Below are 70,698 nucleotides of genomic sequence, written 5' to 3' on the forward strand. Positions count from 1 at the left end.
TAGGAAATTCACTGACAAAAACCGTCGTGAACACAGAGTAAAGGTTGCCCGGGGGTAGCTTGTGCCCTTCTGGAACGTCGAGCTCAGCAACACTCGAGCTTTGGAACCTCAGGGAATACGGTGTTATGGTAAATGCCCAACACAACCTTAACTCTGCCCTCTTTGAGCGATGCCCCAATATGCCCCAAATGCCCACACTCACACCCTGCCTTTGACCTGTACGGAGCAGGAGCTCCCTACGGCCGCCCTACACTCAGACACGGAGCCTTTCCGCAGAAAGGACACCGCAGCTGCTCATTGTACAAAATCCCTTTTATAGCCCCTTCCCCTGTATGCACGACGATGCTTTCACTCCCCCTTCATTAAACCCACAGACCTCGCTCATCACTCACCTCGCTGCTGACAGTCCCCATGGCAAGACACCCCCTGTGCCCTGCTAGTGCCCCAGCCTGCACAACGCCGCTCTGAAACGAGGGGTACCGGATCTCCCAAGGTCTGCATGCACCTCTTTCTTTTGATCGCATGGGGGGGGCTCAGATCTCCTCAGAGAGGCAGGGCCCCCAAGGTCTCATATCCCAATCACAGCTCTGCCAAGCAGCTCCATCTGCTCCCTCCCCCATTCAGTACAGCGCCACCTATAGCAGTGAACACAACTGTGGGGCATGTGGATAACTCCCAGTGGCTATTGCAAGCTCCGGGGGGTGGGCGGGGCAGAGTTAAGGTTGCGCTGGGCATTTACCTGAACTCCATATTTTCTGGCTTGCACAAGTTTGAGTTTTGATGAACTCAGTTCTGGAAGGGCATGAGCTATCCCTGGACAATCTTAACAAAGGTGTTTGTCAGTGAATCTATATATGTCCAATTCCTGGTTCTACCTTTCGGCCTCAAGGAGGTGCCAGTCACCTACCAGCGCCAGGTGGATCAGTTACTGAATGGGATGGAGAACTTTACCGTAGCATACATTGATGATATTTGGTTTGTTAGCCAGAACTGGGAGGACCACGTGTCCCAGGAAAGAGGGGGCCGGGTCACCTCCAGGATGCAGGGCCGACTGTAAAAGCTGTCAAGTGCCAGGTGGGGATGGCCGAGGTGTCATACCTGGGCCACAAGGTGGGGAGTGGCTGTCTAAAGCCAGAGCCAGCCAAGGTAGGGACGATCAGAGTCTGGCCTGCTCCCCTAAGACTAAGAAACAGGTCCAGGCCTTTATCAGGATGGCAAGGCACTGCCAGAGGTTTGTGCCCCACTTTAACTTCATGTCAGCTCCCATCACGGAGCTATGTAAGAAGGGTGAGCCAGACAAGCTGGTCTGGACTGGGCAGTGCCAGAGGGGTCTCTGCACGCTGAAGGAGGCTCTGGTCAAGGGCCCGGTGCTGGGAAACCCAAACTTTGACAAGCCCTCGATGGTGTTCATTGACGCGCCAGACACAGGGCTGGGTGCGGTGTCAACGTACACTAATGGAAAGGAGGAGAAACACTCCATCCTGTACCTGAGCAGGAAGCTGCTGCCCCAGGCTATGCCTGGGCTGGGCTCTTAGGAGGCCATACCCAGATCTATTCTGGAGGCACTTCACTGTGTACACTGACCACTTGCCCTGCCGTGGCTGCACCAGCTGAAAAGGGCCAATACCAAGCCCCTGAGGTGGAGTCTGTCCCTCCAGTAGCATGAGATGGAGGTGGCCCATGTTAAGGGGAGTGCCAATGTTATAGCTGATGCTTTGTCCCGGAGAGGGGGTCCCGAACCTCCCCAGGTCACTGGCTAAAGTGACCCCACTCAGTTCGGTCTCGAAGGGGGGAGATGTGATGAAGTGGGGTTTTATTCACCTTGTTATGTTGTATGTGAGCCTATGTGAGTCTTACTGTTTTGCATGAATACTGTGTGTGCCTCAGTTTCCCTCGGTATTACACCAATGTCTAGAGTGTGGTAATAAGGGAGTGTGACTTTTGCGGCGGCTGTTCCCGCTGGCTGCACCTATGCTATGGCTGTCCCCTTCCTAACTGGAGCCTAGGAGGGGGATGTGACCAGGTGAAAACCTTTTGCCCAGGAAGCAGACAAAGACAGGAGGAGGAGCAATGGGCAGAGGCAGGGGTCAGGCAGCTGAAAGTAGGTCAGTCTCGACTAGCTTGGAGCGCAGGGGAGGGCCAGAGCCCTGGCTCTGGGCTCCCCTCCTCCCAAGATGGATTAGGCTGAAAGTCACTGATTTCTGTGCTAACCGTGTCCTGTTCTACTCTATGTTCCTCTCGTCTAATACACTTTCCGTTTTACAATGCTGGTTCAGTCACGTCTGACTGCGGAGTTGGGGTGCAGGGCCCCCTGGCTTCCCCAGGAGTCCCACCTGGGCAGACTGGCTGTGGGAAGCACACGGTGTGGACGGGGATGCTGGATGCTCCAAGGTCAAACTCAGGATGGACGAAGCTGTGTAAGCTCCTTACCCTGGTGACAGTGCGCTCACCGAAAGTAGGCACGTTGCCCCAGGACCCTGAGTGGCTTCATGTGGGGCAATTCCAGAGCATCGCCTCCACGACTTCATGATACTCTCCCATGGGGGGCGCTGTGGGGAGGGGATGGGGCGTTGGCTGTGGGGGGGAACTCCCAGCTACACCAGCCCTGAGTGGGCTCTGTAGGTGGCACAGATGATCATGGCTGGTGCGTGTCAATCTCAAGAGCCAGAATCCCACAGCCCAGTAACTTTTTAATTACTGAATATTAGTCCATGTCACATCCATTATGCCCTGAATATTTTGCCCAGCTTCACCCAGACAGACCCATGATAAGAATGGGAGAAATTTTAAAGTGAGGGCAGTGGGAGAGGGGCTATATATTTGAGGGAAAAACCATGAAATTTTCAGCACTAACTCCAACCCTGGCCCCCATGGAGCTCAGCAATTTTCAAGTCAAACTGGTGATGCATGAGTATTTTACAGCTACTCAGATGACACGTTTCTCATTCTTAGCTATGGCTGTGGCTGCTTCCCGGCACAATCCTATAGCTGGGATCTGCTCCGCTGTTAAATCCTTCAGGGCTCAACCTGTTCCCTCCCTTGAACTGGCTAGGCCGTTACATTCTTGTTACCCGGCTCTTCCTCTTCCCACTCATACAGCTGTTTCTCCTCCAACTCCTTCAGCTTCTTCAGGTGGCTCGAATTAAATCCCTGGAGAGATGTCTCTGCTCTGCTGAAGGCCCCAGGACTCTCAGAATGCTTCTTGGGGACTCTCAGGGATATATAGTCTGCTGGATTCACCTCCAACAGCTCCCCCTCCTTGTTGAGGATCTGCAAGGCCAGGCACTCATAGAACCCGTTACCTTCCCTGTAGCGCTTGTTGAAGAGGTTAAAGTCACGCAGGAAATAGTGGGGGAGCTTTCTCTTGTTCACGCAGTGACGTAGGAGGCTCAGGAGGGTCTTCAGGGACGACTCCAGGGTCTCCCATTTCTCCGTCTCCGGGTGAATATCTTGGGCCCACAGAAGAACGGTCTGCACAGAGAGAGAGGAAACTTACATAGCCAAGACGAAGGAAATCTGTGTAACTCCTCGAGTTCTTCACACCAGCTTGGATTCTGACCCCACTGACCCCAATGGAGTGATAGCCTATTGAACCCAGCTGGGATCTGACCCCATTGACCCCAGTTGTGCAACAGCCAAGTGACTACAGCTGGGGGTCTGGCCCCATTGACCCCAATGGAGCTACAGCCCGCTGACCCCATCTGGGATCTGGCACCATTGACTCCAATGGAGCTAAGGCCGAGTGACACCAGCTGGGGGTCTGGCCCAGTCTTTTTGGTAGTTTCTGTTAAAGATTTTTGTTGGGTTCACACTCCCCTCCTCCCATCAGCAGTTCAGATTTTGTCTCTCCTGAATATTTTTATGGGTGACCAAGTTAGAGTTGGGGGATTGAGCAGTTCTTGAACTCAGACACTTGAGCGACACTGCAGAGAAAAAATGTCTGAGCTAAAGGTCTTCCAGGTTGACCTGAAGAAATACCTGCGCAGCCCCAAATCTGGCAACCTTGAGCATGTGAGTCAGACCCATCAGCCAGGCACCTAAAAGAGGAGTCTCTGGACCAGCTCAGAGCACCAGCCCACCCCGTCTGGCTTCCCATCTCCAGCTGTAGCAGGTCCCCAGTGCTTCAGGGGAAGTTGAAAGAAACCCAGAATGCGCCTGGCCAGTTGGGCACTGGGAGAATCTCTATGAGAAAATCCCCTTCCTGATCTCCGCAGATGATTAGCCTAAGCCCTGAAGCATGAGATTGGATCAGAGTGAAAATAGATTAGAATTATACAGTATCGCCAGGTCTCTGTGAGTCCTCCAGCAAAAGCAGAGAAGACACCCACACTCAACACGGATTGCACTGCCTGGGATCTGACACAACTCACAACATCTCAGACCAGAGCCTGAGTCCAGACAGACAGCTATCTATGCTTGAATTATTCCCCCCCCACCCCCAAGCATCCCCTTACAGCAGATGATCCCGCCCAGGCATGCTCGGAGAGTACCTTCAGGTGGTAAGACGTCAATATCTTGCCATATTCTGGGACCCAGCTCTCCTTGTTTATGAACTTCAGGAGTCTCAGAGCTTTCCGTCGCTGCCCCCCATCACTGTCGATGTCCCGGAGAAAAGCTGTCTCGGCATTAGCAAAAGAGAACCTGGAACCGAGGGAAAGAGCAACCTCATTGAATTTCAGTGAGCGAGGGATCTCGGCATAAACAGCCCCCACACCCCTAACCCTATCCCAGAGGCAGCCGCATTTCAGTGCCAGGTGCAGACTGCCAGTTCCCACTCACCAAAACCAAACCAAGGCACTCCTGAACGGGAATGAGTGTCCACACCGGGGCTATCCCAGTATAACTAGACTGGTTTAAATTCAAGCCGTGGCTTAAACCAAAGAAGGTTTCCCATGTAGACAAGGCCCAAGTTTCATTTTTTCCCTTTGCCACTAACTTTTCCAGAGTTCAAGAGTGGAAAAAGAAGGAAAAGGAATAGATGGGGAGGAAACCAGCCTGGAACCCATCCCTCTATTGGATTCACTGGCCAAAAAAGGGGACAGAGGATGAAAAAAAAAAAAAAACAAATTCAACGTTTCAGAAATTCAGAAATTTTTTTTAAGTTTTCAAAAGCTGAACATTTCAGTTCGAGTCAAAATGAAAATCTCTCTCTGGGAAATAAAAATGTTGATTCAGGACCAAGGGAACATTTCAGTTCCTTTCAGCGGTGGATCTTTTTTACCTCCAGAAACCATCTTTGGCCACTATGTCAGCACCGACTCTCCCAACTTCCTCTCCCTTCTGGCGGAATCTTTCCTGGCTGTTGCCTGGCTCCTTGTCCCACCAGTCGGACAGCCTGGCCAGGTCGTTTGTCTGCCAGTCTTCAGACAACACCACCTTATCCTGGACAGCAGGGACCAGATCCACAGAGACTAGCTCCTCCTCGCCCAGCCGGAAAATCAGCTGCACAGCCGGGCATTTGGGGTCCCAAGGCTGCAGTGTGATTCTCTCTATGAGATGGGGAGAAAAGAGAAGATCCAGTGATGCATACAGACACATAGGGTTGGGCGGGTTCTCAGATCTACCAGTTACAGATGTGGTTAAAGCTGCTGGCCCTGCTAACAGATGCTGGGGGAAGAGGGAGGGCTCTGTGTGCCCCCCATTTCCCCCCCTTATCACCAAAATCCATACGATTCCATTTGTTGATGGCTAGAAATTTCCCTGAAAGTTCGGCACAGATCGGATGTGGCATTTGCACAGCCAGTGAGTGTAAACCCTAGTGTAGACACTCCACAGATGCTGGTCCCTGGTCATGATTCACCCTAGGCCGGGCCCTAGGCTACAATACAACTTGCAAACACGTGCTAAACTATAACCTGTCCTGCCTGGTAGAGCAAACAAGCGTCTGGTGTATTAAGAGTCTAGGAATTTAGAGATGTGCCCTGGAAGTTGGGGTGGAGAACACAGGTTAGCCGCGTACAGCAGTTCACCACACATGGTCTCCAGTTGGTTTTATTAAAAGTTTTATTCCTTTCTCATTCACTGGATGGTTGTTTCATGCAGTGGCTCTCAGCCTTTCCACACTGCTGTACCCCTCGGCAGCTGAGTTGTCTTGCCTACCCCCAAGTTTCACCTCTGAAAAATGACTTACAAAATCAGACACAAAAATACAGAAGTGTCGCAGCCACACTGTTACTGACAAATTGCTGACTAATTTCTCATTTTTACCACAGAATTTTAAACTAAATCAATTGGAATATAAATATTGTCCTGACGTTTCAGTGTATGGTTTATAGAGCAGTACAAACAAGTCATTGTCTGTAGGAAATTTTAGTTTGGACTGACTTTGCTAGTGCATTTTATGTAGCCTGTTGTAAAACTAGGCAAATATCTAGATGAACTGAGGTACCCCCGGGAGACCTCTGTGTATCCCCAGGAGTATGTGTAGCCCGGGTTGAGAACCACTGGTTTAAATGACCCCCCAGATCAGTACATGTGAAGCAGCAAACAGAGAAGAACAAAGGCTTGTGTTTGTATTTTATGAAGCTAGTAGTAGTTTGACTACTTTATGAAGGGGAAAAAAAAAGCTAAAAATGGATGTGTTGCAACTTCCATCCAGTCTGCCATTGTCAGGGAATGTTGCAGAGAACTGGGGGGAAAAAAATCAAGCAGAGATCTGAATTGTATTCAGCAACCAGAGGGGCGGAGGAGAAAAGTGATCCTGTGAAATCATCTATCTTTTTGCATGTTGTTGGGGAGAAAGCATTGGATAGTTATAATGACTTTAAGTTTGAAGAAGGTGAAAGCAAGAAATTAAGTCCAATACTGACTACATTTGAGGAACATTGCATGCCGAAAGTAGTGAGACCTTAGAGAGAGAATTTTTTTTACACGCGCGCAGAAAACTGGTGACGCCACAGAGGAATATGTCAAAGAATTAAGGAAACTCAGTAACACCTATGACTTTGGTGAGCTGGCAGATTCTCTGGTCAGAGATAGAATCATTTGGGGCATTAAAGACAACGTGTTAAGAAAGGGACTGCTCCATAATGGAGACTAACTTTAGAAAAAGCTCCCCAGATATTCAGGACAACAGAAACTGTGAAAGCACAAGCCAAAGAGCTGAATCCACAAGAAGGGGTTACCCAAGTACTGTGAAAGAATATAGACAGACTAGGTCAAATCAAATTGTGGAACCACTCGCTATGAAGACCACTGCTAGGAGGAAGACTGGGTACAGGCGGTGACGTGGAAGGTGTGGATCACAGCGTGGCCCCAAACAGTGCGTTGCCTTTTGGAAACTCCGTCGTAAACGTGGGGAAAATAATCCTTTTGCAAAATGCTGCAGATCCCAAATGCAGAACAGTCAAGTGCATTCAGTTCAAGACAGTCTGGGTTGAGGAGTTTTTCACAGACGTTCTGGGATCTAGCAAGCCCGATGAGAGGGACTGGATACGACAGCCTGTGACAGCGAATGGAGCAATTATCCCACTGAAAGTGGGCACAGGCACTCAGGTTAATATGCTGTCTGAACAAGATTATGAGAAACTGAAAATAAGACCAAAACTGGGACCAACCAAAATCAAAGTACCTGGTTATTCTGGAACAAATATACCAGTGAAGGGCGGGGAGGGTGTGTGTGCCTTGCTAGCATCAACCTAAAAACATCATGTACAGGCTCCCATTCATTGCAGTGCCAAAAGGGGGTGACACCAATCTTAGGCCTGGCTGCATGTGAGAAACTCAGTCTGGTAAAATCGGTGCTCTCACTGCAAGATCATACTGAACCTGGCTAGGAGCCTCTTTCGGGAATATCATGACCTGTTTCCAGGGTTGGGTTGCTCACAGGGTGAACAGACAATCCAGATAAACAAGCAGGTCCTTCCAGTTACCCAGTCATGTAGAAAGGTGCCATTTGCACTCTGCGATCAACTCAAGGCTGAGCTCACAAGGATGGAAGCAATGCAAGTAACACAAAAAATTGAGGAGCCAACAAAATGGGTCAGCTCCCTAGTCATTGTGGAGAAAAGTAACATCCAGCTACACATGTGCTTAGATCCCAGAGACCTCACTAAGGCTCTAGGGAGAGACCATTTCAAACTACCAGCCAGAGAAGAGATTATGGCTCAATTTGCAAATGCTTAATATTTCAGTAATTGGATGCATCCTCGGGTTTTTGGCAGCTAAAATTAACTGAAGAAAGCTCAAAACTATGCCCATGTAATTCCCTGCTTGTTGGGAAGATACAGATTCTTGCACTTTACCCTTCAGCAGAGCTTCACCACCAGACGTGTGCCACAAAACCATGCATATGGTCTATGAACATACTAACGGTGACCTCAGTGGAGGACATAATCATCTGGGGCCCAAAGGAAAAGGAGCATGATCGTAGACTTCGGGAAGTCCTGGATGCAACTAGAACTGCAAACTTCAAACTCGATAGGGAGAAAGGTGTTTTCGGGGTTACAGAACAGACTTTTGTTGGAGACATTATTTCCAACAAAGGTGTAAAACCAGCGAAGAGGAAGAAATGATACCCCAGCTGCAGTCAAAGGAAGATTTCCAACAGTTCCTGGGAATGGTTCATTAGCTCTGCGAAAGCTCCCAGAGAATACAAATGAATGGTCCTGGGGCGTAGAACAGAAGGAATCATGGGAAAGTTTAAAACAGCAACGGATCCAAGAGCCAGTGTTGAAGTTCTGTGCCGACTGAATAGGAAGGCCGTCTGAAATCTCCGCAGATGCTTCACAGTCTGGGTTAGGAGCAGTGATTTTACAGCAGAATGAGGATTGTTGGCAGCCAGTGGCATATGCATCCAAATCCCTGACTGAGGCAGAAACCAGATACACAGAGATTGAGAGGAGCTTTTAGGAATATTGTTTGCCTGTGAGAGATTCAGTCAGTATATTTGTGGTTGGACAGTGAAAGTTGAAACAGATCACAAGCCCCTGGTAGCGTTATTTAGCAAACTGCTAAACGCCTGAACCTTAAGGATTCAGAGGATGAGGATAAAGCCGCAAACGGAGGATTTGGTTGTGACCTACACACCCGGGAAATTCCTCTTCGCGGCAGATGCACTTTTCAGAGCAGTGGCTCCCACGAACCCAGAGCAGACTTTAGAGACAGGGACGTAGGCCTATGTAGGTCTGCTTGTAAAGGCAATTCCAGTAGCTAACAGGAAACTGCAGCAAATGAGAGAGGAAATGCGGTAAGACGAATCGTCGGGGACCCTTAAAGAAGTGACCATTAAAGCGTGGCCAGAAGAAATAAGCAGTTGCTGTCCCGGCATAAGACACTATTGGAACAGCCGACATGAACTTACGGTGATGGGGGTGATTTTCCAGGGCAGTAAGGTTGTAATTCCAACGAGCTGCCGAAAAGTAATGCTAGGGACGATCCCGGAGGGACATGTAGCAATTGAAAAGCGCAAACAACGAGCATGAGAGGTGTGGTGTAGGCTGAAGATCACTCACGGCATTACTAACGTGGTAAGAAACGGCTTTTCATGCCTGAAATACAAGCCAAGCCAACAAGCAGAGCTGCTGAGACCTCATCCAGGTCCACAAAGGCCTTATGAGAAGGTCGGCATTGACTGCGTTACCTGGCTATCAAAGGATTATTCAATAGTCACAGATTATTATTATTAGTCCAGTTGGATATTAGGAAACACTATTTCACTAGGAGGATGGTGAAGCACTGGAATGGGTTCCCTAGGGAGGTGGTGGAATCTCCTTCCTTAGAGGTTTTTAAGGTCCGGCTTGACAAAGCCCTGGCTGGGATGATTTAGTTGGGGTTGGTTCTGCTTTGAGCAGGGGGTTGGACTAGATACCTCCTGAGGTCCCTTCCAACCCTGATATTCTAGGAGTCTATGATTAGTCTCTAAATCTAGAAATTTGAAAGCTGCATAGTACGAACAGTAGTCAGTGGTAGCCGGCATGAAGGGAATCTTCTCCTGACACAGAATTCCAGATGAAGTCTTCAGCGATAATGGGCTGCCATTTTCCAGTGCAGATTTTAGGCAATTTGTCCTGGATTGGGATTTTCATCACAAAAAATCAAGTCCAAATTACCCCCAATCTGATGGACTTGTGGAAAGGTCTGTACAGACAGTAAAGAATTTAACATTGGGGGCGATCTGTATAAAGCATTACTGTTTACCAAAGTACACCCCCGGAGAATGGCTTTTCTCCAGCTCAGCTGGTAATGGGAAGAATTTACCAGTCACTGATAACTTGCTGAAATCTCATAACAATGAAACCATATGGAAGATGAAAGACAATCAGAAGCGGAAGCAGAAACTTTATATTGAGAAAAGGGCCCGTGATCTCCCATCTCTAACCCAGATGATAGAGGTGGGATCCCTCAGGCACACTCTAATACTTGGGGCCAAAGGGGCACCATTAAAGAACAGCTGCATTCGCGGTCTAAGGTAGACCAGACAGACCAGGGAGACACGTTTTGATGAAATTGAAGGGATCTACGAGTAATCCCAGAAAGTTCCAACACACTGACAGTAGATGTGGACTCTGGCATTTCCCATCTGACTGATCCTTTATCATCCACACACAAAGGAGAAACTGTCGAAGGAACACGAGAACAACTCAGACTCCAGTGAAAGGCTGGTACTGAGAAGATCAGAGCAGGAGATTAAATGTTCTGACTCACAGATTCTTACTAACCTTTCTGGAGAAGGGGAAGTTGAGGAAAGTGAGTGGTAAAAACTCACTCCAGAGTGATGTGCTGGCAACCTTTCCTTGCTAGGTAGCTGACACATTGGGTTTATGGAAATCTACTAAGTGGGTGGAGAATTTAATGCATGTGCTGCTAGATAGATGTTAGCTTTTTATATATATCTGTAGGTAAGAGTTCATTCGTTTTTCTTTAAGAGGGAAGCTGTAGAGACATGTTTGTGGAAGATTTAGAGATGCTCCCTCAAAAGGGACAATTTATGAATATAGGAATTTCGAGCTGTGCCCTGGAAGCTGGGGTTGAGAACCCCATGTAGCCCTGTTCAGCAGTTCTCCGCAGACGCTCTCTATTTTGGTTTATTACAGGTTTTATTCCTTTCTCTTTCACTAGTTTGTTGTTTAATGAACCCCAAAATCGTTACAATCACTGTCTGTGTAAGGTGAATGTAACATCGCTGCACAGGATGGCTCTTCAGAAATTGGTAAGATACAGAACCTTCTTCTTGTACCATATTAATAAAGCTGCCTTGGCTATTTGGTCTCGGGTATATTTCATCATGAAATATCAAATCAAAGTGTGGTCAAGCAACTGACTATACAATTTATTAACAGCACAAGTGTCCCTCCTGGCCTTGGAATATATGAAAGGTCTTGTTTTCTACAACTACAGCTGAGACCTCACCTCTGCTCAGCAGAGCAGAACAATTACCTCTTATATCTTACACACAAGTGTAATATTTCCAGACAATAGATCTATGATTGTTTTCTGTGTTGTAAAGAAATGGCCCAAAAGAAAATAAATGCTAAAGAATGTTGGGAGTCATTAGGAAAGGGAAAGATAATAAGACAGAAAACATCATATTGCCTTTATATAAATCCATGGTTTGCCCACACCTTGAATACTGCGTGCAGATGTGGTCACTCCATCTCAGAAAAGATACATTGGAATTGGAAAAAGTTCAGAAAATGACTAGGGGTATGGAATGGCTTCTGTATTAGGAGAGATTAATAAGATTGGGACCTTTCAGCTTGGAAAAGGGACAGCTAAGGGGGGATCTGATTGAGGTCTACAAAATCATGACTGGTATAGAGAAAATAGATAAGGAAGTGTTATTTACTACTTCTCATAATACAAGAACTAGGGGTCACCAAATGAAATTAATAGACAGCAGGTTTAAAACAAACAAAAGGTAGTACTTCTTCATACAATGCACAGTCAACCTGTGGAACTCCTTGCCAGAGGATGTTGTGAAGGCCAAGACCATAACAGGGTTCAAAAAAGTACTAGATAAATTCATGGAGGATAGGTCCATCGATGGCTATTAGCCAGGATGGCGTTCCTAGCCTCTGTTTGCCAGAAGCTGGTTTTGGGTGACAGGGGAAGGATCACTTGATAATTGCCCTGTTCTGTTCATTCCCTCTGGGGCACCTGGCATTTGCCATTGTCGGTAGACAGGGTACTGGGCTGGATGGACCTTTGCTCTGACCCAGTATGGCCGTTCTTATGTTCTTAAAATGTCCAACTTACCTTTTATTGATTTATGAATCTGAGGCACTCTAGGTTTGATCATTCTTGCTTGGAACACTGGGTCTAGAAGGAGAGAGAGGGGAAGGAAATTGTGGGATCAGCATTACCAAAATTTCTTTTGGCCCATCATTGTTTGCTCCTATTTTATAAGGTCAAGTTAAAAGTTTCCAAAGCTGACTGCCTAAAGTTTGGTACCTAAATCCATATTTAAGCCTCCGCTGTGACAGTTCTGACAAACCCAGGCATCTCTCTGTGACAACTGTCTCCACTTTATAAAAGTTATCAGCACCTCTGGGCCAGAGATTGCGTGCTGGCTGGTTGAGGTGAGTTACTGAACTCTGTCCAGGAGCTAAAACCGACGGTGGACAATCACTGCAGACCCCTGGACCGGTAAACACTTCCAAAGAAGGACCCCCAGTGCTCTGAGTGTAGCCAGAGGGGGCACCTGTGGTGTGACTGGGCCTTCATGGATTGCAGCAATGGGCAAGCCTGGACAGCCAATGCGAGAGCTCACAAACAGGGAGTCATAAATATAAAGGGAAGGGTAACAACCTTTATGTATGCAGTAACATATATCCCTCCTGCCAGAGGCACAGAATCATTTACCTGTAAAGGGTTAAGAAACTCAAATAATCTAGTTCGCACCTGACCAGAAGGACCAATGGGGAAAGAAGATACTTTCAAATTCTGGGGTGGGGCGGAGGGGAGGTTTGGTTTGTGCTCTTTGTTTGTGTGTTCTCTCGGAGCCAGAGAGGGACCAGGACAGGAAAACCCATCTCTTAAAACTCTGCCTAAAATAAGCATCTAGGATTACAAAAATTGTAAGTAAGCCAGGGAAGGCGTCAGATTATCTTTTGTTTTAGCTGGCGAATTTTCCCTATGCTAAGCGGGAGGTTTATTCCTGTTTTCTGTAACTTTGAAGTTATTCCTAGAGGGGAATCCTCTGTGTTTTAAATCTTTTTATTACCTTGTAAATTTACCTTCCATCCTGATTTTACAGAGGTGATTCTTTTACTTTTTTTTAAATACAATTCTTCTTTTAGAGCCTGATTGATTTTCAGGGTCTTAAAAACCCAGGGGGGTTGATCTGTGCTCACTAGTACCAATTGGTGAGGATATTATTCTCAAGCCTCCCCAGGAAAGGGGGTGTAGGAGTTTGGGGGGATATTTTGTGGGGGTAGGGCTCCAAGTGGCCCTCCCTGAATGTTTGTTTAAATCACTTGGTGGTGGCAGCAATATCGTCCAAGGACAAGGAAAGAAATTTGTGCCTTGGGGGAAGTTTTTAATTGAAGCTGGTAGAAATGAGCTTAGGGGGTCTTTCATGCGGGTCCCCAGATCTGTACCCCAGAGTTCAGAGTAGGGAGGGAACCTTGACACAGGGCCTGGCCAAAATGACAGTACCGGTGAGGGTCACTGGGGCCGAAGTGACAGGCCTAAGGACTCAGGATGCAATCAGACATCAGTGTGGAAGAACTTAGTGCAGGCCCGTGATCCACCTGGCGCCACGATCTGCTGGCAAAGCATCCATAGGATGTCTGGCCCTATCCCATGGAGGAAGTGCAGCTGATGGCAGGGAACCATATGGAATCTTGCTGTATGGGGTTGTAACCCACTTTGGCTTACCCTGTAATCTCAGGTCAGGATCTGAAGCATTTCGGGGAGATCCTGGGACCGTGGGATGGAGACCAGCTGGAGGGATCCAGTCCTGGTCTAGGGACAATGGAAACAACCAAACCAGGGGAACTCGTTGGAGCTGGTGAGAGAGAAGACCCAGAAGATGGAACCTCCCTGCAGCCAGGAAGCTTGACCCAGCACCCCACCAACTGCCAGGCACCCGAGGTAATAAGTATCAAGTGGCCAATGCAAAAGTGGATTTCCAAGAGAACACTAAGACCAGACCCTGAGTTGGGAATTTGAACACAGAGCTATGGCTAATGGCGAAGAGATCGACCCTTTGAATGCAGAAATGAACAACTGCACCAGGTGACAGTGAACCCCCAAACCAGGGAAATAGGGTTCAGCTTCTGGTCCCCAAGAGATCTGAAAATGAGTCTTACACCCAGTTCAATTGGTGCCATGAGGTGGGTACTTGGGGAGGGAGAAAACACTGGAAAGGGTGAGCCTCAGATTTCACTGGCCTGGGATACCGACTGTCACCTGGGGGGGGCCAAGAGAACCCCAAAGTCTCCCCTGGTCCCCCTCCTGGTGCTGGAGGTACCCTTTGAATGAACAGGCCTGGACTTAATAGGGCCACTCGAGAAAAACCCGTTGGGTTCTTGGCACGTATTGGTGACAGAGGATTACAGGACACAGTACACCTGAGGCTATTCTCCCCCCGCCCCCCAGCCGCTGCATGACAAACACACCCACCATTGCGACCAAACTCATGAAGGTCTTCACCGGGGTCAGGATACCTAGAGAAATCCTGGTGGACCGGGGGTCCAATTTCACATCAAGACTGATGCAGGAATTGCATGAGCTGCTAAAGGTCAAATCCCTCAAGACATCAGTCTACCATCAGCAGACGGATGGGTTAGTGGAGTGGTTCAAAGGGACCATGAAGATGGTGCTGAAAAAGTTTGCAGCCTCTAACCTCTGCCACTGGGACCGAATGCTACCCCTGTATGGGAGGTCCCTCAAGCCTCCACAGGGTTTTTGCCATTTGAGCTGCTGTATGGGAGACCACACCAGGGGATTCTGGGCCTCCTTTGGGAATCCTGGGAAGAATGTCAGGAACCCAGAGCTACGGGCTCCTTGCAGTATGTTGTGACGAAGTGGGACTGTTCTTAGTGTTTCCTCCGAATATTGTGGGGGTGCCTCAGTTTCCCCTATGCAGTTCTTAAGTATCTAGGTGGTGGGGTAAGGGTGTATGATCACTGCAGAGCCCTAGAGGGCAGGTGTGTGCAGGGGTCTGGACACAGAGAATGGCCGACACCCTGTCTCCTGGCAACTGATGGCCTGGCCCTTCCCCCCTGCAAGGTGGGAGCTAAAGGGTTGGAGAACAAAGGAATCAGGTGACCTCCTGGCCTGGGAAAGGAACAAAGCCCAGAGGAGGGGGGGCTGGAGGGAGTTTCAGTTTGGGGCTGGCTAGGACATGGAGTGAAGTGCAGACGTGGTTGTCTGGCTCACTGCCCTCCAGAATGGACCCAGCTGAGGGGTCCTGTTCTCTGCACCTGCAAGCTCTGTTTTAGACCATGTTCCTGTCGTCTAATAAACCTCTGTTTTACTGGCTGGCTGAGAGTCCCGTCTGACTGCGAAGTTGGGGTGCAGGACCCTCTGGCTTCCCCAGGAGCCCCGCCTGAGCGGTCTCGCTGTGGGAAGCACACGGAGGGGCAGAGGATGCTGAATGCTCCGAGGTCAGACCCAGGAAGGTGGAAGCCGTGTGAGCTGTTTGCCCTGCGGACAGGCTGCTCACCGGAAGGCGACTGCCCCAGAGTCCTGACTGGCTTCATGGGGAGCAGTTCCAGAGCATCGCCCGGGCACTCCGTGACAACTGGTGGCAGAGGTGGGATCTACTGCACCCCGTGGATGGCGCTTCCTGCAGTAAGTGACTGGGGAGCAGTAAAACAAAGGGGGATTGATGGGGACTAGGCGTGCTGAAGATTCAGAGAGAGACGGTTTCAGGGGGCGGTTAACCCCTAGGATTGTGTGACCAGAGAGGACTTTTGCAGTAACAGGGTCCCCTGGGGGATTGCAGCGAGTGGTCCCAGGGGCGGAGGAGTCTGCAGCTCGACCCTGGCAAAGAGGTGGTGACCTCGAGAAGGGCTGGCACACTAGGGGTTCTCCCTGGAAACCGTGGGGAGCTGAGAGCACACAGGCCTGTGAGTCCACAACAACTTGGGAAGAGCGGAGTGATGGCCTGTCACCGTCTCCTGAAGAAGGACATTGTAACCCTGTGCAGAAAGAGAGGGTTGAGCATTGGAAAGTTCACCAAAGCACAGTTCATCGTGCAGCTGGAGGAGGATGACCGCTCTAAGGGACAGATTCCTGACCCCAAATGGGGCTATAGCAGGATCTGGGAGCAGCTGGAGTAGTAGCCAGGCATCGCCAAGACTCCTGTCCCCGACCAGACGAGGGTCTTCACGATTGGGTTCCCCATCCGGGGATCGGAGATGGACGGGATTGGAGCTGAGTCCGAGAGAGCAAGAGGACTGTGAGAGACAGCGAGAGCCCGAGAAAGAGCTGCAGAAGCAGCAGCAGCATGAACTGGCGGTGGGGGAGCGGAGAGGCCTAGGGAACCTCCCCGGGGTGAGTGGGGATAGACCCCGGGGGGCCAGTTCCGCAGGGAACCTCGAGACTCAATTGCTGCCCCTGGTTAAGGAGGGGGGGGATGTGGATGCCCACCTCACTGCCTTTGAGCAGGCTGGAGATTTGAACCAGGGGGACCCTGCGGAAAAGCCCCGGTGTCTAGCTCCCTTGCTGGGTCCCAAGGCCATAGACTCTGTCGGCCAGATGGGTGGGGAGGTGGACAGGCTCCCACTCCTGACCCCAACCTATATGTCTGTGTGGAGTTTCCTGGGGTCAGGCCCCTCGGACCCCCAGTGGGAGCGGAAGGTGATGGTCAATGGGGAGACATTCCTGGGGTGGCGAGATCCTGGGACAGAGAGAACTGTTGTCAGGCCCTGGGTGGTGCAGCCTCAGAGGTTGAGGGGCTGTGTGAGCTGGGTGAGGGTCCCAGGGACGAAGCCCCTCGCCCTGCCTATGGCCCAGATCCCTGTGCAGACCCAGGAGGGGTGGGGCTGGCTGGTCTTTGGGGTGCTCCAGGACACCAGCTGCGAGACCCTGTTGTGGGGCAACTGTGTCTCTTTGGGACAGGATCCAGGCCCTGCTCCTGTAACGGCCAAGGGTTTGAATTTGAATCCAGGGAACCAGTCGGTGGAGAGGGAAACGGTCAGTGAAAATGCAGATGACCTGGCTGGCAGCAGGGAGGAGCCGCTAGGCTCAGGCTACCTGTCTGCCTGTAAGCAGACCCCTGGGGCTGGGTGGGACAGAGAGATGCTCCCTGCGCCCTTGCACTCCGGAGAGGGGGGCTCAGGGGGCTCAGGCTGGCTCTGATGCAGTGAGGAAAGCAGCGAGCTCGCTGCCTACCCCCACTGGCACAGCAAGGGCAGCGCTGAGCACAGGGGGAGCTGAGACCCCAGCTGAGTGGGGGGAGACACAGGCAGGGGAGGGGATCTGTGGGGAGTGGCAAGGTGCTTGGTAAGGAAAGTTTGGATGAGCCTAGGCAGCCTTGTGATCTGATGGCTTTGTCCAGTCAGCAGGGTGGGAAGGCGAGGAGAGTGGAAGATGAGTGTCCCTGGACCTTACCTGTTAGCTGGGTGGAGAATTGGGACAGTGAAGGAAACGTGCCTGTGCCTGTCAGAGGTATTGACTTGCCTGTGGAGGGAGCTACCCTGATCTCCAAGCAGGTGTCTGTGACCAGCCTTGTGTGCTGGGACAAGGGGAATGAGATCCCAAGCTGTGTGTCCGGTAAAGGAGAAAGTGTGTCCGGCTCTTCTTGGTCTGTGGAGCAGACAGAAGGGGCCTTGCAGCCTGTGATGGTTGAGCGTCATGCAGTTGACTCAGAGTTGGTTCTGGATTCAGCTAAAGCCCAGGAAGGGAAGGGTCCTAAGTTTGTGTCTGCTCAGGAGAATGGCCCTGTAACTAGGTCGCATCCAGTTAGTGTCTATGTAAAATCCCAGAGCCCAGACAATTCTGGTGCTTGTATTTTGCCTGTTGCTCGTGTGTGGTTGGGAAAGGGTGTCGCAACTCTGTCTAATCAGGGTGAGATCCTAGCCAGGGCACAAGGAGAGCGTGAAGGTGATGTGATTGTGTTACCTATGGAGGGTGTGGAAACCTGTAGCAAGAAGGAAAAGATTCCTGAACTTGTGTGTGGCAAAGGGAAGGAGAAGGCTTCTGACCTTTTATCTAGGAAGTCTGTCAGTTTGCCTGAAAGGGGATTGTGTAGGTATCCGCCGGATGGGCCAGAGGTAATTCTGGATGTAAGGGAGACCCAGAAAGAGTCTGTTGTTGCTCAGGAACGTGTTCCTCTAGAGCAAGCCCTAGGTAAAGAGGGTAAGAGCAGAATTTCTGGGAGGGGTGAATTGTTGCATAGAAAAGCCCTAGGGAAAGGAATCCTCATGGAGTCTTTGCAAGCAGTTTACTGCAACTGAAGGGTGTGAAAGTGATTTAATCAAGAAAGTTTCAGTTCCTAACAGCCAGAAATTTTCTGTTGTGAATGGATCCACTGACTGTCCTGTTGAAAGACCCAGTGTGGATAGCTTTGAGAAGGTCTCAGATGGAGTGAAAGCTGTTAAGAAACTTAAACAGTCCTATAACCAAGTGGCTGTGTTTGGCCAGCTTGTTGGGGAGAAGACCCAATCCAAGTTTGACCCCCTGGGGTTTTGGGGTGGCCAAAGGGCACGGGCCGCAGAAACCGTCCCACATGCGGCCTGCGAGTGCTATCGACCACCCCCGACCTAAGGGAGGGCGTGAAACTGGAAGGGTCTGGTGTAACTCCTACCAAGGAATGGCAGAGACGCTGGGGCATCCATGGGAACGTTGGTGGCTTCGAACTTCCCCAGGTCACCGGCTAAAGTGACCCCGCTCAGTTCGACCTCGAAGGGGGAGAGATGTGACGAAGTGGGACTGTTCTTAGTGTTTCCTCCGAATATTGTGGGGGTGCCTCAGTTTCCCCTATGCAGTTCTTAAGTATCTAGGTGGTGGGGTAAGGGTGTATGATCACTGCAGAGCCCTAGAGGGCAGGTGTGTGCAGGGGTCTGGACACAGAGAATGGCCGACACCCTGTCTCCTGGCAACTGATGGCCTGGCCCTTCCCCCCTGCAAGGTGGGAGCTAAAGGGTTGGAGAACAAAGGAATCAGGTGACCTCCTGGCCTGGGAAAGGAACAAAGCCCAGAGGAGGGGGGGCTGGAGGGAGTCAGGAACCCAGAGCTACGGGCTCCTTGCAGTATGTGCTCCAGCTATGGGAGAGGCTAAGAGTGCTAGGGGGTTGCAAAGGAGAACCTCACTACAGCTCAGCATTGCCAGGAACACACCTACAATCAAGAGCCCCGATGACACAAGCCTGGGACAGTATATTATTGTTACTACCAAGCTCCGAGTCAGCTGGCCAGATAGCAAGGACCATGTGAGGCGATAAGAAGGGTAGGGCTGGTTGACTTTGAGATTTGTCAGTCTGGGAAGCGTAAAGAGATGCAGATATATCCCGTTAACCTCCTAAGAGGCCTGGAGAGATCAAGAAGGCCCTGCTCATATCCTTCTATTCCCCGAGCTGGAGCTAGGCCCTCAAGCTATGACATCTCAAGATCTGCACCCAATTCAAACCCAGCTCCAACCTGAACAATGGGCACAGAAGCTACAGCTAGTTCAGACGTTTTCCTCGGTGTTCTCAGCACACCCAAGGCAGATGCATTTGATCAACAACTTCATACAGACCGAGCTGGGGCACAAAGTCCAGGAGAGCCCCTGGCTCCGGACAAGGAGGATGTGGAAAATGGTATACAAAGAGCTGCAGCCTATGCTAGCCCTAGGAGTCATCAAGGAATCCCCGCAGCGGGTGGAGGAGTACGACTGAGCTGGTGCCAAAGACAGACCGGTCGATTCGATTTTGCATAGACATTAGGAAAGTCCAAGCAATACCCAGGTTACCCAATCCTGGGGTGCAGAGCTGCTGAACTGGCTGTGGACTGCTGGACCTTAGACCACTGTCGACCTGTACTGGTAGACCCCATTGTTGGTGGAGTTCGGGGCTTGGCCAGCTGTTACGGGCGGGCTGTACTGGACTTTGCCACAACAGCAGCCCCAAAAGGTTAAATGGATGGAAGCTGGTGACAGTATGTTCAAAGCCTTAAAGAACCATCTAACCCACAAGCTGGGTCCTCTTCTACCCTGGCTTCTCAAAACAGTTCACCCTACAGATGGGCATCTTGCAGACGGGCCTTGGGGCAGGGCTACCCCAGAAGGTGGATGACGAGGGACACCCAACTCTCTACAGAAAGCTGTTCCCTCGGGCAGTAAACTGCTGGACCATCAAAAAGGAAGCCTTGACACCTCTCTCCATCAGGGCTGAGCAAGGGTACCCCCAAAACTGGAGCACCCTAACATCACATCCTCATTCACCTTCAGCGTCTAACCCAGGAACAACATGTGCTGCAGACACAGCATCCACAACTCTGACAGCATTTCAGAATATGACCTGGGGCTGACTTCTGCTCTCAGTTAAAGGCGTTCAGAGTAGCAGCCGTGTTAGTCTGTATTCGCAAAAAGAAAAAGAGGACTTGTGGCACCTTAGAGACTAACCAATGTATTTGATCCGATGAAGTGAGCTGTAGCTCACGAAAGCTTATGCTCAAATACATTGGTTAGTCTCTACGGTGCCACAAGTCCTCCTGTTCACACCCCCCCAGCCCTGCCCCCACCCCTGCCCCAAAGTCCTGGCCCAAACTCCACCCCTCCCTGCCCCTATTGGACCCCCCCCAATCCCCGGCCCCGCCTCCTCCCCCAGCACGCTGCTGGGTCCTGCTTCTCCCACCTCCGTCCCAGCGTTTGTGCCGGGAAGCAGCTGTTTCACGCACGCAGCAAACCTGGGAGGGAGGGGAGAACGCGGCGCGCTGCGGGAGGAGGCGGAGCGGAGGTAAGCTGGGGCGGGGAGCTGCCGGTGGGTGTTCTGCACCCACCAATTTTTCCCTGTGGGTGATCCAGCTCCGGAGCACCCACAGAGTCAGCACCGATGTCTAGAGTCACCCCACTGTAGTTAGGGAGTGACTCCGGATTGACCCCAGGGAGCTGAGATCAGTACCTGGTCAATCTGCTCTCGTATTTGGCACTCTAATACACATGGCCCACAGTTATTTGACAATATCCCGCCATTTATTTCATACTCACCGTTGTCTCTGGGGTGGCTGTTTTCATCTGAAGATAGAGGAAATCGAAAACGAAAGTGTTATGAGCAATTACCCAGATGGTTCCTTTAACAGCTGATCCCTCCCCATAACCCCAAGCCTGTCCCCACTCCTCAACTTCATCTTCCTAGCTTCCTGGTCCCTCCCCCACCCTCCCATACCCCCCAATCCCACTTCAATGCCCAGTCCACCCTCTCACCCCCTACGATCTGATGCCCACCCCCAAATTCACCCTCCCAGGACCCCAACTCCTCTGCTGACTCCACATTCCAAGCCCCCCAGACCCTGGCTCCCACATATCCACCCTTCTGCTCCCGCCCCCCAAATTACCTGCAGTCAGAGCATTTTGCACATATCTGTGGAAGTCCTGCAGGATGTGGACAGGATTCAAGTGGCGATTGTCGATGCTTCCCTGGGAAAGGAGGGGAAAATCCATCAGATCTTTTCTCCACCTACCTCACAAGCCATCAGGGATCGAATGTAGGACAAAGCCCCAAATCACAGGGCACAACAAATTAATCCTGCTGGAAGGTTAAAATGCTGCGAGATTCCTGCTTGGGATGGTAACTAAGAGACCTGCCTGCAGTATTATCAACACCAAGGTTTACAATTCTGGCCTGGGGCACCCAAAATACGTAGCCACTGTTATTGTTTCCATTTGTTTTTTAATTTAAATATTTCATCTGGAATGCCATTGAGGCTGCGGGTCGGGAATGAGGGGCACCGGCAGGGCTGGGGGGGGGGTCAGGGCTGGGCTAGCGGGGGGCTGCGGGTCAGGAGTGAGGGGCACTGGCAGGGCTGGGGGGGCAGGGCTGGGCTAGCGGGGGGCTGTGGGTCAGGAGTGAGGGGCACCGGCAGAGCTGGGGGGGGTCAGGGCTGGGCTAGCAGGGGGCTGCGGGTCGGGAGTGAGGGGCACCGGCAGGGCTGGGGGGGCAGGGCTGGGCTAGCAGGGGGCTGCGGGTCAGGAGTGAGGGGCACCGGCGGGGCTGGGGGGGCAGGGCTGGGCTGGCAGGGGCTGCGGGTCAGGAGTGAGGGGCACCGGCAGGGCTGGGGGGGGCAGGGCCGGGCTAGCAGGGGGCCGGCGGGGGGTGAGCCCAGGGCCGGGCTAGCAGGGGTGGGTTCACCTCACCTGGAACCGATCCCTCGCTCCTGCCCCGGGGTTCCCTGTACGCGGGGCCGGCTCATCGCAGTAGGCGGTCGCCCCGTCCGCTCTCAGGGTGTCCAGATCCACCACCAACCTGCTCCCGCAGCGGAACAGCGACACCCCTTGGGCCCCGTAGATGTAGGTGGGGAGCCGCCGGTCAAGGGCGCTCGGGTCCCGGACCGTCCTGCGGCCCCGCAGCCGGAGCTCGGGGGGGAAGCGCAGCGGGATGAGAAAGTCGAAGTCGCTGGCGCTCTCGCTGGCGCGGCTCTGGAGCTGCAGCCCCTGCCGGTGGCTCCCCGTGGGCTGGGCACCCTCGGAGTACAGCCCGGTGCTGCTTTGATACAGCCACTCCACGAGCTTGGCCACCGTCTTTTCCACCACCTCGTAGCTCCTCCACGCGCAAAAGTCTTCATCGTCCCCTCGCACAAACACGCTGGCGTCGTAAAACCGCTGCAGGAAACCTTCCCCGGCCATCCCGCCGCTCTCGCCTCTCCCTGCAGCCCCACGGCTCGGAGCAGGGCCCAGAAACTGTGCGGCTACAGCCGCCGCCGCTTTCAGTTTCCGGCAGCGGCTCCTCCCCCCAGTTAACGGGAGGAGCTTAGCGCTCGCAGGCCGCCTTGGGAGCTGTGGAGACGGGACCAGCCACCTTGCTGTTGGAGGCGCTGAGGCAGCCCGGGGTGTTGTTCTGGGATCAGGCCCGTGATCCAGAAGGGAAGCCCGGCTGGGCTCTTAGAAGATGAAGTTTACCGACTGGGAGTTACACACAGAAGGGTCATCACAAGCTGCTGCGTTGAATCTGGTTTAATCTAAGTGGGGTGGGTTTTCAACCCCAGGAGTTGGCGGCTTTGTCAGTCGGTGAAGAGACCTGCAGGCCCCTACACAGCATTTAGAAAAGCAGCCGGGATCCCCCGACATCCCCAGACAGCTGTCCCAACCAACCCAGACGAAGCGCAGAGGGGCAGGAGGACTGTCCGAGCGACCCAGAGGCAGCCGTGTTGAACGAGGTGTGCGCTCAGCGAGGGGCGTGACACCAACACTTGTGGTTTTTATCACAAGCGTCAACATAAAAGCTCCCAACTCCCGGAGTCCCGAGATTAGGGGAGAATTTCAGTTGTTTTTTAAACTCATTTTGTAGCCCGGGTGGCTGGGAAGAAAATCATGAAAACAAGAACCCAGAAGTGTGAAAACCCAGAAGACTGAGAATCAGACCACAACAGGCATTGTAACGCTCATGGGGATCCGGGCGAGGGTTAGTGTCCAGATTGGGGTTCCTTGAGCAAGCTCGCCCCCACAAATACACCTAACATAGGGTGTTATGAGCCCTGGGGCTCACACATGGCTCTGATCCTGCCCAGCCTGGTCTCCCCTGCCCAGGATTGATCTCAGCCGGCGTCCGGCCCCCACTGCCCCTTTGGGAAGCGACGCTATCCAGGGTACCGATGGTGACGCCAGCTTAGCTCAAGGCAAACTGCCAGGCTAGAGAACGGGAAGTGGGCACAGGCTTGGGTGCAGGCCGGAGGGTTTGCAGACAGTGAGTGGCTCAGGGCACTGAGCTGTGCCGAGGCTGGGTGGGGAGCTGAGAGCAGGCACGCTCGGTGCACGGCACAGGCCCACAAGCTCTGGCAACACAGGGACAGGGGGCAGGAACACCCCTGAGATGAAAGGGGCAGGTCACACATCTCAGAGCCAGAGTGTCAGGCTGTGTCATCTCCATGGGGCCGGGTGTTCTCACGCCACTCAGACCACCACACCTCTCTCAGCTTCCAGTGCTGCAGGCGGGCCTGGAGAGCCCCTTCCCCCTGCAGCAGGCCCACTTCTGGGGGAGGGGCTCTGCCCCGCCACCCCCTGCCTCCAGCTAGTCCATGTGCTCCACCCTGCCCCACCCCACGGACTCTCCAGCCTTCCCGGGGCACAGCCCACCGGGGCCGACTTTCCTTTCTGTCTCCCTCCTTGTGCCCTGGAACTCACCTGCTGGCTTCCACAGCCTGGTTCGGTGTTTGAACCCCTCGGTGCTGCCCCATAAACAGCGCTTCTAAGAGCGCCAGAGCTGCCGGACTGGGTCAGACCTGGGAACATCTGGCTCAGGATCCTGTCTCTGACAGTGGCCTGTGGAGAGCTCGCCATGTAGTGAGAGGTTTTTGCTTTGAATGCTGCGAGATACTTTGCAGCACCTTAATAGACGCTTACAGAAAAACCTCGGCAAAATTCATTTCTCCCAGTTGATATAATTAAGGTGTGACAGTATCAGGATGCTTTGGTTTGCATAAAACAGGAATCAGTTTCAGATTAAGGCTCTAATTAAGTAGGAATTAATGATAGTTTAAATTTAAAAAATCCAACAATGCGGATCAAAATGATGCAGACAGGGATAACTTAGGTAATGGAAAGTTCTAGCAAACATGGTGGTGTCAGGGGGAGGAGCTTAGAAAGGTCTAGAATCCAAGCTGGTGCCAGGAGAGGAGCTTTCCTACCTAACAATAGGAATGATGTCATGGGAAGGAGCTGGAAAAGCTGATTGGCTGAGAGGAGCTGACCTTGAGAGAGCAACCAGTATATAAGGCCGCCAGCCAGCAGGCTGAGTGTGTAGTGGGTTTGACAGCAGGCTGGAAGTAGTGGGCTTGGGCTTTTGAGAATCATAGTCCTGGAAGGGACCTCGAGAGGTCGTCTAGTCCAGACCCCTGCACTCATGGCAGGACTAAGTATTACCTAGGCCAGGGGAGGGCAAACTACGGCCCGCGGGCCAGATCTGGCCCATCAGGGCTTTCAATCCGGTCCGTGGAATTGCCAGCCCTGTGGCACAGCGGAGCTAAGGCAGGCTCCCTGGCCCCACTCCCGGAAGCGGCCGGCACCATGTCCCTGCAGTCTGTGGAGAAGGGAGGAGCAGAGGGCTCTGTGTGCTGCCCTTGCCTTGATGTGCCACCCCCGACAGCTCCCATTGGCCAGGAACCGTAGCTGGCCACTTCCGGGAGTGGTGCAGGGCCAGGGCAGGCAGGGAGCCTGCCTTAGCCCCACTGCACTCCACTGCTACCCTGGAGCTGCTGAAGGTAAGAGGTGCCGGGCCGGAGCCCATACCCTAACCCCTCCTGCACCCCAACCCCCTGCCCTGAGCCCCCAACTCCCTGCCCTGATCTCCTTCCTGCACACTGCACCCCCTCCAACACCCCACGCTCCCTCCTGCACCCCAACCCCCTGCCCCAGCCCTATATTCATGGCCCTGCATGCAATTTCTCTACCCAGATGTGGCCCTCGGGCCAAAACGTTTCTCCACGTCTGATCTGGACCATCCCTGATAGGTGTTTGTCCAACCTGCTCTTAAAAATCCCTAATGATGGAGATTCCACAACCTCCCTGGGCAATTGATTCCAGTGCTTAACCACCCGGACAGGTAGGAAGTTTTTCCTAATGTCCAACCGAAACCTCCCTTGCTGCTATTTAAGCCCATTGCTTCTTGTCCTGTCCTGAGAGGTTAACGAGAACAATTCTTCTCCCTCCTCCTTGGAACAACCTTTTACCTACTGGAAACCTGTTCTCACGTCCCCTCTCCGTCTTCTCTTCTCCAGGCTAAACAAACCCCGTGTTTTCAATCTTCCCTCCCAGCTCATGGTTTCTAGACCTTGAATCTTTTTTGTTGCACTTCTCGGGACTTTCTCCCATTTGTCCACATCCTTCCTGAAACGTGGCGCCCAGCACTGGACACAATACTCCAGTTGAGGCCTAATCAGTGTGGAGCAGAGCGGAAGAATCACTTCTCGTGTCCTGCTTACAACACTCCTGCTGATACAGCCCAGAAGGATGTTTTGCCTCCCCACTTGGTGTCATCGGCAAACTTTATCAGTGCGCTCTCTGTGCCAGTAACAGACTAAACAGCTGGAAAAGTTCCCCTGCTTTCGAGGAAATCCCGTGTTCAGCCTGCCAGTTCTGGCCAAACGCCAGCTGCAAATCACTTTGGAAAAGATCCCAGAGGGGCTTTTGTTAACTCCTCCCTCTGCCCCACCCCACCGCTACCCACCCAGGGACCCTGGGAGCTGGGCCCAATCCCTCACTCAGCCCCCCTCACCCTGATGTCTCTCCGTACCCCCCTGCCGGTTCCCTACTCATCACCGGAGCGTGGGCCAGATCTGGGCTCCCTGCTGCTATTACCCCCTCCCTCTCCGCCTCCGCTTCCCCACAAATCTAATTAATAACCACTCATAAACGACACTACTGTCCGTGAGAATGAACTCACCCAGCTCCGGTGGGTAGGAGAAGAGGGAGGAGGAGGGAATGTGTGGGGACAAGTAAAATTCCCCCTTTCTTCCAAATCACGGACACAGCCCTCCCCGCATCGGGTCCCTTCCCCGCCCCCATCTACACCCCACCTGTGTTGTGATGCCCCGACCCTCCCCTACCCTGGGCAAAGCTATCCATGAAAACCTCCTCAGTTGCCCCCGAGAAACCCCCCCAACAGCCCCCTGATATCCCTCCTCAGAGCCCACCAATATCTCCCCAAACTGTCCCTCAGAGACCCTCAACATCCCTCCTCAGAGCTCACCAATATTTCCCCAACCTCCCCCGCTCAGAGATCCCCAATATCCAACCTCAGAAACCCTCTGACATCCCCCCTCAGAGACCCCCAATATCTCTCCAACATCCCCCCTCAGAAACCTCCAATATCTCCCCAACTTCCCCCTCAGAGACTTGTGACACCCCTCAGAGGCCCCCAATATCTTCCCAACCTCTCCCCTCAGAGACGCCCAATATCTTCCCAACCTCCCCCTCAGAGATCCCCAATATCTGACCTCAGAAACCCTCTGACGTCCCACCTCAGAAATCCCCAATATCTCTCCAACCTCCCACCTCAGAGACCTGCGACACCCCCCTCAGAGGCCCCCAATATCTTCCCAATCTCCCCCTGAGAGATCCCAATATCCCCCCTCAGACCTCCAATATCTCTCCAACCTCTCCCTTCAGAGCCCACCCAATCTCTACCTCAGAGACCCCCAACGTCCCTCCTCAGCAACCCCAATATTCCCCCTCAGAGACCCCCAATATGTCCCCAATATCCCCCCTCAGAGGTCCCCAATATCCCCCCTCAGAGATCCCCAATATCCGAACCCAGAAACCCCCTGACATCCCCTATCAGAGACCCCCAATATCTCCTCAACCTCCTCTTCAGACCTCCCAATATCTTCCCTGGAGGTAGGCAGAGGAGCGGGGAGCAGCACGTGGTGAGGGGGGGAAGCAGGGAGCTTAGCGACCGCAGCAAAGAACTCTGTGGGCCACATGTTTGAGACCCCTGGACTAGACCACGACAGTGGTCCCTTCGGGCCTTGAAATCTATCAGCGGAGCTAACCCCTGTGGGAGGCACCGGTACAAGGGATAGGCTCCACTGGAAGAGGAGCCCCCGTGGGACAAGGGCATCAAGCCCAGAGAGGGGCGGATGATGCTTCAGTAGCGCTGGATTTTGGTTCCAGTTTTGCATTGTGTGGAGAGGCCCAGGGAGAAGCCCTGGGCCTGGCTGCTCTGAAAAGACAGTGCTGTGTTGAGGAGTGTGTTGGAATTGCAAGCTGTCACCTTAAGTGAGTGGGATTTCCTGGCCCCGCTTGTAAGATGGGGGGCCTTGTAGGGAAGCATGAGATGAGAGTCAGTGGGCAAAGAGCCAGCTAGAGGAAGGTAGGATGAGTTGTATCTCGCTGCCTTTGTGAGCAGCCTGGTTTGTCTCTCTCTGGTTTTGAATTCTTGTGTGTTCGCATTCTGAATTCTAAAGCGGTGCCATATTCCAGCAAGAGGAGACTATGTTTTTATCCCACTTCCCTGCACGTGTGCACATAACAAAGACCAGTGCAGTTCTGGTCAGTTCTGTTGGAGTGAAGTTTTTAGATCAACACATAAATGCCCTCACCTGACAGTTGCAATGTAACATGACTTTATTTCTCCAGAACACACAGGAACCAAAAACAGAGAGAGACAAAAGCAGGCTGCTCCCTCTGGCAGTGAGGCCCACCTCACCCCACCTTTCTCCAGGCTGGCTCTCTGCAGACCCTGCTGCTAGACCCAGAGCCCACACATCCCTCTAGAGCCCCAGGCCTGGAAGCAGGACCCAAACTCTCCTCCTCTTGAAGCGATAGCTTGCAATTCCAACACAGTCCTCAATACACCACACCCGAAAAAGGTTACATTTTCTTAGGGACTTGGTCAGAGAGCCAACCCACATCACCGTCACTGACCAGTGTGGGGAAAGCCAAGGGGACCCACCTTGGAAAAGGAAACTGAGGCAGGGTTCCCTGCAGCACCATGTTTGACCAGAAGAGCGCACACTGCGGTGGCCAGGTCCTATGACAGTCTCTCTATGGGCTAAGAAGGGGGGGATAGCACCTGACTCCCCTGAACTATTTGCATCTCAGTCTCCCCCGTCCCCACTAGGGAGGTTTCCCCAATTTCACTCTGGTTACTGTAAATCACATGATTAAACTTTCACTGTCTGCCAAACGTTGGTGCATGTTGTCATCCTCGCTAACAGCTGTTTCCCAGGCAAGGGAGAGTTAGGTGTCAGTCAGGGTGTTTGTGATGCGGGGAGGGAGTGCTCAGAAGAGGGATGGGATGAGGTTAGTGCCCTATTGAGGTGGAGAGCAATAACTGTTCCCCCCAGCTCGGGCCATCACCCAAAGCCGAGTACTAGAGCACGTGGGAGTTTTTCCATCAAAATATTTTTCTTCATCCAGGGTTTCCATTTTCTGCAGAAGCCAAAAGCCAGCAAATGGGCTGGTTTCCACCCACACACCGTTAGTTTGTTTTGCTTTGTCATAAAAAACTGCAACATTTTGGTGGGAAATTTCAAAAAGAGAAAAAAAAATTCAACATTTCCACAAGAAAAATAATGATTTTCCAGCTGGTTCTGCTAACCACCGCCCCTTTCCTTATTCCACCTCCCGTCCTTCCTACGCAGTGTATCCAGGTCAGAGCCAGACCCCCGACTCAGGGCTATATTTAGGGTGACCGTCGCCTTCTGCACTGCAGTGAGAATTCCCCTCCTTTCTCAAGCTGCCCTGTGTCCCTGGGGGAGAGGACAGAGCTGGGGAGCTGCAAGGTAATGGACTCTCTTCTGTGTGTGAGAGGGGAGCTCCAGTGCGGCGAGAGGTAAGGAGAAGACCAGCTTTCTGTTTAAAGCCGGACTGCTCCATGTGCTCTCCAATCCGCTTAGCTGCGCAGATCGCTTTGGCATTGGGGGTGCCTCTTGGGGGTGCAGGGGATGGTCAGAGAGCCAAATGTGGGGCCATTAGACCGCCGGGTTCCTGAGATACAGCCCTCCCCAACATAAACATCTAAGTCACTTGCTGGTGACCCCCAGCATGTCCACAGCCTCCACTCGCCCTTTTGGGGAGCAAAATTCAGAATGGTTTTAACAAGAGTTTGCCACAATCTGCAGTGAATGGCTAATGGGGGGGGGAAGGGTAGTCGGGGCAGGGGAATGGGAGTTTTTCTTTCCCTCACTAGGTTCAACTGAAGGACAGAACTATTCAGCTTCCTAGATACAGAGGACTATGTACAGGGAAAAACAACACGGACGGGATTTTGGTTAGCCTATAAACGGGTTGTGAGAGTTTAACACCATCCCTTGTTAATATTGACTAACCTGTGGCAGCTGAGGCTCTGCAGCCAGGGCGTTGCCAGCCTGGACTCAGCATGGGGATGTTGGAAACCCGGGAGAAGGGGGCAGGGACTATGGGAGGGGTCTTGAGAAGAAGGCCTCATTTACAGCTGTGTATATGTGACACGCGGGACCTCACAATAGCACTCTGTAACCCCCATATTCATCACTTATATACGGCTGTGATATTTCATACAAAGCCATGTACGATATTTATGAAAGGTCATGATCTGCTGAAGCCCGTTGTTCTGTCCAGATATGTATGTCATTAGTGTGAATGAAGTTATGAGATTTAATTTGCTGTATGTTTGTTTCTGAAATACGTTGTAAATTTGAGAGTCTCTATTGCTAACCGCTCCCGGGAGGGTATTAACCGACCATTAATCAGCGGGGGAGTTGTGATCAAGGGGGTGACAATTCAATGACAGCTGCCCAAGCACCACACGATGGGGACTGCTCAACCCTTTGACTGAGCAGCACAAGATCACCAGGGGGATTGCTCAACCCTGTGACTCAGCAAAGCCCATCAGGAGATGTCTGGGCAAGTGTCTTCTAGGCCCGTGGACTGAGGGTATAAAAGAGGGGACAGTGGCAGCATGCCTTGGCCTTTCTCCTCCCCCACCTACTCTGGAAGCAACAAGAACAGTGAGAAGACGAAAACTTAAACTGAGGAGACTGGTCCCAGGCTTGAGAGAGAGGCCTGTGTCTGAAGAACTGTAACATCCAGTGGGGTGAGAAAATCGCTTGATCCAAATACTGCCCAGTGTAATAAGGTTTAAGATTTAGAGGGTGCACTTACCTTTTATTTTCTTTGGTAACTATCGCTGACCTTTTGTGCCTACTGCTTGTAATCACTTAAAGCCTGTCTTTCTGGAGTTAATTAATCTGTTTTATATTTTACCTAAAACAGTGTGTTTTGCGGGAAGTGCTTGGGAAATCTCAGCTCAGGTTCCCAGGGCCATCCTTACCCATACGCAAAGTACACAGCTGCATAGGGAACCAGGAAATTTGGGGCACCACATTTCCTGGTGCCCTGCACAGCTGTCTGCTGCTCCAGCCCCTCCCCCGCCTCTTCCCGCCCCTGCCCGGCCCCCACTCCCCTGAGGACTGCAGCAGGGCCGGGCCTGCACTCACCGGCAGCAGGAAGTGCAGCGACCAGGCCCCAGCCACTGGTGAGTGCTGCAGGGTGGTTCCCCCCTGCTCCCCAAGCCAGCCCCACCCGACCCCCGTGGAAGCCTGGGGCCTGCTCCCCCACCCCCTGCGGAGGCCTGGGGCCTGTTCCTTATCCCCCCATGGAGGCCTGGGGCCAGCCCCCCCTTTTTCCTCCCACAGAGACCTGCCCCTTCCCATGGGGGGGCTGCGTAGGACCCCAGAATAGCTAGGGATGGCCCTGCAGGCTACAAAGGCTAGTTCGTGTCCTCTCCACATGGAGGGAGGGATGGACTGGGTTAAATACTTACACTCATCAGGCCTCTAACCAGAGCAAGATGGTACAGCTCTGGGGTGCAAGGCTGTGGAGCTGGGGGAATTGGCTGGTGCCTTTCCCTGTGTGATTCGTGAGTGGCTCAGGGAGCCTTCATGCAACTCAGCGGGGTGTGGGGCTCCACATGCTGATGGCTGAGTGATCACAGTGCCCGGAGGGGTTTGCTCCTTGTCACTAGCAAAGCACTGTGAGAGACAGCCCAGGGTGGAGAGTTAAGAGGGCAAAGTGGTACCCCAGTTCCAGGTTGTGCCCGGGGGACCCCATCACAGTATACATCTGCAGCAGCACAAGGGTTAACCCGAGGAAAGGTCTCAGCAGGCTCCAGATTCCCAGGGATCTGGGTGGAGAAACTGAGTCACAACTCAGGATTCTGGGGAATGATGGCATATATTTTTCTTTATTGAGCAAAGTAAAATAGAATCCTCAGAGAAGCACAAGCCCTGGGCTGGAGCAGCGAGAGGCAACAGCAGATTGCAGACAGCGGTAGAAAGGGATATAGCAGCCAGCGCATTCTGGATCAGTGTAAATCAAATCCAGTGTCAACTCCGAATCTCACTGTCCTCGCTCTTACGCTGGCTTTACATTGCAGGGAGTCCAAGAGTTACTCCTCATTTGCACTGAGCAGAATCAGCCCTGAGCTCCCTGATGGGGTAACTCCTGACATATATCGGCCTGTCTGAGAGCAGAATTCACCCCTCCCCACGAGCTTGTCCCTTCATTTATGCTCTGGATGGCGTTTTAGGTGCACTTTGCTCAGGTGAGAATGACAACACCAGGTGCAATCTGGATCCACTCCTGGATTCTCTCCCCAATGCTGGAGGGCAGTGGGATCTAGTGGTTAGAGCAGGGGTGAGGGGCTGAGAGCCAAGACTCCTGGCATCCTTCCCTAGCTCTGGAAGGGGTAACCTAGATAGTGTGATAGTAAGAAACATTTTTTACCCTACTCATGACAAACGCATTGGAGGAAGGGTCTTGGCAGGGGGTAGGGTGTTGCTGAAGGGAAACCCCCTACAATAGCTCTGGGAAGGAGGGTGAATATACCGTAGCGAGTGAGTATCTCATGGTCTCAGCTTGCTGCTTTTTCACTGCCCCTTCCCAACCCCCCCGGCCTGTCTCAGCTAACCGTGCCGGCTTTGCCTGGTCGCTGGGTGAGGTTAGTGTGGCTCTCAGAACAGTGCCGTGAAGCTGGCTAGCCCGCGGTATATGCTGGTAGCCCCAAGGCTGGGATGGCTTTGGTCCCCACCCCCACGAGTAAATCAGCCACTCACAGGATTTTAAGGGGCTGGGCGTTGCCCCCATTGTCATGCCAGCAGGGGTCGAAGATGGGGTAGATGGGGGCATCCTTGAAGGCAGCGTTGTAGAAGGAGTACAGGGGGATCAAATTATCGGGGTCATCGGGGTTGTAGAAGGTCACTTCCCCGGCCGTGTAATTGAGATAGACCCCGATGGTCTCAGGGTGGGGGCTGCAGTCAAAGGGCATCTGGTTGGTGTCAGTCGCCCAGTATGGCTTCCCGGCCTTCTCCTTGTTGTGGCCGATCAGCCAGTAGCCCTCGGCACAGACCTCACCAGACCCTGAGGTCTCCCGGATCAATCTGCCCCGTCTCTCCGCTCGCTCCGAGATGACGCCCAGGTTCCAGCGCGGCTTCTGGCCCACGGACACCTCCCAGTAGTGCCGCCCGGAGCTGAAGCTCTGCCAGGCCACCACGCAGTTGGCCGTGTCGAATTGGCTGGGGCTGCAGCTGACGTTCTTCCTGCAACTCCCGCATTTCACCTCCTTCCCATCCGCTGAGATCTCCAGCTCGGGATGGGCCGTGTCTGGGTCCAGGGTTAGATCCTCCTTCTCCACTGGGAAAGGCAGAGGGGTCAGGGGAAAGGTTTTATTCTGCAGGTTTATGGCTCTTTCCATAGTAGCCATCCCCTGATATTGATTTTTGGGGAGGGCCACAACTTTCCCAACCCTGCTGTGAGCCCAGCCCATCTCACGCTAAGCAGAAGTGGGCCAGGTCATGGTTTGGAGGGGAGATCTCCCTAGAAAGCACTGGGAGGGACTCTGCCATTGGACTCAGCAGGGCGGAAGGGGGTGTGGTGCTGCAGGGAGCCTTGCAGGGGGCTCAGTGAGGGGTTCTCTCCCCTTTCAGTCAGTGCTGGCCCCAACACCCCAGTCATGCCGCGCTAGAGGGTGCTGTGCGGCTGGCAGTGGGGTGTATATACAGCTGCCCCATCCCAGAGGTGGCCGCATCTCAGTGCCAGCTGACGGATCCCTGTTATAGAATCACAGAATCCTAGAAATGTGGGGAGGGAGGGGACCTCGAGAGGTCACCTAAACCAGCCCTCTGCACAGGGACAGGGACAGGGAACCCTAGACCAGCCCTGACAGGGGTTTGTGAAGCCTGTTCCTAAAAACCTCCAGTGACGGGCAATGTTTTCTATGTCCATGTGCGGAATGAATTGTATGTGCACCAATATGGAGGTGATGGACGGTGGGGGTGGGGCAGAGGGGTTTGGAGTGTGGGAGGGGGCTCTGCGCTGGGGCAGAGGGTTGGGGTGCGGGGGGGTGAGGGCTCTGGCTGGGGATGTGGGGTCTGGGGTGGAGCCGGGGATGTGGGGTTCAGGGTGCGGTAGCGGGCTCAGGGCTGGGGCAGAGGGTTCTGGTGCTGGGCTCTGGGGGGGCAGAGATGAGGGGTTTGGGGTGCAGGCTGCCCCAGGGCTGCCCCAAGGAGAGAGGACTCCCCCCAGCACTCTCTCACTACAGCAGCCCGGGGATGGGGGAGAGGCACCTCTCCCCCGCTGTGCGGCCCTTGATAGCCTGCTGCACGGCCACGCGGCTTAGAGGGAACTTTGGTCACGGGCATCCCATGACCTCCTTTGGAAGCCAGTTCCAGAGCTTAACCGCTCTTAGAGTGAGAAACTTTCCCCTAATATCTAATCCAAATTGCCCTCGGTGCCAATTAAGCCCATTACGTCTTGTCCTGCCTTCTGTGGCCATGGAGAACAATTGATCCCCGTCCTCAGCCCGTAACGTATCTGAAGACTGTTATCCGGTCCCCACTCCGACTTCTCTCCGGACTTAACATGCCCAGTTATTCTAACCTTGCCTCACAGGTCAGGGTTTCTAAACCTCTCATCAGTTTTGCTGCTCTCCTCTGAACTCTCTCCAGTTTACCCACATCTCTGCTAAAGCGCGGCACCCAGGACTGGACACAGTTCTCCAGGCGGGGCCTCCCCAGTGCCGAGTAGAGTGGGACAGTTACCTCCTGTGTCTTACGCGCCCCGCTCCTGCTAACACAGAGTTATACCCAGTCTGGGATGTGTTTTGGGGACCCGTGGGACGAGAGACCCTAAGGATTGTTCTACCCAGCGCTCCGGCCAGCGGGGGGGTCATTTCAGCAGGACCGCTCCCCCTGCCCAGTGACAGCCAGGACTGCACTGAAGGGCTGCAGGGGGGAAACCAAGTCGCTGCCCACTCTCACCCCGCTTAGCCTGGGAGCGCACACTAGCCCATAGGAGACACCTGATGATCTTATAGGCCTAACCCCCCAGATTTCCCCCTGCACCACTCCAAGGGTGGGGGGAGCTGTGACCTCCTGTTGGGGGAGGCTGAGGCCTGGCTTCTGTCCCCTTTAGCTCCCCCCTCCTCACGTTCTCCAGCTCCCCCTCCTCCTCTTCTCTATCTCCCCCACTTTCCCTCCAGCTTCTCCATTCTTGCCCCTGCTCCCCCCTTGGCTGGCTCTGTGCAGGATTAGATGCTTGGTCTCTGGCTAGTCGTCCTCACTCACCTGGTACGTCCTCGTGGCCAGTCTTGGTAGCTTTTTTCCTTGGCCACAGTTTATTGCTCTGGTGGGAGAGCAGAAGGGCAGTTGAGAGTCTCTCCAAGCCCCATTGCTTTATACAAAAACGCTGACCAACACTGGGGCCCTCCATGGGGCAGGGCACTTCACAGACCCCCCCCTCCACCCGCCCCGAGGAAGATCGGGGACCCTGGCACTCCACAGACCCTCCTTGACTGAGATAGGGGCCCCATCACACTAGGTGCTGCACAGACCTCCTGACCAAGACTGCAGCCCGTTGCACTGGGCGCAACACCGACCTGGGCTCCCAGGTGTCAGGTGCTGCCCAGACACTCAGTGAGAAGCTGTCACTGTCCCGAAGAGCTCACAGCAAGTAGAAATGGCAGACAAAGAGCGGGAGGGGAAACAAAGGACCAGGGAGGGGAAATGACTTGGCCAAGGTGACACAAATAGTCAGTAGCAGAGTTGGGAAGAGACCCCATGTGGCCTGAGCCCTGGTCTATTACCCTGTACACTGGGCAATGCTGCCTCCGAATGCTCGAGTCTGTCTCTGGCTCTGGGAGGGAAGTGGGGTCTAGTGGGTTAGAGCAGGGGGCCTGGGAGCCAGGACTCCTGGGTTCTATGCTAGGCCAAAAAGTACTCTGTCCTACAGTAGTTCTAAGGTGTTTCAGCTACAACCACCACCGACCCAAACATGACAAAATGAGGGAACGCCCATCCCCATCGGGAAAGGAGTGAGAGGTCACAGCAAAGCATGCTCTGACAGCCTCGGTAAAATCAGGGCTGGAGGGAGGTGACCGAGCTCATATTGCTGCTGTGCTCCTCTCTAGGCACAAAAATTGTGATGTGTTAACTGTGGATGCCTAGACTGCTCTAAAGGGGCTCAGACCCATACAGCCTATTCCCAGTGAGGACGGGAAATTGATCTTGGGCGTATTGAATTTGTGGCTAAAGGAAAATAGGATCGAGTGGTTCTGCCTCGTTTCCTTGTCAACAGGGAATTGAAGAATATCAGGAAGCAGTTCAGCGAGCGAAGGAACAGCTGAAATGGTCCTGGAGCTCAGAAAGCAGGAGATGACTCCGAGACGTCTGGTTCTTTACACAGCATATGGTAGAGATGCAGATCTTTCACCATCTTCATGTACTAACTCAGGTTCCAACTGTGATCAAGCTGCACCGGGGCTTTATCTAAACTTCAGTATCTGGACCTTAAAATGAGCCAGAGCTGTGGGCAAGGGCATGTGGGCAAAGGGAGAAGGGGGGACTGTGACGATTTGGGGAACCTATGTACAGTTCATGAGTTTGGATTGACTTTCGGAGCTTCCTGTGTGCATGTATCCACCTACAATCTCCATTTTGATTGTAAGCCTGGTCTGTGCCTTCCCCACTGTCCTTCTACCTCCCTCTCAGAGGGAAATTCCAAGGCATGGTGACACAGGAGGGTTAAACCTTGATGGTCCTCTATTCACATGAAGGCACCCAGATCAGTGGTTCTCAATCGTTCCAGACTACTGGACCCCTTTCAGGAGGCTGATTTGTCTTGCCGACTGCCAAGTTTCACCTCATTTAAAAACTACTTTCTGACAAAATCAGACATAAAAATACAAAAGTGTCAGAGCACCCCGTTACTGAGAAATGGCTGACTTTCTCCTTTTTGCCATATAATTATAAAATAAATCGATTGGAATATAAATGTCTGGTATCCCACTGGGACGAGATGAGTAAGGGGAGTCAATGGGAGAGTTTCTCCCGTCAGCCCAGTGCGGTGTGGACCCCACGGCAAGTAGATCTAAGCTACGTCGACTTGAGTTACGCTACTTCTCTGACGTGCTTTTCTATTCTCCAGCCTGAGGGACACGTGACCCAAGGCTATGCATGTCTTTTTAACTGCTAATTCCATTTATTCTTCCTTATTCACTTGAGTTAGTATCATCCTTCATGCTGACCAGTGATCAAATTATGACTTTAAAAAAAGAAGTGGGTGAGTGGGGCGGGGCGGGGGGAGGGGGGGGGGATACTGATGCCTAGATCCTTAGAGCAAAAAGGGGAAAAATCTACCTACCGGGGCAGCCATCGCCAATTCCAAGTTCCAAGGCTCGTCTCAAGTTGATCCAGGCAATTTGACTGACAAGAACGAAGCGTATTTGGGGATGTTGTTGCCTCTGCTTTATTCCTAGAAAACACACGTCCACGTTAATCCCATTCCCATTTTCCCTTGCATTTGCTTTAACTTGCATGTATTGGTCAGTGGGTCAGAGAAGTGCGCAGTGCAGAGAGAGTGCCCCGGAGTGGGGCACCCTAGCCCCTGTCCTAGGTGACCGCAGCAGGGTTGGGGGTTGAGCCCCACAGGAATCCTGGACCCAGCCTTGTCGGGGTTACGAGGACTCTGCCAGGCAGGAGAGTGGAAGGGGAGTCCTCAAGAGCAGGGAGGCCTCTGGGTAACGGAAGTGGGAGCGAGGACTCAGATCCTTTCGCTAGCCCACTTCACCGGGGTAGTGCAGAAGCCAGGAAAGTTCCCCACAAGAGCGGAACTATTCCCCCCTTACACTTCTCTTTCCCTTCCCACCCCTGCTCGCTGGGCTGCTGCCTGCCTGCCTAGCGCTGCCAGGGGAAGGAGGCTCCTGGCTGGAAGCTGATCCAGGGGACTGGGGTGGATGTGATGGGAGAAATTCCCAGGCAGCGGGGTGCTGGGGGCGTGGTTCCAGGGGAAGGGAATCAATCCATCCTGATGCGGGGAAGAGGGGGTGCTGACCAGAGTGTGTGTGTGTGCGGGGGAGACAAAACTTCCTCTGTGGGAGGGAAAACTCCTCCGGCAGGATGAATCCAGACAAGGGGAGGGAGCGGGGAAGGAACGGCTCCCCTCCCAGGGAAGCCCCGCTTGCCTGTGGCCGTGGCTGTGTGCCCAGGGAGGGGGCAAGGTGCAGCCCAAGTTCACTCATCAGACGCGAGGGCAAACTTTTCTTCCAGCGGCCCTCCGGCCCAAGGGCGACTTGCCCAAACTCCCCCAGCGAGTTAAAGTCAAAGCCAAGAGAAACCCAAGATCTTTCATTCTTGCCCTAGTCATTCGCCAATGCTGCTCCCTCACGGCCCGTTCTCTCATAGAATCATAGAATCTCAGGGTTGGAAGGGACCTCAGGAGGTATCTAGTCCAACCCCCTGCTCAAAGCAGGACCAATCCCCAATTTTTGCCCCTTATCCCTAAATGGCCCCCTCAAGGATTGAACTCACAACCCTGGGTTTAGGAGCCCAACACTCAAACCACCAAGCTATCTTTCCCCCCATCTAGCGACTGGTAACCCCCATGGAACAGGACTGACTTACCCGCCGAGAGCCAGGCACTCGCAGCCCCAGGGCCGAGGGAAGATCTGAAGGGCTGAGGCTTGCACCGATGTAGATATTCCGTCGGTCTGTAATTATATCGACTGGAATTACACCGTCCCAGCCAATAAGAGCGCAGGAGTGCTGTACAGCATGCAGGTCCCTGCAATCCCATTGGCTATCACAGAACGAGCCACCCCTCTGCCTCAAGTGACGTGGTTATCTCGCAGTGTGGCTAGTGTAACCAGCGGCTAACTCTTCCCCGGCGTCACTTTCACTTTTACTAATTCTACCCTGCCCATAAAAATCCCCCTTTAAGTTTTCCTTCTTGGCCCAGCCTTGTTCTTCCCTCTAGACTCTAAAGAGGGGAAAACTTAAGGCCAGAATTTTCCAAAGCATTAGGCAGGTAAAAGGGCTTTTGATGGAGCTGGTCAGAAACCGGGGGATTGTTTCTGTGGAATATTTTGACATTTTGGGGAAAAAAATCTAAACTGCAATTTCTGAGCTGAAAACCAAAAGGAACAGTCACTTAGCGTACAGTTGTCACAGTTGGAGACATGCCAAGCAATCCACTTGGAGCGTCTCTGGGGTGAAAGGAGGTGAGGAAAAAGTCTGAAGAGCTGGGTCATGTCTGGCACAGTCTCAGGGTAACTGCACCTTTGATCCGCTCCGTGGCCTGCTGTAGAAATGCCTGTTTGGGTCTCAGGCCTCCAGCTGTCAGCTTTCTCTGGGCAGGGGCCCATGACCCACTCCCGTCTGACCGGAGGTTTTTGGCTGTAGCCCCCTGTAGTTCACTGGGATATCCCCAGCAGCCGGTCTGCCATGAGGCCAGCACCTGTGCCGTGCTTACTCTCCACAGACATGACAAGTGATTGACCAGTGACCCAAACGGTGTCTCCAAAGCAAGCTCACTTATTCAGGATAAAAGCCTCCAGAGAAAACATGGAGACAATAAATGGATTTACAGGCACACTGAATGTACCGGAAATCCCCCATCAGGGAGGCTAAAATCCTAACCCTTCCTCGGACTACTCGGGCCCGTTGGACCAAAAGTCCTGTCCGTTTGCTGGATCAGAAAGAGGCCTCAAGGCTGGATAAACTCAGCCTTGTATAACAAAAGCCTTCAGTCTCTGGAAAACCTCGCCTGAGCCAGCCCATACAAGACTCTCCAGCGGGTGGTGGCTCTCTGGAGCTGTTAACAATCCTAGGGGTAATCACCACCCCACACTGTTGTTAGTTCCTGGAGGAGACGTTAACCTTCCCCATGGAGCAGAAGATAATCATACAAACCAGTCATAGATTTCATAGCGTGGTTCCCCAAGATACGGCCTGGGGTTGCAATATCTGTCGCACTGTCCGGGTGGTAGAGCAGGTTCTGGAGATATCTCGAGTGTGAAGCTTCTTTCCCCCAGAGAAAGGTGCGGCTCTGGGAAGAATTCAAGGGGAATCCTGAGACCACCTGGGAGATGAGTTGGTCTCATCACCACCTTGTCCCTGTGGTTGACGTGTAGAGCAACCCAGCCGTGAGGGCCTGGATCTCACTGACTCTGCATGCCAGCGTGAAGGCAACTAGGAAGACCCACAGGGGAGCTCAGCCATTACCGGTACAGTTACTGCCCTTTGGACTCTCCGCAGCAGCAGGGGTGTTCACGAAGTGCCTGGTGGCAGCGCATCTAAGGAAGCTGGGACTTCCCGGCAACCTGTACTTGGATGGCTGGCTGCTCGTGTGCCCCCGTGAATCTGATACTTGCTGTGGGCCCGGTGGATGGCGGATAGGAAAGCAGGTGTCTGCCAGTCGAGAGCCACGATCCAGCCTGGAGGGAGATGGACTGGTGGAGGCAAACATTTCCATATTTAACCTGAGGCAGTGCATGTATTGGTTGTGTCATCTCAGGTCTAGGATGGCTTGAAGACCCCCCACCCCGCCGCTTTCTTCTTTGGGATGAGGAGACATAGTGCAGTGGTTTGAGCATTGGCCTGCTAAATCCAGGGTTGTGAGTTCAATCCTTGAGGCGGCCATTAAGGGATGGGGAAAAATCGGTTATTGGTCCTGCTTCAAGCAGGGGGTTGGACTAGATGACCTCTTGAGGTCCCTTCCAACCCTAACCTTCTATGATTCTATGAACCCCTTCCTCTGATTTCCTGAGCCAGCTCCTCCATGGCTCCCAGCTGGAGCAGCGAGGCCATTTCTGTTTGTAAAAGGCTCCTGGGAGAAGGGCCCCTGAAGAGGGATGAAGGGGGAGCGAGATGATCTAGCCGTGGGTGACGACATCTAGCACCTGTTTTTTTGTGGCGATATCACCCCATGTCTGATGGAACGAGGCGAGACAGCTTCCCAAAGAAGAGCTCACTTGAGTGGTCTCAGTGCGGCTCTTGACCAACCTGGCAAATTTCCTGCTGTGTGGATGGAGCAACGTGCATGGCCACAGCCAACAAAGACGGATGTTCTCTGCTGTGTCTCGGATACTTCTTTGACAACCCAGCTTGCTGGGTCTGGTTACAAACAAAACAAGACACATTTGCAAGTGACTAAAACTTAATATTAGCAAGTTACAATCTTGGCCTAAGCAATTTCCTAACTTACATCAAGATATCAGGATCTCTAGTTCTCCAGACCAGGGGACCCAACCTTCATTGGCTTGTGAGTATCCATAATTCTTCCTGTAGTTTAAATACAGACATTTCACAGTGATATTAATGTGGTGGAGTGGGACTGTTCTTAATGTTTCCTCTGAATATTGTAGGGGTGCCTCAGTTTCCCCTATGCAGATCTTAAGTCTCTAGGTGGTGGGATAAGGGTGTATGATCATTGCAGAGCCCTGGAGGGCAGGTGTATGCAGGGGGTCTGGAGACAGAGAATGGCCAACACCCAGTTTCCTGGCAACTGATGGCCTGGCCCTTCCCCCCTGAAAGGTGAGAGCTAAAGGGTTGGAGAACAAAGGAATCCGGTGACCTTCTGGCCCGGGAAAGGGACAAAGCCCAGAGGAGGAGGGGCTGGAGGGAGTTTCAGTTTGGGGCTGGCTGGGGACGAGGAGTGAAGTGCAGACGTGGTTGTCTGGCTCACTGCCCCCCAAAATGGGCCCAGCTGAGGGGTCCTGTTCTCTGCACCTACAAGCTCTGTGTTAGACCATGTCTTTGTCGTCTAATAAACCTTCTGTTTTACTGGCTGGCTGAGAGTCACATCTGACTGCGGAGTTGGGGGGCAGGACCCTCTGGCTTCCCCCAGAGCCTGCCTGGATGGACTCGCTGGGGGAAGCGCATGGAGGGGCAGAGGATGCTGAATGCTCCGAGGTCAGACCCAGGAAGGTGGAAGCTGTGTGAGCTGTGTGTCCTGCAGACAGTCTGCTCACAGAAAGGAGACTTCCCAGAGTCCTGACTGGCTTCATAGGGAGCAGTTCCAGAGCATCGCCCGGGGACTCCGTGACAACTGGTGGGAGCGGTGGGATGTACTGCACCCCATGGATGGCACTTCCTGCAGTAAGTGACTGTGGAGCAGTAAAACGAAGTGGGATTGACGAGGACCAGGCGTGCTGAAGGCTCAGAGAGGAGCGGTTTCGGGGGACGGTTAACCCCTGGGAGTGTGTGACCAGAGAGAAGGACTTTTGCAGTAACAGGATTCCCCTGGAGATTGCAGCGAGTGGTCCCAGGGGCGGAGGAGTCTGCAGCTCGACGCTGGCAAAGAGGTGGTGACCTCGAGAAGGGCTGGCACACTAGGGGTTCTCCCTGGAAACCGTGGGGAGCTGAGAGCACACAGGCCTGTGAGTCCACAACAACTTGGGAAGAGCGGAGTGATGGCCTGTCACCGTCTCCTTAAGAAGGACATTGTAACCCTGTGCAGAAAGAGAGCGTTGAGCATTGGAAAGTTCACCAAAGCACAGTTCATAGTGCAGCTGGAGGAGGATGACCGCTCTAAGGGACAGATTCCTGACCCAAATGGGGCTAGAGCAGGATCTGGGAGCAGCTGGAGTGGGAGCCAGGCATCCCCAAGGCTCCTGTCCCTGACCAGACGAGGGTCTTCACGATCGGGTTCCCCATCGGGGGATTGGAGAGGGACGGGATTGGAGCTGAGTCCGAGAGGGCAAGAGTTCTGTGGGAGACAGCGAGAGCCCGAGAAAGAGCTGCAGAAGCAGCTGCAGCATGAACTGGATGTGGGGGAGCGGGGAGGCCTAGGAGACCTCCCAGGGGTGAGTGGGGATAGACCCCGGGGGGCCAGTTCTGCAGGGAACCTCGAGACTCAATTGCTGCCCCTGGTTAAGGAGGGGGGGATGTGGATGCCCACCTAACTGCCTTTGAGCAGGCTGGAGATTTGAACAAGGGGGACCCTGTGGAAAAGTCCCTGTGTCTAGCTCCCTTGCTGGGTCCCAAGGCCACAGACTCCATCAGCCAGATGGGTGGGGAGGTGGACAGGCTCCCACTCCTGACCCCAACCTATATGTCTGTGTGGAGTTTCCTGTGGTCAGGCCCCTCGGACCCCCAGTGGGAGCGGAAGGTGATGGTCAATGGGGAAACATTCCTGGGGTGGCGAGGTCCTGGGACAGAGAGAACTGTTGTCAGGCCCTGGGTGGTGCAGCCTCAGATGCTGAGGGGCTGTGTGAGCTGGGTGAGGGTCCCAGGGATGAAGCCCCTCGCCCTGCATATGGCCCAGATCCCTGTGCAGATCCAGGAGGGGTGGGGCTGGCTGGTTGTTGGGGTGCTCCAGGACACCACCTGTGACACCCTGTTGTGGGATGACTGTGTCTCTTTGGGACAGGATCCAGGCCCTGCTCCGGTAACTGCCAAGGGTTTGAATTTGAATCCAGGGAACCAATCGGCGGAGAGGGAAATGGTCAGTGAAAATGCAGATGACCTGGCTGGCAGCGGGGAGAAGCTGCTAGGCTCAGGCTACCTGCCTTCCTGTAACCAGACCCCTGGGGCTGGGTGGGACAGAGAGATGCTCCCCGCCCCCCTTGCACACCGGAGAGGGGGCTCACGCTGGCTCTGATGCAGTGAGGAAAGCAGCGAGCTCGCTGCCTACCCCACTGGGACAGCAAGGGCCGCGCTGAGCACAGTGGGAGCTGAGACCCCAGCTGAGTGGGGGGAGACACAGGCAGGGCAGGGGATTTCTTGGGAGTGGCAAGGTGCTTGGTAAGGAAAGTTTGGATGAGCCTAGGCAGCCTTATGAGCTGATGGCTGTGTCTAGTCAGCAGGGTGGGAAGGCCAGGAGAGTGGAAGATGGACCTTACCTGTTAGCTGGGTGGAGAATTGGGACAGGGAAGGAAACGTGCTTGTGTCTGTCAGGGGTATTGACTTGCCTCTGGAGAGAGCTACCCTGGTCTCCAAGCAGTTGTCTGTGACCAGCCTTGTGTGCTAGGACCAGGGGAATGAGATCCCAAGCTGTGTGTCTGGGAAAGGAGAAAGTGTGTCCGGCTCTTTGTCTGTGGAGCAGACAGAAGGGGCCTTTCAGCCTGTGATGGTTGAGGATAGTGCAGTTGTCTCAGATTTGGTTCTGGATTCAGCTAAAGCCCAGGAAGGGAAGGGTCCTAAGTTTGTGTCTGCTCAGGAGAATGGCCCTGTAACTAGGTCGCATCCAGTTAGCGTCTATGTAAAATCCCAGAGCCCAGACAATTCGGGTGCTTGTATTTTGCCTGTTGCTAGTGTGTTGTTGGGAAAGGGTGTTGCAACTCTGTCTAATCAGGGTGAGATCCTAGCCAGGGCACAAGGAGAGCATGAAGATGATGGGATTGTGTTACCAGCTCTGCACCTACAAGCTCTGTGGTAGACCATGTTCCTGTCGTCTAATAAACCTTCTGTTTTCCTGGCTGGCTGAGAGTCCCGTCTGACGGTGAAGTTGGGATGCAGGACCCTCTGGCTTCCCCAGGACCCCACCTGGGCAGACTCGCTGTGGGAAGCGTACGGAGGGGCAGAGGATGCTGAATGCTCTGAGGTGAGACCCAGGAAGGGGGAAGCTGTGTGAGTTGTGTGTCCTGCAGACAGGCTGCTCACAGAGAGGAGACTTCCCCAGAGTCCTGACTGGCTTCATAGGGAGCAGTTCCAGAGCATCGTCCGGGGACTCCATGACAATTAATCACCAGTGTATCACCAGTTTTCATAAGAGACTTCCTTGAGACACTTTTACATTACCCTGGGGTGTCTGGACCCTGATCATCACACCGGCTGCTCCTGGAGGGTGGGCCAGGCTCAATTGAGGGTGAAGCCCAGCTGGGGAGGAGCTGCGTGGTGATGATAAAGAAGAGAAGCACAGATCAGAAAGGGGGAGGGCTGCAAGGAGTATCAGAGAACTGGAAGGGACCTTGTGAGGTCATCTAGTCCAGTCCCCTGCCCTCAAGGGAGAACTAAGTATTCTCTAGACCATCCCTGACAGGTGTTTGTCCAACCTGCTCTTAAAAATCCCTAATGATGGAGATTCCACAACCTCCCGGGGCAATTGATTCCAGTGCTTAACCACCCGGACAGGTAGGAAGTTTTTCCTAATTTCCAACGTAAACCGCCCTTGCTGCAATGTAAGCCCATTGCTTCTTGTCCTATGCTGAGAGGTTAAGGAGAACAATTTTTCTCCCTCCTCCTTGTAACAAACTTTTATGTACTTGAAAACTGTTCTCATGTCCCCTCTCAGTCTTCTCTTCTCCAGAGTAAACAAACCCAGTGTTTTCAATCTTCCCTCAGAGATCATGGTTTCTAGACCTTTAATCATTGTTGTTGCTCTTTTCGGGACTTTCTCCGATTTGTCCACATCCTTCCTGAAATGTGACTCCCAGAACTGGACACAATACTCCAGCTGAGGCCTAATCAGTGTGGAGCAGAGCGGAAGAATCACTTCTCGTGTCCTGCTTACAACACTCCTGCTGGTACAGGCCAGAAGGATGTTTGCTTTTTTTGCAACAGCGTTACACTGTTGACGCATATTTAGCTTGTGATCCACTGTGACCCCCAGATCCCTGTCCGCAGTTCTCCTTCCTAGGCAGTCATTGCCCATTTTGTATGCATGCAACGGATTGTTCCTTCCTAAGTGGGGGACTTTGCATTTGTCCTTATTTAATTTCATCCTATTGGCTTCAGACCATTTCTCCAGTTTGTCCAGATCATTTTGAATTTTCCTCCTATCCTCCAAAGCACTTGCAACTCCACCCAGCTTGGTGTAGTCCACAAACTTTATCAGTGTGCTCTCTGTGCCAGTAACAGACTGTAAATATCTGGAAAAGTTCCCCTGCTTTCACTCCCATTTCGAGAAGATCACATACTCTCAGCCTGCCAGTTCTGGCCAAACGCCAGCCCTAAATCGCTCTGGAAAAGTCCCACATGGGTTTTTGTTAGTCCTGGGCTCCTCCCTGTACTCCACCCCACCGCTACCCACCAGGGGACCCTGAGAGATGGGCCCAATCCCTCACTCAGCCCCCCACACCCTGATGTCTCTCCACACCCCTGCTGCAGGGTCCCTACTGATCACCGGAGTGTGGGCCAGATTTGGGCTCCATGCTGCGATTACACCCTCCTTCTTCTCCACTTCCAATTCCTCTTCTCATTCATCCAGAAAGCTTCCACTGCTCCAAGCCACCCCAAATTGCAGCTGAGGAGCCAGCAGGCCAGGGGGATTCCCTGCCTGGGGGCACAAGCCAGGGCCCCCTACTTGGTCAATCAATATCTCTCTGTCTCCGACTGCTTCTCTTTTTCTATCCATCTCTCTCTGCTATTATTTATTCTTTGCATTATAGTGGAACTGAAGACCCCACTGAAAACAGTGCTGGGAATGGCACAGACCGCCCGACCCAGATCAGAGCGCCCATGGTGCCGGGCGCTACACAGACCCTGACCGATATCTGGGCCCCCGACGTGCCGGGCGCTACACAGACCCTGACCGAAATCTGGGCCCGCGACACTCCGGATGCTGCAGAGACTCTGACCGAAATCTGGGCCCCCGAAGTGCTGGGCGCTGCACGGACCCTGACCGAAATGTGGGCCCCCGACCTTCCAGGCACTGCACAGATGCATATAAGAGATGGCCCTGACCCAGAGAGGTTACAATCTATACCTAAATATATCCTCTTCCTTTCCCCTTGCCCCTCACAACAGCCACCATCTGTCCTTCCCTTTCCTACTGCCAGAAATTTAGTAAAGGCTAGAGGGTTAGAGCAGGGGACTTGAGACTCCTGGGTGCTATCCCTGGCTCTGGGAGGGGAGTGGAGTCTAGTGGTTAGAACAGGGGGGACGGTGGGAGCCAAGAGTCCTGGGCTGTATTCCCAGCTCTCCGTTATGGAAGCGACTTGCTATATACTGTGTGCTTCCTGTTTTGGGGGAGGGTGGGTGGAAGGAGGGGTGAGCAGGAGGAGGTGGAGGCTCCTCTCGCCTTGCCGCCTATCAGCAGGACATGCTGGAGCAGCTGAGCCGGAGCGAGGGCCGGGCAGGGGCTTGGGGGCAGGTGCTAGAGGAGGAAGCGCAGCCAGTCTCCAGCCCAGCCCCAGTGGAAAGAGACGAGCGTGGAGGGGACCCCTCCCACCTTGGTGGGTGCCATGCAAGTCCTGGAGAACATCACCAGATGGCTGAGGATGGAGGAGGTGGCCCAGGAGGCCGGGGGGATCCAGGAGCCGCGGGTGATGAAGGAGCAGACAGAGAAGGGAACCAAGCTCTATGGGAGGAGAATGCGACGGTGAGGAAGAAGCTGGAGTTCATGAACTGCCCCAGACTGACCACAGTGAGCGACCTTGTGCTCACCCAGCGCGCCGCGGCCACGGGAGAAAGCCCTGAGCAGGAAGGAGAAGCGGTTTCCTCATCTGGTCGATGAGTGCAGGGGAATGCAGGGTGACCTGGAGAAACCGGAGCAGGAGAACAACACGCTGAGCGAGCCCTCCCTGGAGAGCTTTGGCCCTGCTAAAGGAGGTCACCGCTCCCATCTTCACTTCCTCGCACAGGGACCCCTCGCCAGGTGTTGAGATGCAGTCACTGCTGGGGCGGGGAGCGGGCGCTGTTTGTACAGGGACCCCTCACCGGGCAATGATAATGTGGCCCCCGCTGGGTTGAGGTGCAGGGGCTGTTTAGATGGGGACCCCTGGCCCAGGGCTGAGAGACACGGACACCACTGGGGTGGGGCCTGGGAGATGTTTGTACAGGGATCCATCACTAGGGGTCTCTCATCCGGCGCTGAGCTGCAACCTCTCTGGGATGGAGCGCAAGGGCTGTTTACACAGGGACCCTTTGCCCAGCATTCAGATACAGCCCCTGTGGGGAGGAGTGCAGGGGCTGTTTACACAGGGATCCCTTGTCTGGCGCTGGGGGTATGTCTACACTACGAAATTAGGTCGAATTTATAGAAGTCGCTGTTTTAGAAATCGTTTTTAGATAGTCGATTTGTGTGTGTCCCCACATAAAATGCTCTAAGTGCATTCACTCGGCGGAGTGTTTCCACCGTACCGAGGCTAGCGTCGACTTCTGGAGCGTTGCACTGTGGGTAGCTATCCCACAGTTCCCGCAGTCTCCGCTGCCCATTGGAATTCTGGGTTGAGATCCCCATGTCTGATGGGGCAAAAAACATTGTCGCGGGTGGTTCTGGGTACACGTCATCAGGCCCCTGTTCCCTCACTCCCTCCCTCCCTCTGTGAAAGCAACAGCAGACAATCGTTTCACACCTTTTTTCATGAGTTACCTGTGCAGACGCCATACCACGGCAAGCATGGAGCCCGCTCAGCTCACGGTCACCATATGTCTCCTGGGTGCTGGCAGACGCGGGACTGCATTGCTACACAGCAGCAGCAACCCATTGCCTTGTGGTAGCAGACGGTACAATAGGACTGGTAGCCGTCATCGTCATGTCCGAGGTGTTCCTGGCCAGGTCGGCCAGGACCGCCTGGGTAGACATGGGTGAAGGGACTACATTAGAAGTGACTTGACCAGGTCACTCTCTTTAGTCCTGCAGCCAGTCCTATTTTACCATCTTTTGGTGAGCAGGCAGGCAATATGGATGGCTAGCAGTCCTATTGTACCATCTTTTGCCGGGCAGGTAGGAGATGAGGATGGCTAGCAGTCCTATTGTACCATCTTGTGCCGACCAGCCAAGAGATGTGGATGGCTTGCAGTCCTTCTGCACCGTCTGCTGCCAGCCAAAGACGTAAAAGATAGATGGAGTGGATCAAAACAAGAAATAGACCAGATTTGTTTTGTACTCATTTCCTCCCTCCGTCCCTCCTTAAAGTCCTGCCTGAAATACTCCTTGATGTAAAGCCACCCCCTTTGTTGATTTTAATTCCCCGTAAGCCATGTCGTCAGTCGCCCCTCCCTCCATCAGAGCAATGGCAGACAATCGTTCCGCACCTTTTTTCTGAGTGGACGCCATACCACGGCAAGCATGGAGCCTGCTCAGCTCACTTTGGCAATTAGGAGCACATTAAACACCACACGCATTATCCAGCAGTATATGCAGCACCAGAACCTGGCAGAGCCATACCGGGCGAGTAGGCGACGTCAGCGCGGTGACATGAGTGATGAGGACATGGACACAGACTTCTCTCAAAGCATGGGCCCTGCTAATGTGGACATCATGGTGCTAATGGGGCAGGTCCATGCCGTGGAATGCTGATTCTGGGCCCGGGAGACAAGCACAGACTGTTGGGACTCCATAGTGTTGCAGGTGTGGGACGATTCCCAGTGGCTGCGAAACTTTCTCATGCGTAAGGGCACTTTCATGGAACTTTGTGACTTGCTTTCCCCTGCCCTGAAGCGCATGAATACCAAGATGAGAGCAGCCCTCACAGTTGAGAAGCGAGTGGCAATAGCCCTGTGGAAGCTTGCAATGCCAGACAGCTACCGGTCAGTCGGGAATCAATTTGGAGTGGGCAAATCTACTGTGGGGGCTGCTGTGATGCAAGTAGCCCATGCAATCAAAGATCTGCTGATATCAAGGGTAGTGACCCTGGGAAATGTGCAGGTCATAATGGATGGCTTTGCTGCAATGGGATTCCCTAACTGTGGTGGGGCCATAGACGGAACCCGTATCCCTATCTTGGCACCGGAGCACCAAGCTGGCGAGTACATAAACCGCAAGGGGTACTTTTCAATAGTGCTGCAAGCACTGATGGATCACAAGGGACGTTTCACCAACATCAACGTGGGATGGCCGGGAAAGGTACATGACACTCGCATCTTCAGGAACTCTGGTCTGTTTCAAAAGCTGCAGGAAGGGACTTTCTTCCCAGACCAGAAAATAACCACTGGGGATGTTGAAATGCCTATAGTTATCCTTGGGGACCCAGCCTACCCCGTAGTGCCATGGCTCATGAGGCCGTACACAGGCAGCCTGGACAGTAGTCAGGAGCTATTCAACTACAGGCTGAGCAAGTGCAGAATGGTGGTAGAATGTGCATTTGGACGTTTAAAAGTGCGCTGGTGCAGTTTACTGACTCGCTTAGACCTCAGCGAAACCAATATTCCCACTGTTATTACTGCTCGCTGTGCGCTCCACAATATCTTTGAGAGTAAGGGGGAGATGTTTATGGCAGGGTGGGAGGTTGAGGCAAATCGCCTGGCTGCTGGTTTCGCAGAGCCAGACATCAGGGCAGTTAGAAGAGCACAGGAGGGCGCGGTGCGCATCAGAGAAGCTTTGAAAACCAGTTTCATGACTGGACAGGCTACGGTGTGAAAGTTCTGTTTGTTTCTCCTTCATGAAATACCCCGCCCCTGGGTTCACTCTTCTTCCCTGTAAGCTAACCATCCTCCCCTCCTCCCTTTGATCACCGCTTGCAGAGGCAATAAAGTCATTGTTACTTCACATTCATGCATTCTTTATTCATTCATCACACAAATAGGGGGATAACTACCGAGGTACCCAGGAGGGGTGGGGGAGGAGAGAAGGACAAGGCCACACAGCACTTTAAAAGTTTTCATCTTTAAAACTTATTGAATGCCAGCCTTTTGTTTTTTGGGCAATCCTCTGGGGTGGAGTGGCTGGGTGGACGGAGGCCCCCCCACCGCGTTCTTGGGCGTCTGGGTGAGGAGGCTATGGAACTTGGGGTGGAGGGTGGTTGGTTACACAGGGGCTGTAGCGGTGGTCTGTGCTCCAGCTGCATTTGCTGCAGCTCAACCATACGCTGGAGCATATTGGTTTCATCCTCCAGCAGCCTCAGCATTGAATCCTGCCTCCTCTCATCACGCTGCCCACCACCAGCTTCAGCTCTGTCTTCAGCCCACCACTTACTCTCTTCAGCCCACCACCTCTCCTCCCGGTCATTTTGTGCTTTCCTGCACTCTGACATTGTCTGCCTCCACGCATTTGTCTGTGCTCTGTCAGTATGGGCGGATAGCATGAGCTCAGAGAACATTTCATCACGAGTGCGTTTTTTTCTCTTTCTAATCTTCACTAGCCTCTGGGAATTAGAAGATCTTGTGATCATTAAAACACATGCAGCTGGTGGAGAAAAAAAAGGGACAGTGGTATTTAAAAAGATACATTTTATAGAACAATGGGTACACTCTTTCACGGTAAACCTTGCTGTTAACATTACATACATAGCACATGTGCTTCTGTTACAAGGTCGCATTTTGCCTCCCCCCTCCCCATGGCTAACAGCAGGGAACATTTCTGTTCAGGCACAGGCAAAGAGCCCAGCAGGAACGGGCACCTCTGAGTGTTCCCTGAAGAAAAGCACCCTATTTCAACCAGGTGACCATGAATGATATCACCTTCCTGAGGATAACACAGAGAGATAAAGAACGGATGTGGTTTGAACCCCAGCAAACATACACTGCAATGCTTTGTTGTACAATGATTCCTGAGTATGTGCTACTGGCCTGGAGTGGTAAAGTGTCCTACCATGGTGGATGGAATAAGGCTGCCCTCCCCAGAAACCTTTTGCAAAGGCTTTGGGAGTACATCCAGGAGAGCCGCAAATGCCAGGGCAAATTAATCATTACACATGCTTGCTTTTAAACCATGTATACTATTTTAAAAGGTACACTCACTGGAGGTCCCTTCTCCGCCTGCTGGGTCCAGGAGGCAGCCTTGGGTGGGTTGGGGGGGTACTGGCTCCAGGTCCAGGGTGAGAAACAGTTCCTGGCTGTCGGGAAAACCAGTTTCTCCTCTTGCTTGCTGTGAGCTATCTACAACCTCCTCCTCCTCATCTTCCTCATCCCCAGAACCTGCTTCTGTGTTGCCTCCATCTCCATTGAAGGAGTCAAACAACACGGCTGGGGTAGTGGTGGCTGAACCCCCTAAAATGGCATGCAGCTCATCATAGAAGCGGCATGTTTGGGGCTCTGACCCAGAGCGGCCGGTCGCCTCTCTGGTTTTCTGGTAGGCTTGCCTCAGCTCCTTAAGTTTCACGCAGCACTGCTTCAGGTCCCTGTTATGGCCTCTGTCCTTCATGCCCTGGGAGATTTTGACAAATGTTTTGGCATTTCGAAAACTGGAACGGAGTTCTGATAGCACGGATTCCCCTCCCATACAGTGATCAGATCCCATGCCTCCCATTCAGTGCATGCTGGAGCTCTTTTGCGATTCTGGGACTCCATCATTCTCACCTATGCTGATGAGCTCTGCATGGTCACCTGCAGCTTGCCACGCTGGCCAAAAAGGAAATTGAAATTCAAAAGTTCGCAGGCCTTTTCCTGTCTACCTGGCCAGTGCATCTGAGTTGAGAGTGCTGTCCAGAGCGGTCACAATGCAGCACTCTGGGATAGCTCCCGGAGGCCAATACCTTCGAATTGTGTCCAAAGTACCCCAAATTCGACCCGGCAAGGCTGATTTAAGCACTAATCCACTTGTCAGGGGTGGAGTAAGGAAATCGATTTTAAGAGTCCTTTAAGTCGAAAAAAAGGGCTTCATCGTTTGGACAGGTGCAAGTTTACATCAATTTAACGCCGCTAAATTCGACCTAAACTCCTAGTGTAGACAAGGGCTGAGATGCTGTTTTTCAGTTTAGAAGTGAATTAAGGTAAACTGAATTCAGGCTACTTGTCTTCCAAAGGGAAGTGGCCAGAGATTTGTCCCTCTCTTGCCAGTTTACTGCAGGTACCTACCACATTTGTAAATGGTTGTTCCAGGGCACAAATTGGACTATTGGAAAAAGGCAAATATCGTGCTCATCTTTAAAAGAGGGAAGAAGGAGAATCTGGGGAACTACAGGCCAGTCAGCCTAACCTCTGTCCCTGGAAAAATCATGGGGCAGGTCCTCAAGGAATCCATTTTGAAGCACTTGGAGGAGAGGAAAGTGATCAGGAACAGTCAGCATGGATTCACCCAGGGCAAGTCATGCCTGACCAACCTGATTGCCTTCAATGACAAAAGAACTGGCTCTGTGGATATGGGGAAAGTGGTGGACTTGATATATCTTGACTTTAGAAAGCTTTTGATATGGTCTCCCACAGTATTCTTACCAGCAAGTTAAAGAAGTATGGATTGGATCAATGGACTATAAGGTGGATAGAAAACTGGCTAGATTGTCGGGCTCAATGGGTAGTCATCAACGGCTCCATGTCTAGTTGGCAGCCAGTATCAAGCGGAGTGTCTCAGGGATTGTTCCTGGGACCGGTTTTGTTCAACATCTTTCTTAATGATTGGGATGATGGGATGGATTGTACCCTCAGCAAGTTCCCAGATGACACTAAGCTGGGGGGAGAGGTAGATACGCTGGAGGGTCGGGATAGGATACAGAATGACTTAGACAAATTGGAGGATTGGGCCAAAAGAAACCTGATGAGGTTCAACAAGGACAAGTGCAGAGTCCTGCACTTAGGACGGAAGAATCCCCTGCACCGCTACAGGCTGGGGACCGAGTGGCTCGGCAGCAGTTCTGCAGAAAAGGACCTGGGGATTACCGTGGACGAGAAGCTGGCTATGAGTCAGCAGTGTGCCTTGTTGCCAAGAAGGCTAACAGCACATTGGGCTGTATTAGTAGGAGCACTGCCAGCAGATCGAAGGAAGTGATTGTTCCCCTCTATTCAGCACTGGTGAGGCCACATCTGGAGTATTGCATCCAGTTTTGGGCTGGGGCACATGACTTACGAGGAGAGGCTGAGGGAACTGGGGTTATTTAGTCTGCAGAAGAGAAGAGTGAGGGGAGATTTGATAGCAGCCTTCAACTACCTGAAGGGGGGTTCCAAAGAGGATGGAGCTCAGCTGTTCTCAGTGGTGGCAGATGACAGAACAAGGAGCAATGGTCTCAAGTTGCAGTGGGGGAGGTCTAGGTTTGATATTAGGAAACACTTTTTCACTAGGAGGGTGGTGAAGCACTAGAATGGGTTACCGAGGGAGGTGGTGGAATCTCCTTCCTTAGAGATTTTTAAGGCCTGGCTTGACAAAGCCCTGTCTGGGATGATTTAGTTGGGTTGGTCCTGCTTTGAGCAGGGGGTTGGACTAGATGAGCTCCTGAGGTCCCTTCCAACCCTGATATTCTATGATTCTATTCTATGAACAGCCCTTGTTAACCTAAGATGAGATTCCCCAAGAACTTCAGCCAAAACACACTGCTTTAGGTAAAATATAAAACAGGTTTATGAATTACAGACTGACAGATTGTAAGTGCTGATAAGTGGTCAGCATAGAAGTCAGAGCTAGTTACCTGAAGAAAATGAAAAGTAAACATGCCTTCTAAATCCTAAACTTTTAGGCCTGGTCTACACTACAGCTTTAGGTCAACATATGCTTTGTCAGGTCAAATGTATAATGTTCTGGAGCGCTCCGCTGTGACTGCTCTGGACAGCACTTTCAACTCCATTGCACTTCAGTCAGGTGCACAGGAAAAGCCCCGGGAACATCTGAATTTCATTTCCTGTTTGATCAGTGTGGAGAGCTCACCAGCACAGCTGACTATGCCTGCCCAGGGCCAAAAACGCGCTCCAGCGTGGAGCATAAGGGAGACACTGGATCTGATGTCTGTGTGGGAAGAAGAGTCTGTTGCATGCAGAGCTCCGAACCAGCAGAACAAACATTGACATCGATGCCAAAATCCCACAGGACAATGGTGAACCAGATTGTGTGTCGATGAGCCATTAATGCCGTCTGGCTATTGATGGCCCCTGCATTGTTGGAACTGAAAGGCTGGTTGTGGGTGTTCCCAACCTCACCACTTATTTCAGTAACTCATAGAGCAATACTTCGTAACTCCCCATCCAGTGAGAGCTCACACAGTCCGACAGGGTCTTATTGTTCAACAGATCAAGACATGCAAAATGAGGGAGGGATCGCTCAGTGGTTTGAGCCTTGGCCTGGTAAACTCACGGTTGTGAGTTCAATCCTTGAGGGGGCCATTTAGGGGTCTGGGTCAAAAATTGGGGATTGGTCCTGCTTTGAGCAGGGCTAGATGACCTCCTGAGGTCCCTTCCAACCCTGAGATTCTATGATTTTATCCCTCACCAGGCGTACTTTGTACAACACAGATCATAAGCATAGCACAGTGGTGAATATGGGGGTTCCAGGGTGCTACTTACAGCTACAGAGCGTCACACCCTCCCGTAATCCCTGACTCCCTGTCCCAGATTTCCAACATCCCCACGTTGGCTCCTGGCCAGCAGTACCCTGGCTCCAGGAACTTAGTGGCCAGGTGTTAGTAAATATTGACCTGTGATGATGTTAATCTCTCCCACCCCCCGACCCAGCCCTGAACCCCCTCCTGCCCCCCCAACCTCCTGCCCCAGCCTTGAGCCCTGTTCCACACCCTACACCCCTCATCCCCACCCCAGAGCCTTCACCCGCAGCCAGAGCCCTCCCACACTCCAACCCCCTGCCCCAGCCCTGAGCCCCCTCCCACACCCTGCGTCCCCTGCGGGAGCACACACCCCACACACCCTCCCGCACCTGAACACCCTGCCCCAGCCACTGAAAATGAATGAGTGAGCAAGAGTGGGGGAGAATGAGCGATGGAGGGAGGGGGTCTGGAGCCTCGGAGAATGGCAGGGCATTGGTGGGAGCAGGGGTGGGGCTTTGGGGCGGTGCAGGGGTTTTCAGTTTTCTGCCATCAGAAAGTTGGGCAACTCTACCTTTCTTCCCCCTCAGGCTAGAACCAGCTGTCAGCTCACCGGGGTCCTCTCTCCTTTGCCCTTTGTCCTTACACTGGTCCTAGCCGGCTGCCTTCCAACCTTCCTGCCCCAGCCACCACGTCACCAGCTGCTGGGGTCCCCTGGAGAAGGTCACCCTGGTCCTCCACAACAACCACCCCTCTCCCACCTCATTGCACACACGGCACACAAGGAAACTGAGGCACACACGGTATTCATGTAAAAAACCAAGGAAATTCCCTGCTTTACCACACAGGGCTCTTCAGCTCTCCCGGCGGGTCACTCGCAGCCCGGGCTGGCGTGAGAGGCAGCAGTTACCAGGTTCCCTGCTATGGGCAGATCAGCAGGGACCCCACTGAGTGGAATGGGGGTGACACTGGAGATCGCAGGGGGAGCCGGCCTGAAACAGAGAAGGAGCCCTGGGGGTCCCGGTCCCAGGGCTACGCGCAGCAGGGGAGAGAACCCAGGAGTCCCAGACCCACCCCTGCTCTCACCCACCAGACCCCACTCCCCTCCCAGAGCCAGGGAGAGAACCCAGGCGTTCTAGTGATCTGCCCCTTTGACTCTCACCAGCTGGGGGTCTGGCCCCCTTAGCTCAGATGTTCTCAGTCTCACAAGTAACCCAAAGTTCAGGTTCAGAATTTGGCCGGCCACAGGGGTTGGACCAGAGCCGGTCTGTGCACGGGCTGGGGAGGCAAAGGAGGTGCTGAGGGCCTGGGTTTTGCAGCTGGAGCTTTGTCCTATTGAGAAACCAGGACACAGCTAAAAGCCCCTCCCTCAGCCTTGGGGGGAGCTACTGAACCCAGGACTCGACTGTTTTGGGGGACAACGAAGGCAAAAAGCAGGAGCAGGTGTGGGGGCCATAGGGCCGAAAGTAGGGAACCTGAGGGGGACACTGAGCAGAGAGCCCTGGACAGCACCCACTGCTCCTTGAAAACATCCAAGGAGCCAGCGGACGTGGACAGAGGAACTCTGCCCGGATACATGAGCGGATGGAAGAAAAAAAACAGGCCCCACAGTCACAGGGCCCCCCTCAGCCAACCTCCTCTCCCTGGTTTTATAAATGGCCACCTTGGCCATGGCTAGGAGGAGGTGGACGAGGAGGTCCCTGGACTTCGTGGGGCCACGGATGGGGTGTGCGTACACAAACAAGTGGGGGGGAAAGCTCAGCCAGAACCACAATAAGAGGTTCTGGAGGAGCTGGAAGAGGGGCTGCAGCCTGGTGCAGCGAAGATACACATGCGCCAGGGTCTCCCTCATGCCACAGAAAGGACAAGCTCCAGGGAGAGGGGTGAACCGCGCCAGGAACAAGCCCGTGCTCACGGCCCCACGGAGGAGCCGCCGGCCGATGTCCCCGGTGGGCCGTGGAGCCAAGGTGGAGCACAGGCTGGTCCACCGGGGTTCCCCACCCACCACTGCTGGTAAAAGGTCCCACCACTTGGTATCTGGTCGGGACATGAGGGTGGAGAGATGAAGCGTGTGAAGCATGAGTGTGTACAGATGGTCCCTTGGCGTGGCTCAAAATCAGACCGGCTGCAACTCACACAGCCAGCTCGGGGTACGGAAAGGAGGGGGCCAGGAGAGCTCAAGGGGCAGGGACCCCTGGAGCTTTGTCACTAGCTGTGTTGAAATCCCCAACGGCAGGGTGGGGGTATTTCCCCACCATGGCTAATAGGCTATCCGCACGCTCCTTCCTGAGTCCCTGAGTGCCAGTGAGCCCTTGCCGACCTGGCTGTTGTTGGAGCCGGGGGCTGGCTGGCTGAAAAGAGATGTGTGTGTGTGCGTTTGTGTGAATAATGCAGCCATCTAGTGGCTGAAGCTCCCAAGGGCGATACAATTCCTGCCATAGCGAGGGCGGGGGGGTTACCTCTTTATTGTGTGTGCCCACCTGCCCCTGCCCCTGCTGGAGGGGATGAGCCCTGAGCAGTGTGGGAATATGGGCAACTGTGAATGACCTCGGCTTTTCCAGAGACAGGCCACATTTTGGCCCAGATTCAGCAAAATACTAAGGCACATGCTTAACTGTAAGCGCTGGAGTAGTGCCACTGACTTCCAAGTTAAGCTTGCCCCAAGGGGTTGTCTGAATGGGGGCTTGGGTGTGATCACCTGCAACATGACCTGCTCCCGTCACAGCATGCTGGGTCAGGAGGCATTAGCCAGAGATCCCATTAAATAACACAAAGTATATCTCCCGGGAGGAAGGGGTTAAGGTGGCAGCGCCTTTGTCCCTCCGTAAATCAACTAGTACTTCATTGTCCAGTCAATTCTTTGTTAAACTTATTCTTCAGCAAACATCTTACCTGCCAGAAGATTGACCAGCATCCTAGGAAAGAAAAAAACACACATACACTCGCACACACACACACAAAGACGCTGATTTCTGCTGGCATCAGTGCGTGCTTGACCCCCATCTGTTCCCGGCCCCACCCTGACTCCACCCCTGCCCCGCCCCTTCCCACCCCTGCTCCGCCCCCATTCCAACCCTTTCCCCACATCCCCGCCCCGGCCCCGCCTCCTTCCCTGAGCGTGCCACGTTCCTGCTCCTCCCCGCTCCCTCCCTCCCGGAGCTTGTTATGCTGCAAAATGGCTGTTTTGCGGCAGCAAGCGCTGGGAGGTAGGCGGAGAAACGGGGACGGAGGTGAGGTGGGGAGGTGGGGGTGGGGAAGGGAGCTTGGCTGCTGGTGGGTGCAGAGCACTCACTAATTTTTCCCCGTGGGTGCTCCTGCCCCATAGCACCCCCAGAGTCGGTGCCTAGGCACACACACAAAACAAAAAGAAACAAAAACACACCAGGGTAGATCGGTTAATACCAGGACAGCATGAGAAAAGCAGCCTGTCATGGTTTAAATTTCAAACTCTGTCCAAAGTCTGTTTTATCCAGCAGATTTGTGTTTTTTGCTGAACAAATGCATCGCGTTTCCCTCCGAGGGGGAAGTAAAACTGAAGAGAACAACACTACAATTACCAAACAGGGAACCCTGCCACAGCCATTACCGGTAACCTGCTGATCCGCAGCAGAGCAGAGCTGTGGGGAGGCCAGGGGTGGTGCGTAATGGAGGCTGGGGCAGGCTAAGCCTCCCCAAACCGCCGCTAATGCTCCCCACCATCGCCCCGGGGCCAGGCCGTGGCGGGACATAGAGCTCCTCTGGGTGGCACGGGCTCGGCTCAGGCCAGGGCTCCTTCAGTGGGCCAGCTGGTGAGAGCAGGTGGGTGGGGGACAGAGTGGGGGCAGGGCCTCAGGTGGAAGAGGTGGGGCTGGGGCTAGCTTCCCCGAATGGGGGGTGCACACGCCATGCATGGGGGAGGAGAGCCCAGGGCTGGGCTAGCAGGGGCTGCGGCTTGGGAGTGAGGGGCACCAGCAGAGTTTAGATGAGGTGGGTTTGGGAAGTTTCCATATCAACTGCGCTTGCCAAGCATCAATTTATCCCTTGTTTGTTAAAGACTAAACTCCCTATTTTACGTGGTGTTTGTTGTTAACTCAGATGCCCAACGCAGGGCAGGATGTAGGATCCTCCATTCTCAGCATCGTCCCCCTGATGCGGGAGCTGCTGTGGGTCATGCCTCCGGCCCCGCGGTCGCTGGGGTGAGGGATAACGGGGGCAACTGGAGACACCTCGGTTCCGTGTCTGGCCCGGCAGAGTCGGGGCTGCAAACGACCGGCTCCCTTACCTTCAGAAAGGGCAGCTTCCTCAGCGAGCTCCGGAAAATGGGGCTCAGTTTATATTTCCCTGGTGAGTTTTCTTCCGCCTCAGAATCTGTTTCTGAAACCCTTTGAATTCCCTGGGTGAGATTGAACATCAAGAGTCACTGGGAACAGGTGTCTTAATGTCGCGACTGCAGTTGCGATAATGATCAGTTATTGAATGAAGTGTCTGATTTCAGCATCTCCAGCCTTGTCCACACACAAACTTGCATCAGTTCAGTCAAACCAGTGGAGACCCCTGTGTGGACGCGCCTATTTTCAGTTCACCCTAAATCCATTAGGAGCAGATCGAAGGTAAACCAAAATACGTGGCTCTTAAACCAGAATGAGAGCTTCCCCCCAGGGGGGTGCACTGGTTTAACCATCGTTAGTAACTCTGAGAGGTGTGAACTGCCCACCTGTAAGCGGGGGAATAGTCCTGCTCTTGTGGGGAACTTTCCTGGCTTCTACACCACCCCAGTGAAGTGGGCTAGAGAAAGGATCTGAGTCCTCGCTCCCACTTCCTTTACCCAGTGGCCTCCCTGCCCTTGAAGACTCCCCTTCCACTCTCCTGCCCGGCAGAGTCCTCGTAACCCCAACAAGGCTGGGCCCAGGATTCCTGGGGGGCTCGACCCCCAACCCTGCTGTGGTCACCTAGGACAGGGGCTAGGGTGTCCCCACTCCGGGGCACTCTCTCTGCACTGGGCACTACACTGACCATTACTTACAATTTGAAGCAAATGCAAATTACTTCATCAACAATTAATTTTAAAAAGAATAAGGGGAAATGGGAAAGGTTAAAGGAAACACATCACCCTGCTCTGTGGTGTTAAGGAAAAGTTAGCATATGTGACTCCATTTTGGTTTGGGGCCCACCATTGTCTAAAAGCAAGCACATCATGCACCAGGAGGAGTGTTCCTTAGATCCTGCATTCCTGTGAAAACCCTCCCCCTTGTTTCCAGCCCGTTTCGACTCCCGGTTTCTGTTCTTTGACTATTCCTAAGTCCCTGCCTCCTGGCCTTGTGATTTGAGCCTCCCATCCTGACAAGAAAAGTTACTGATGCATTGCTTGAGGGCCTGTTGTGCGGTTGAAGTAATGGTTTAGCATGGGGAATGTACCTAGCAGGGATAGGTGGTAAATAAAGGCAGGGTTTGTCTATTGGCTAAGGTTTCCGATACATGAGGGCAACATGCTTTGCTAAAAGGTATATAATCTCTGTATAACCTGCATTCAGGGTCCCCTTCTGACTAGCAGGGGGGCACCACGCTCGAGCGTAATAAACTTAATATCTTTGGGAACTCTGCAGTTGTGGACTTTGTTGGTGTGCCTCAGCCTAGACTCGAACTGCGCGTGACCTAGCAGGTATAATTTGCAACAGTTCTTGGCGTCCCAGATGGGACTCTAGGCTCGCCCCGACGAGCAAGACCGCACTTCTCCTCTCGGACAGCTCCAGCCGGCACAGGGTGAGTTCACCTTTGAGAACTCCGAGGAGTGGGAGTGTGAGCCATCGCTTAGGCGATAAGGTGGCACATTTGGTGTCCTTTTTGGTAGCCCATGAGGGGTTCTGGGCAGAGTGTAAGTCAGGGGACCCCTTTGGCTGAAATTCTCGAGAATTGGGGGAATATTTCTGGTACCCATGGGTTAGGTAAAAAGAAAGCTGTAATCTTGTGCAAGGTTGAGTGGCCAGCACTAACAACTCAAACACCTCTCAAATAGCCACCGGATGGGTCCTTTGCTGGGGAAAAATTAACAGCGCTTAGGAAAAGAGTGGAGGACAAAGCTCCAGCCCAGATGGATTATTGGTATGTATGGGACAACTGGGCTTATGCACATGCAAAAGGATGTCCTCTTTCCTCCTCCTTTTCTTATTCATCTCAAGGGTCTCCAGCCCCGCTCTGTGCTATGCCTGCTTCTGCCCCTCCTCCGGCTTACCCTTGGCTTTCTGACCTGTGCCCAGGACCAGCTGCAAGCCTTTAGACAGGACTTCCAGGCAGAAAAGGAAGCACTGGCTAAGCAAGTACCAGTCCTTCAGAGACTTGACAAAATTTCACCATTTGTGCTCAGCATATGCCGTAACAGCAGTGTGTCTGCCATAAGAGGAAATTAAATAATTAAACCCCCAATTGGCTGTGCGTTCTGTCCAGGTGACAAGCCTCATGGGGGAGGACTCGGGTGGCCCTTGTGAGTGAGAATATTTCAGAGAAGAGAGCACGAGGGCTGGGGGCTAGTTCAGAAGCCCATCCTCCTTGTGAAATTGGTAGTGAGACAAAGCTGGTGCTCATGGAAGGGACAGTTCAGAGAGAAAAACAGGATCATGCCCAAGCGGGCAGGCAACAGATAGAGAGATTGGAAAACAGGTTAGAAACTTGGAGGGCATAGTGGAAAAAGAGGAGTAAATAATTACAGGAATAGGTAACGTAAATCCCGGAATAATGCTTGGAATGGTAAAATCTGAGTTGATTGGCTGTGGTTTTGGGAGATAAGCGAGTGATTTAAGAAAGGAAACTGAGAAGTTAACTCTGTCATTGCTGGAGAGAATTAAGCAGTTGAACTTTGTGAAATACGAGAAAGAAAAAGAATTCTTGGTTTCTTTGCAGCCATTTTGAGGAAAATGGGGCCTTCTCCAAAGGAATGCAATTATACAGTGCTCCTTAACTACTATCTTATCAGGCTCCAAGGGGCTACAATAGGTGGTGTCTTCCTTTTCAGGTCGCTGTGTGTTTGACAGCAGAAGTTAAAAGTAAAAGGCAATCAAAAGTCTGGTAAAGTTTATTGTGCCCTTTTAAAAGTAAGAATCTTTAAGCTTTGGATCCAAAAGCAAGCCGGAAAGCAACTGTGTTAATGTAAATTACCTAACTGATAAGGTAGAAGCCACTGAAACCTGGGCTGCCTATGAAACAAATACAAGAAAATATGGGTAATTCCTCTGGTTTGCCTGCAATTAACAAGAGTATTTGTGTAAAAAGGACATATTTTAAGCAATGACTGACTGCCCAGAAGGGGTAGGTCTATGTTCTTTTTGTCTTTCAGAAAATCAGAGAAAACTGATGCCAGCTGAAAAGCAATTCAACAACTCATGAAGTTATTGGCACAATAGAAATTCTGTTCTGTGTTCTATGTGTCCTGTCTTGTGGTGTTTGTCTTGTGGCCAGAATTGCTGTGTTTAATTTTTCACAGGACAGTATAGCTTAAAACTAAATAGAAGGGTTACATCAAAATGCAGATACTTGTTTTATTCAACTTGGAATACAAAGTGTTTGGATAATATCAGGAAAATGTGATATACTAAAGTTGAATACATTTGCTTAAGTAAGAAAAAGAAATGTCATTGGCCAGATCTTTTAACTGAAAAAATTGTTGTTAAAATTCGCACACCAACAGTCTCTGGAAGCGAGGACATGGAAGGTTAACCCACTCCCCATATTATGCATGGGATCCTTCTGGCTACCCCAAATTTCTAGCCAGAGGGCTGGGGAGGGAGGAAAGTTATTGCACACCAGAGGCTGTACCAAGTGGACTCCTCAAAAGTGGGTGTACATGTCCCAGCTTGTTGCTCCAAAGCGCCGTAATAAAGTCGTTTTCCTAGAAGGGTGTATGTGTCATACGTTGAACGATAAGACTAAAGTGCTGTATAATGGGCAATGTACATGTGTTCATTTTTGAACAAAGGAAAGTGAAAGTTTCCTTTGCAGGTTAATAGAAGCCAAGGAGGGGAGAAGAAAAAGAACAGAGGATGAGTTAATTCAACGCTGTAGCTGGCAGGCTCGGTCCAAAGATAAGACGCTGGCCTGCCCATGGACACTGCTCACAGCTAGCATTTGGCTGACACCCAAGAAAGATTGGGCCTTGAATGTGCCCAAGCAACTGTGAGATCTGCAAAACACTGCCAGACCTTAATGAAATGTGTTAGGTGTCTGCATTTACAGGTGAAAGAAGTCCTGCTCCAAGGATCCTGAGCAAACCTGTCATTTGTTAAAACCAGGTGACTGGGTCTACATAAAGGTTCATCAACGAAAGACTACTCTGGCCCCATGCTGGAAAGGTCCTTATTAAGTCCTGCTAACTACCAACACTGCTGTGAAGTGCCAAGGACTGACTGCCTGGACCCATGCTTCTTACTGCAAAAAGACCCCTCCACCTCAAGATGACTTCACTTGGACTACTGATCAGCCTGTCCCTCCTTCTGGGTATTTTTTCTTTCCTCCTTTTGGACAGCAGGGGAAAGGACAAGGTGAAGTGCTAGTAACCTCTCCCTTGTCCACTGACAGAGCTAACCTGCATTCAGTATTTGCTAAAGAAACCAAAGCATGACAGGGTGACGTGCTCAAGAAACCAAAGCATGACAGGGTGACGTGCTCGTAACCTGTCCCCGTAGAATGCAAAACCATGACTGTTCCAAGAGAGAAGAAGGAACGCCTGATCTGCTGAAACCACCAAGATCCAGGGATTCCTGACTGCAAAAGACACTGAGAATTGGCCTTGGTAGCGAAGACGGAGCATTGTACATTGGCAAGGAGGGAGTTGCGGGATGTATTCTTGGGAATGTGGAGTGAAGGGGTAGGGTGGGTTTATTCCAGGGGCTGGAATCTGTGCTGTGGGCAAGTATGAATACCAAAAATGCCTTACAGCCACAAACATTACTCCCACCATCTGCCACCACTCCTTTGCAGGTAAAGGTTCCTGAATCCATCAAAGCTACGTTAAGTTGGCGCTGGGACCCCCACCTGACCCTGACAAGCCATTGGACTAGCCACTTCACGAATGAACACCACGACCAACCCATGGACTGAGCTTTCCAGCTATTGGGACCTTTACAGCCCACCAGGACTTCTTGTGTTCCTGTTTATTGGACTTACATTGGTGGTGGTGTATTTTGTATGGTACAGGGGAGGATTCCAACATTGGTATGATTTGCCTGGGGGTTCCTCTCCCTATTCCCAAGTCCAGTACAAGGATGGGAGGGCAATAGCTTTTTGAATTTAACCCGCGCCATAAAACAGGGTGTAAATCGAACGCAGTGTTGGATTTGTATTCATACCCCCACAGATTTCGGTCAGGGGGTCCCATTGGTAGGGGTACCTATCCCTCTTAATCGAACACTCCAAGCTAAGTTATGGGGAAACACTACTTTCAACTGGAATGTTACAATCCAAAGATTGTCTATTGATATGGTGTCCCAGGGCAATAAAAACCAGCAGGATCTTATTAAAGGGAAAAAGGCAAAATGCCACATTTATTGTGAATACAGAAAGAATCACAGTAAGCAGTTAGTTATAGCTATAACATTCCATTCAATCTCATATTTATTCACACATTCATTCGTCCACACACACACACACAGGTTCTGCAAGGTTGTTATCATAGTTAGCAGACTTAGTGTTGCTCATGCCAAGCCACTGGCCAGGTGGCCTGGACATGAGGAGGGAGCAGGGCCTTGTCAGATGCTCATCTGATGCTCCTGGAAGTTGGTTTGCAGAATCAGACCCTAAAGTTCTCACTTTCTAGAGTCCATTTTTATAGGAATTTCTTCCTAGGCCAGTCTATGGGAATTGCTTCATCATGCTCTTGCTGAATCAATCAGCAGATGGCACATTCCTGACGGCTCCGTGCTGCCAGATGTCATCTTGTTCTTTGGTTCTCCCATTCTTGCTTGAGGCTGTTGGGTGGATTCCAGTCTGCCCTCCGGGGGTCCTCTGGTTATTTCCACTTGACGCCTTCTTCAGCCGATGGACACTGGGTTCTTAGGCTGGCACCTCCCTGATCATTCAGTTATTATCCACACCAAGCATCCATCCACATACATTCTCTATCTCTATTTTAATCACAATTGTTAACAAAGCGAGCTACAGTAGGTGGTGTCTTCCTTTTCAGGTCGCTGTGTGTTTGACAGCAGGAGTTAAAAGTAAAACGCAATCAAAAGTCTGGTAAAGTTTATTGTGCCCTTTTTAAAGTAAGCATCTTTAAGCTGTGGATAGCTTTGGATCCAAAAGCAAGCCGGAAAGCATCTGCGTTAATGTAAATTACCTAACTGATAAGGTAGAAGCCACTGAAACCCGGGCTGTCTATGAAGCAAATAGAAGAAAATATGGGTAATTCCTCTGTTTTGCCTGACATTAATGAGGGTATTTGTATAAAAAGGAGATATTTTAAGCAATGACTGACTGCCCAGAAGGTAACGCTGACTGCTCAAACGTAATAAACTTAATATCTTTGGGAACTCTGCAGTTGTGGACTTTGTTTGTGTGCCTCAGCCGAGACTCGAACTGCGCGTGACCTGTCAGGTATAATTCACAACAGTGGCAGGGAACATCACAAACAGTGTCTCTGGAATGTCAGGGCAGCTCACAGTCTGTTCCTTGTAAGTCCCAGGCCCCCTTCTCAGGCCCTGGCCATGCTGCAGGGATGCTGTGGGTTGGACACTTGCTCTGGTGGTGGCCACACGCTCTCAGGCTCTCAGTGGTAGGACCCTTCTTCCCAGTGTCACCCCCGCCCTGTCGGGGTTACAATCCAAGCCTGGCCTGCAGAGCCCCTTGGCTGAGGCATCTCCCTGTGCTGGGCCTGCTGCCCAGGGTCCCCCTCGCTCTCCCCAGCTGCTCACCGCACCCAGCTCTGGACTGCTCCGGCCCCAGCTCCACCACTTGGTCTCTGCTGCTCTGCCCCCAGCTCCCTGTGCTGCTTCTCTGGCCCCTCTGGCTCTGGTTGCTGCAGCTCTGCTCCCAGGGCAAGTCTGCTCTCTCTGGGTCTGGCCCAGCTCTGCTCCCCAGCTCAGCTCGCACCCCTGCTTTCTCCTAGCTCGGACCCACTCTGTCTGACCAAGGCAATTCCAGCTCACATGGAAGACGGGACCTCCCTGGCCTCCTGACTCCCTGATTAGCCTGCCTGCCCTGTCATTCAGGCTGACCTGGAGCACTGGCCTCTCCCCATTGTTCCTGGGGGCTGTCAGTCTCAGGGTCCTAATTCCCCATCAACCCGTCCTCCTTTGAGTACTGGGAGCTAGCAACTAAAACACCCCCACTGAATGTTTGTAAGGGGGCAACAGTCCCCTTACACACCCATGCCTGAGGTGTTAGCTCAGATGCCCAGTGCATGTTACAGGTCCCCTCTGTGGCCGGCCAGGGAGGATCTGATCTGTTACAGCCCTAGCCAGGGAGCTCCAACAATCCACATTTAAATAAAACGCCAAACTTCCAGCCTTTTGTTTCACACACACCAGAAGGAAAACAGCTAGAGTGTTTGAAAGGTAAAAAGTCAAGGAAGTCACATTTTTTAATCCCTTTCCCCATTTAGTTGGATAGAGTCTTTTCAAAGAAAATCCCTGGCTTTAGGGGGGATCAAACACGGTGTTGAATAATTTGCCTGGGAAAAGGAAGCAGGTTTATTTAGATGGCCACTTTTGCTTTAGTGTTGTTACCTCTCACTTTTCTTTTTGGAAAGCTGAACAGACCGAGCTCTTTCAGTCTCCCACTGCCAGGGATTTTCTTCAGCCCTCGGATCATCCTTGGGGCTGTTTTCTGCCACCTCTTCAACCTTTCAAGCTCCTCTTACAAAACACACACCCCAGCAGTGGGTGCACTAGTCCAGCATCAGTCTCCCAATGTCGTATGGCAGAGGGTAACTGCATGAGCACTTTGGAAGAGACCAAAAGGACTGAAGAGACAGTTTCCTTTTGGCCAAATAAAGAACCAGGCTAATGTATAGAGAGGCCATGTCAGTCCACGCTGAAATGAATTAAGTGTCCACATCCTCTGCGAAGCAATAGCTTAGGAAGATAGTGACACTGTTCAACTTACAGGATGACCTACTAGGCTGAGAGAGCGAAGGTGCATTACTGTGATGGGGGGGTCCATGCTCTCAGTGATCAGAGTCCAGGTCATCTTCCACAGAGCTCCCCAGACCCAGGTCCGTCATCTGAGCTGTGTGTATTACGGGGAGGCAGCTCTCTCCCTGTGGACATTGGGATCTGGTTCACTCTCCAGATCACAGCCTTGGCTAAGACACCCAGCGATACACAGAGAGATGTAGGAGGGAGTCACCAGATGCAGAGGTAGGAGAACATGTCTCCTGCGTCCCTTACTTCGGTAAGTAACTCCAGCACAAAAAACCCTTGAGACTCCTTGAAGACCTCCGCTAGGGTCTGAATCAACCAGGATCCGTCCTGTTCATGTTGATAGGCGACGTGTCCTAGTGAATGGCCAATAGCTCTTGTGTAATAAGAAGGAGTAAATAACACTTCCTTATTCACTTTCTCCACACCAGTCATGATTTTATAGACTTGTATCATATCATCCCCATAAACCCGGTGTGACCCCTCCAACTTCGCTCTGCCTTTCCCAGGGGAGAAGGAGGATCTAACCCTGGACCCAGTCATGGCCCATCCCCTGCTGGAGATCTCGCCAGATGGGAAGGAGGTGAAATGCGGGAGTTTCTGGAAGAACTTCAGCTCCAGCCTCAGCCAATTCGACACGGCCAACTGCGTGGTGGCCCGGCAGAGCTTCAGCACGGGGCGGCACTACTGGGAGGTGTTCGTGGGCCAGAAGACGCGCTGGAACCTCAGGCCTAGCGGAGAGACAGGGCAGATTGATGCAGAGGAAATCCCGGTGCTCGACCTTGGTTGAGGTTTGTGCCGAGGGCTACTGGCTCATCGGCTACAACCAGGAGAAGGCCGGGAAGTTGTACTGGGCATTTGACACCAACCCGATGCCCTTTGACTATAACCTCCACCCTCAGACCATCGGGGTCTATCTCGACTACGAGGCCCGGGAGGTCTCCTTCGACAACACGAATGGCCCCAACACGCCGATCCGCCTGTACACCTTCCACACCGCCTTCTGTGGCACCCCCGTCTATCCCATCTTCGACCCCTGCTGGCACAACAAGGGGGTCAACACCCAGCCCCTCAAGATCCTGTGACTTGCCAGCTCGCTATTCGGGGCAAGGGGGTAGAGACCAAAGCAATCACAGCCTCCAAGTACCAGTGTAGCTATAAGGCCAGCTAGTTATGCCGCATACATGGGTGGATAGTTGGTAAGTTGGGACCACACCAGGGACTTCCGGATGTTAAAATACGAGTCTCTTCTGCTCCAGATCCCAGATGCAGTTACATGGCATGGCTGTTCTGGCTGCATCCAAACTCCTGTGCAGGAGAGGCATTGAAAATACAGTGAGCTGAGACAATGAATGCCACAGCTGGCCCCTTCTGACACCCCGTGCCCAGCGCTGACACCAGGGTCACCTCCTCTGCTGAGCAGCAGCTGAATTCAGGGCTTCGCAGGCCAGCTGCCCAATGGAGAAGAAATCAGTGACCCAGAGCCTGGGTGTTTTCTCAGTGCACCTTTATATTGTACCAGATACACCAGTCCTGGCACAGAGGTGGGTACAAATGGCACACAGACAATCCCTTCATTCAGAGATCTCAGCCCAAACACCAGTGTCTGGGAATGCAGTCTAGTTAGAGAGACTGAGGCAGGAACAAACTCTCCTGCTGCTTGCAACAGTGCCCCCCAAAAAGCCTGCATCCTAAACTACCAACACCACAATTGTGAAATCCCCGTCATTGGAGGCTTTTACGAACAGGTTGGACAAATACCTGTCAGAGCTGGTCTAGATTTACTTGGCCCTGCCTCAGTGCAGGGGGCTGGACTTGATGACCTCTCAGGGTCCCTTCCAGACCTATGGTCCTACATCTCTTCCAAAGACTGAACACTTGCTCACACACTAAGAAAAAACCACTTAAGATGTCTTAACAGCATCATCTGGTGGCTCCTGCCCTAACAACATTCAACCTGTTTCCCTGAACTATTGAGGGTTTTCCTGGCCAGTCCTTCAGAAAACCCTCCCTTCCAAACATCATCCCTGTATAAGTCACTGTCAGGGTATTTCATTGTCTCAGCTCTCTGCACTCTGCCTTGATCTACACAGATGGGTCAGTCATGATTGACGTTATATCAGCTAACTCAGGGAGACATGAGCAAAGAGCACTCAACACCACGGTGATGGGCATGGAATAAGATCCAGAACACACTAATAAAAGAGGAGCGAACAGATCCTCCCCAACCTTCTGTTGCCCGGCATTTCTTGCTGCAGGACCTGCACCAGACCCCCTATAACACAGAGACCAGGGCTAGGGTTTTCCAAAGCGATGAGTGATTTGGGGTGTCCAAATGGAGAGAGCTGATTTGCAGAGCACTTTCTGAAATCCCAGCGCTGTAACTTACTTTTCAAAATCTTGGCCTAATTGTGAGTGGGATCCCAGGCCCCTCAGGAGAGATCAAAAATCCATTGTCTCTGTTTAGATTAGTGAAACCCCACTGTGCACCTAATTCCTCTCTGCCCCACTAACCCGTCCCTTGTATTAATCATATTAACTTTCTCAGGAGCGTTTTGATTTACTACGGGCTTTAGTACACGCATGGCTAAGATTTTAGAGGCCTTGTGCTTTTGATTTTGCCTCAATGTGATTTTTATTTTGCTCAATAAAAAAAGATAATGGAATTCTCTATGGTTGCCTAGCGTCCTGAATCCAGACTCGGTGTCTCCCTCCAGAACCCAGGGAATCCAGGGCTGGCTGAGTTTCTCTTAACCCCTCCTCAAATTAACCCTCCCACTGCTGTGGACACATAGACACCGCTGAACACAGAGTCCTTCCACTCCATCTCCCTCCCATAATCCCGACTCCCCAGCCCAGTGTCGTCACTTTTCGGGGGGTCAGTTCAGACCAGGGAGAGGTGGTGTCAACACCTGCCTTGTAATCCTGAGTGTCTCAAATGCGTCTCTGCTGTCCCAGCCCACAAACCCACAGCCAGCCTATGGGCGTGTAATTCCCCGAGTGCCGTGCAGCCCTGGATCGGTGCTTTCACCGCAGGAGCCTGCTTGTTACACCATGGCCACATGCTGGTCTCCGCCAGCCTTGGTGACTACTCGCAGGGTGAGCCCAGCGCCCTCAGTGCTGAACTTCCCCCAACCCGGCTGCCTGAAGTGCCCAGCCCTCTCCGGGGCCACTCAGAGATGTAATAATGTCCCTCACTCCCTTACCTAGAGCAAAGCCCAGGATTTACCCCCAGCTGCTGCTGGAACGGAGCTTTGCACGTTCAGCAGCGCTGGTGAGTTCGGGTGCGTGCGAGAAAGACACAGTGGTTACAAGCAAATAAAAGTGAAATACGCTTCCAAGTGACTCAACTTAACTCAACAAGCTACCGCCTGGGTCCCTATCGACAAAACAGGGATCATGATAGTGACCTCCGTTTGTAAGGCCTATCTGAGAGATTAAAGCTGCTTGGAATGTTTTTCAAACACATATTTAAAATGTCAGAAATTTGGCCTGTTTTGAAAAACAGAATTTTTGGTGAAAATATTTAATTTTTTTCAAAAATTTCCTTAGAAAAAATTAGACAGAAACTTTCCATTAAAAATGCTGGTTGTTTTGCAAAATGGGTTTGCTCTTTGTTTTCAGTTTCCTTTTGTTGTTGTTTGTACCACCCCGTTGTAACCGAGCCTCAGCTTGTCAACAGATATGTCGAATCAGTCTCACTGCAGGTACGCTAAGGTGTACGTGTGAGCGTGTGAGAGGGGAGGGCTCCTGCCTCA

The 70,698-nt window shown here is 52.5% G+C and overlaps 1 protein-coding gene across 1 annotated transcript; it reads right to left on the reverse strand.

Moving 5' to 3' along the window:
- Positions 1-2,719: 2,719 nt before the first annotated feature.
- LOC141989814 (protein mab-21-like 3) lies at positions 2,720-22,809 on the reverse strand. The gene is made up of 7 exons (XM_074956730.1): positions 22,226-22,809; positions 21,427-21,508; positions 21,080-21,106; positions 12,196-12,258; positions 5,222-5,489; positions 4,491-4,641; positions 2,720-3,471 (listed from the first exon to the last, which is right to left on the reverse strand). Exons 1-7 carry the CDS (start codon positions 22,712-22,714, stop codon positions 3,049-3,051), a joined length of 1,503 nt encoding a protein of 500 aa, XP_074812831.1. The 5' UTR covers positions 22,715-22,809; the 3' UTR covers positions 2,720-3,048.
- Positions 22,810-70,698: the final 47,889 nt, after the last annotated feature.

The sequence above is a fragment of the Natator depressus genome, chromosome 6 (assembly GCF_965152275.1).
Source record: "Natator depressus isolate rNatDep1 chromosome 6, rNatDep2.hap1, whole genome shotgun sequence".
NCBI classification, from domain to species: domain Eukaryota; kingdom Metazoa; phylum Chordata; order Testudines; family Cheloniidae; genus Natator; species Natator depressus.

What these genes read in the sequence shown, in the direction of transcription:
- LOC141989814 (XM_074956730.1), bottom strand. Translation starts at nt 22,714, where the DNA reads ATGGCCGGGGAAGGTTTCCTGCAGCGGTTTTACGACGCCAGCGTGTTT. An exon ending in GAGCGAGGGATCGGTTCCAG is followed by an intron (nt 21,509 to 22,225) that starts GTGAGGTGAACC and finishes CTCCTTTCCCAG; the next exon opens with GGAAGCATCGACAATCGCCA. An exon ending in GATTCATAAATCAATAAAAG is followed by an intron (nt 5,490 to 12,195) that starts GTAAGTTGGACA and finishes CCCATCTCATAG; the next exon opens with AGAGAATCACACTGCAGCCT.